Consider the following 61,878-nt stretch of genomic DNA (forward strand, 5'->3'; position numbering starts at 1 on the left):
TGGCAAGGCTTATAGAAGGCCTTGAGTGCTCAATTGAACTTTAAAACTATATTCTATCCACAAACAGATGGTCAAACAGAGTGGACTATGCAGACTCTTGAGGATATGTTGAGGGCTTGTGTTAGTGACTTTAGGGGCAATTGGGATGAACATCTTTCTCTTATTGAGTTTTCATATAACAATAGTTATCAGGCCACCATTGGCATGGCTCCATATGAGGCTTTATATGGGAGAAAATGTAGGTCTCCCATTTGTTGGATTGAGGTTGGTGAGTGCAAAATATTGGGGCCAGAGTTGGTTCAAAAGACTAGTGAGAAGGTGGAATTGATATAGGAATGGATCAAGATGGCTCAGAGCCTACAGAAGAGTTATGCGGATGTCAGAAGAAAAGCACTGGAGTCTGAAGTGGGTGACATGATATTCCTCAAAGTGGCCCCCATGAAGGGAGTCATGAGATTTGGAAAAAGGGGCAAGCTAAGCCCAAGAAACTTTGGACCATTTGAAATCCTTGATAGAATTGGGCAAGTTGCTTACCAAGTTGCCTTACGACTAGCTTTATCAAATGTTCACAATGTCTTCCTTATATCAATGCTCAAGAAGTATGTGGCAGATCCTTCTCACATGCTGAGCTGTGAACCATTACAGTTGAAGGAGGACTTATCCTATAAAGAGGTACCTACTCAGATATTGGACCATAAGGAACACATTCTTTAGAATCGTACGATTACAAATGTGAAAGTCCTTTGGAGGAATCACTCAGTTCAAGAGGCATCATTGGAAACCGAGGAAGACATGCGAGCTAGATATCCCCCACTATTTTAACATCTAAGGTACGTAAATTCGAGGATGAAATTTATATATGTGGGGAGGATGTAATGCCCCAAAATTTGTAGGCCATAATGAAAATGCTAAGGTGTAGACAATTAGTATAGCATAGTGGGGTAGGTACATCATAGTATATGTTGTGTTATATATATATGTAGGTATGTATGTATGTATGTATGTATGTATTTAGTAAATATTATGTATGCATGTGTATGGTGTGTGCTAAAGGTGTTAAATGAGATAAGGATTGTTGCCGACCATGGCATGCACCATTTCTTCTCATTTCTTCATTTATACTCTTCCTCATTAATTGCATTCAATAGCCATTAACTAAGTGAATACTTACTTTGGCTTCTTTTCCACTAATATTTGAGACAAACTATTCAGGTGAGAAGGTAAATCTTAAATTTTATTGAATTTCATTTCTAACAACAAAATTCAATTTCACATATGGAGAGGTGGATATAATTGAAGTGTGTTACGTTTTAGGTGGAGTTTAATACGAATGAAAGGAGGGTGATTGGAAGGTTTAAAGAGGGAAGGTAGAGTCTTCTCTCATTCTTGTCTTTGAGAAGATTTGATGAACTTGAGAGCGTTAGGGGAAAAATAGATAAGAGTCATTTCAGTGGCTTGTGAAGGGACTTGAGGGTTGAAATTGAAGATTGAGAAGGCTTGAAGCTAGGAGCAAGGAGGAGTGAAGGGGGCCCAAGCTAGAAGAGAGGATTTGTGTTCTTCAAGAGGTAGGTCTTCTTCCCCATTTCTAATTCAGGGTTTATATTTAATAGGAGAGATTCAAAAATAAGGAGCAAAAATAATGGAGAAAGAAAGAGATAGAAACTGAGAGGGAGGGAGTATGCATATGCAACTCATCTTCAAATCAATTTTGGATTTTAAAAATAGAATAAATGAAGAGGGAAAAATTGTGTGTGTGTGTGAGAGAGAGAGAGAGAGAGAAAGAGAGGAAGAGAGGGTTGAGTAAAAGGGAGACCCTCTACGTTTTGAAAAACTAAATACTACTATTAATAATAATAACAATAGTAATAATAATAACACTAATAATAATAGTAGTAGTAGTAGTAATAATAATAATAATAATAATAATAATAATAATAATAATAATAATAATAACAGTAATAACAATTAGAAACATGCATAAATGATAAAACGAGGGGATTGATTAAAGGAAGTAAATTCCTAATATATGCTCTTAAGAAGCTTCTTTACTGAGAATAAAGAAGACAATTTTAGAGAAACTAAGAGATTTCAGACCCTATCTTGTAATTGTGTGTGAGAGAAAAAAAAAGGATATATATATATATATATAATAGGAGAGATTGGACGGCTAGGAAAGGATAGAAAACAAATTAAATTAACAAAAGGGAAAATTTAGGAGATAAAAAAGTATGCAAGGAAGAGAATGAGAGAGGATGAATGTAAGGTTTAATCAAAGAAAAGATATTCAATTACATAGAAATTTAACGCACTAATTATGCACTAACTGAAATGCAGAGAAAGAGACAAATACAAGATACAACCCCTAGGATGAGTAGTTTAATGGGAACACCTAGAACATACCATATAACAAATGGCACAATTATGATAATTTGAACCATGTAACTAAGTATAAATAAATATATTTATAATGCAATTTGGGGTTCAAAGCTATTGAGCATTTCTGTACAACTATTAAAGGGTCATTTTAGTAATAAAATAAAATTATGATTTTTAGTGAATGACACAATACTAAAAGGTAAGAAAATTTTTTAATTAAAATAACACTAAAATGTAAATTTTATAGGGGACCATTAATAACAAACTAAGAAAGTAAAAAGGCTTAATTGTTGGTATATACTCTTTTAGTTAATTGTTCATACATGCAAGACATCGATCAGGATCCTGATCATAGTAGAGGCACAGGTGAGTGGAACTTTATCATATCGCCGACTTTTTATCGCATTTCATATCTTGACATGTTTTTATTTTTATCAATGTGACAATATTATTTTAAATGCATCTCATAAGCATTTATAGCATCTCATGTGTTTAGCATTTATGTTTTATGCACTTATGAATATAATAACATTGTCTTAGGATTTTCTTTAAGGAATGAAATACATGAATTTATAGAATATATTATGTTATACCCGAACCCTAAAACTTCCTATTTAATGTTCAGGTGTGACATCGGAGGACAGCAGTACCAGTGAGCACAGGGTTGCATCCGTCTTTTGCTGAGGAAGGAAGGGCGACCCCACTTGCACCTGCTACCCATGCTTAAGTAATTGGAAAGGGTTCCGGACCCGAAGGCCGAAGGGAAAGGTCAGTTGAACCTCACACACACTAGAAACCCTGGAGAAGGCCCCACCCCACTCAAACAGAGGAGAAATCACAATACAAAGTGACAAGTTCAGCCTTCACCGGCTGATGGTCACCGGTGGATGGAGCATCCACCAGTGAACACCCTCCAGTGAGAATACTGGTCGAAAACGGGTTAATTTGTCGTGGGACCCGGATCTTCGCACCTGTGCACATCAAACCATCCCCAATAGTTGGTACAACCTATTGGGGAATAGATTAACGTATCCGGACACCCTAAGGTGGGCCCGTTAGTGTCAAATAAAGGAATAACCCGGTATTGGGTAAAAACCCATTAATTCCCCAAACAGCCCTTAGTGGGACTTAAGTGGCTATAAATATGGCACTTACTATACATTTCTTTTCCTACCAAAATAGAAAGAAGGAAAGGGAGAAAGAAGAAGAAGAAGAAGAAGAAGAAGAAGAAGAAGAAGAAGAAGGAGAAGGAGAGGAAGAAAGGAGGAAGGCTAGGGCTCCATTCTTGAGGTAAGCCCATATGCTCATCTCTCCACACACACACATAAATCTCTATCTATCTATCTCTCTCTCTCCTTCCCATTTCACTCTTTATTGGGAGTAATGGAGACCCAACCAAATTCCACCTACCCAACCATAAATACTACATTATGGGAGAGGGAAATTAGAGTAAGAGACCTACATTGGCAAGGTTATTCACTCAACCTTGGGTCTAAGGACAAATCCCTATGAAATCCCTACCCAAAACCCTAGGATTTTGGAATTTGAACAAATCCTCTATGACCTAACACCCTAACCTAATCCTAAGTTGGGGAAAATGAAATTAAACCTAGGTATGGTGTGTGAGAGTGATCTCAGGAGCCATTAATGACCATTCCATGAGATCACCCTAAGTCTTCCCCAATGTATCCTAACCTAGACTTGTGTATTGAGGAAATTGGGTGTATCTTGAAACCCTATGTTGATCCACTCACTAATTTCACTAAACCTAAGCTAAGTGAAGTGTGTGAGGATACCCTACATGAAAAACCAACCCTAAGATCAAAAAACCCAATTTTTAAACTATACAAAAGAAGGAGAAATGGGAATGGAGTTGGGATATGACACCCCATTGGAAAATACGTATTTCCACCACCATACACAGGGGCCACAGAGCCAATAGGGCTGATCTGGGCAAGAAAACCCCAATTTTACCTTCACCGACAGATGGTCAATGACCAGTCGGTGAAGGCAGGAACCATCCACCGGTGAAAATATTACAAGATGTGCATTCCGTTCGGATTCATCCACCGATGAACTCACCGGTGGATGGTACCGACGGATCACCATCCACCGGTGAGCATCCACCGGTGAGCCATTTTAAAGTTAATTTTTAATCCTTTTAATTGGGGCACGAGTCTTAGTGTCCCACTCCTCTATGAATAATCAAATAACCTAAAAACACTATGCATCCTAGGAGTGGAACTGAGAAGTGACGGGGACACGCAACACGAAACCATCAACTATCTACTGCCATCTAGAACACGAGGTGAGGGGATTTTGTGTGTTTTTATGGAATGCTTGCATCATAATGCATATGTGAATGAATTCTATCATTTTGCATATTATTATATTATTCCTTATATATGGTGTTGATGTGGCATGAGAATGTGGATTATGATTGTGCATGTGTGCGTGTGTGTGTGTGACTGGGGTGCAGGGTGGCCAATGGTTGGTGTCCATGGCACTGCATGCTCAATGTGCATATGTGCGTGTGGGTGTGTGACTGGGGTGCAGGGTGGCCAACGGTTGGTGCCGACGGCACTGCATGCTCAGGGTGAGTGCGTGTGTGTGACTGGGGTGCAAGGTGGCCAATGGTTGGTGCCGACGGCACTGCATGCTCAATGTGTGTGAGTGTGATTGAATTTTGTTGTGGCATATTAGAATGCATTGGGCTAGGATAACCACCCTGGTGCCACAACCCTTGCCAATAGGGGTTTACATATTGGCTAATCCTCTCGTCCGACGGTCCATGGTTGGGGACGATTTTCGGTGACTGAGGTGTGAAGATGCCAGCGTCGTGACAGACCCTCACACGATGTTTGATTCGGTGACTGGTATACCCTACATGTGATTTTGGATTCGATATAGTGGTATCATGGGAGGGTTATTAATAGGGGTTTGTCGGGTAACGATGTGGTTCCGGAACCGGCACGCTCCTGACTCATAACTAGCTAGTATCCCTGGGGACTGATAACGTACATTCATGACTGGGGATAACACCTACGTTTCAGTAGCACTTATACCCTCTTCGGACTTAGAAATTGTTGCTTAGAATTGCTTGATAATAAATGGATCATGTCATTGCACTCACATAATTGCATTCATATTGATGTGGTTAGGCATGAATATTCATACTGTTGAATTTTCTTGGATTGTCATGATTGATTGTGTGTGTTACCCTCACTGGGCTTCGTGGAAGCTCACCCCCTATTGTTGCCCCATTTTAGATGTTGATTTAGGAAATCCTTTGAAAACTATAATCGAGGTCCTGGCTCTCTACGGAGGTGACCTGTTGGATGAGGAGCTAGTTGCGCACGAGGATGGATGCGTGTGTAGTGATTGTGCATTTGGAGCACTCTGAGGATGGGAGTATCATCTTCTATTTTTGATTCTTTTTGTACTTAACAGATGTAGCCCTTTGGGGGCATAACTGTAATTTTGATTAGGATGTGAAAACATTCTTTTTGTATAAATATGGTAAATATCAATAGAGATCACCAGTTGATATATATTTTGTATATATTATAAGTATGTGATTTTAGAATTCATTTCATAATCTTATGAACTTAAAGTACTGCATCGTGGATCCTGGATGGATGGTGGACACATGTGTGTGTCCATATCGCCAGCCTTCAGGTGAGTGGAGGCAGGGTGTGACAACGAGTGGTATCAGAGCACAATACGCTGCTTTAAGTCATAAACTTATGAAATGTTAGGACTACTGGTGATTAGGTTATAAATAAAAGCTTAAAGATAAGTACATAAATCATAGTTCACACATAGGAGACAAGTTGAAGATAGAAGCCGATAACACTGATAATTTCATTAATAACAAATTCAGCTTACAACTTTGAGAGAGGAGAATACAAGACTTAACTAGGAGCAAATTACATGGACGATAACTACTTGCTAAATAACTCTCAAGTTAATAACAATAATGGCACAAATAAAACATAATAGGATCACAATCCTAAGAACAAGATTGAAAGATAAAAGGACCTAGGAAAAACTACTGCTGGGGTGGATCACTGGGTGGTACCGAAGAAACAGGAGTAGTATCTGCTAGCCCAAAGTAAGTGTTCCACCTACGGGTCCATAGCTCCAGATGACTGACCCTATCATCAATGCTGTCCAGAGGGGTATTCAGACCCCGAAAACCTGTTTCCATAGCCTGCATCACCCGATCCCAACCTACTGCATCACTTGGTGCGGTCGAAGAAAAAGTGCCATCAACATATTGAGATGAAGTGTAAGGAGGAGGTGGGGTAGTTACCCTACGGCCTTAACGCAATGGAGGTCCATCATCTTCACTATCCTCCCCATCTTCCTCGCTCTCCTCGGCCTCCTTGTCGTTTTCCATATCCATATCATGGTCACCTCCTATAGGGACCATTACCGGCACCCCCTTAGCATCACTACCATCATTGGGGTCAACCTTCATCTTCACTAAGGAGTGTAAATCGAAAGGATACCTCTTGGCTCCATCTGTAGGCTCGTCAGCATAGGGGACCCCAAAGTGTACAAAAATACTAGTAAGGAGATTTCTGTAAAGTAAATTTCCATCCTTTAGGTACTTGGCCTGGTATGCCATATGTCGCATCAAAAGGTATGGGAGGTGATCTGGAGACCCACATACAAGCATAGGGTAACATAGGCCTGGAGAAGAGAAACTTCATTGAAATGACCTCCAGCTAGTAATATGTTTAACTGAACTACCCTACAAAGCCCCTTGGGCGTGGTCCTGAAGCGACTGAACCTAGCCCATCCACTAGTGGTTCCAGTTAACTGTCGACACATCTCATCTAAACTATCTTGGGGCATGAAGGCTTCCCTTCTAGTCTTGGGAGCATAATATACACTCTCCCCAGTGCTTGAAATCCCAGTAATAGCACCAAACTCGGTTGTGGTGGAGGAGAGGTCTACTCCCATAACTCGGCTCGTGAGACGATAATCATTCTCCCCTACTTCCTCACCCCTCAGATTGCAAAAGAACATTTGGACCAAGAGAGGATAACATCTGTCCCCCGGGTCTAACAGCGATGTCCAACCCAGTGCCTGCAACCGCCTCGCTATACCAAAGGAAGTCATCTGACCATGCAATATTGTCTTCTCGAAATCCACAAGTTTACTTCCAAACACCCCCCATTTCTGTGCACTCTCCGCAGAGCTAAACAAAAATCTGTCAAAGTTAGGTTCTGGAGCAGCTGGAATCTACATCGCAACATTTCGACTACGTGTGTCTCTTCTAGAACTCATGACTGCATACAAACACAACAAATATACATATCCAACTAAGTGTATACAAAAGGAAAGGCACATTTGGAAAGAATGCAAGAAATTTCACATAAATCACTAGTTAGGGTTTCACAGAGAAGAAAATTTGGGGAAAATGGAAAATCTAGCAAAAAATGGGAGGAAAACCTTACCACTTGTGCGAAATGTGGCGTGGATTGGTAGAAAAAGTTACCAGATGATGTTCTTCCAACCTTGGGAGAGCTCTCCGATCATTCTTGGCAAGAAAAGGCAAAGAAATTTGAGAAAGGGTTAAGACCCACTATAGGGGCTGTGTTAGTGGCTCAGTACCTCCACAGTTATGCCCAGGTGGTTCAGGCTGCCAAATCCATTGAGGATAAACAAAGAGGGAACTATCATGCCATCCAAGGGAAGAGGACAGTGGCACCTAGCAGGTTTGGTCAGGGGACATATTCTAGTGCAGCCCTAGGTCAGTATAGAAGACCAGAAACAGGACAAGCACCACCACCACCTAGACCCATGGTAGCACAGTCTCAGATGGTCCCCTTAAGGTGTTTTATCTGTCAGCAAATGGGTCACTTTGCAAAGAATTGCTCATAGAGGAGACCGGGTGACCCCTATGTAGGACCAACCAGATCAGTGCAGCCATTATCCGCCACCCATCTGGCTCAGGCACCACAGGGAGCTAGACTGCAAGGGAAAGTGTTTGCACTAACTACTGAGGAAGCGGAGGCATCGCCTGGAGTGGTCACAGGTACCTTGTTGATATCGATGACCCCTGCATATGTTTTGTTCGATACTGGTGCATCACATTCATTTGTATCCCCCACTTTTGCCGCTGAGATGAATATCAAGCCAAAAATGTTAACACACAAGTTAGTAGTTAGCACACCAACTGGGAGTGAGGTAGGATTAGAGGAGATTTATGAGTCGTATCCTATTCAAGTCTATGGATGGGACATGATTGCCCATTTGATTAAATTAGAGATGTGTGACTTCGATGTTATCTTAGGTATGGATTGGTTATCCGCCTATAGGGCATGTGTTTTATGTGCTGAGAAGAAAATTGTATTCAAACTTCGAGAAGGAGGTGAGTTTGTTTACAAAGGGAGAAAAGTCAAGAAGTCCAAGAAACTAGTGATATCTGCACTTAAAGTGAGAAGATTACTAGAGCAAGGATGTGAGGCTTATTTGGCATTTGTGATTGACACAACTAAGGAGAGTAAGTCGGTAGAGGAAATAGAAGTAGTGAGAGAATTTTCAGACATCTTTCCTGACAACTTACCTGGACTACCCCCGGACTGAGACTGAATTCACTATTGATCTGATCCCTGGGGCGGCACCTATATCAAAAGCTCCATATAGGATGGCACTTTTAGAACTGAAGGAGTTGAAGGAACAATTACAAGATTTATTAGAGAAAGGGTTCATCCGACCTAGTGTGTCCCCATGGGGAGCACCGGTACTCTTTGTTAGGAAGAAGGATGGGAGTATGAGAATGTGCATAGAATACAGGGAACTCAATAAGCTAACTATCAAGAATAGGTATCCGTTGCCTAGAATCGATGATCTCTTTGATCAATTGCATGGTGCAACCATGTTCTCCAAAATTGACCTTAGATCTGGTTATCATCAACTCAAGATCAGAGAGGGTGACATCAGGAAGACAACTTTCAGGACCCATTATGGACAATATGAGTTCTTAGTTATGCCATTTGGACTAACCAATGCCCCTACAGTGTTCATGGAGTTGATGAATAGAGTATTCCATGATATGTTAGACAACTTTGTCATCGTGTTCATTGACGACATATTGATCTATTCGAAGAGCAGGGAGGAACATGCTACCCATTTGAGATTTGCCCTTCAGAGATTGAGAGAGAAGCACTTGTATGCAAAATTCAGTAAATGTGAGTTTTGGCTTACACAAGTGCATTTCTTAGGGCATGTTGTCTCAGAGAAGGGCATTGAAGTTGATCTTGAAAAGGTAAAGGTTGTGGTAGAATGGGAGGCACCTAAGAATGTAGGTGAAATTCGTAGTTTCCTGGGGTTAGCAGGGTAGTACAGGAGGTTCATCGAAAATTTCTCACGCATTTCTGGACCTATGACTTGACTAACACGGAAGGGAGTGAAATTTGAATGGTCTAAGGAATGTGAAGAAAGTTTCCAGGAATTGAAGTGGAAATTAATAACAGCTCCAGTACTCACTATTTCAGAAGGCAACGCTGGAATTGTAGTATATAGTGATGCATCCAAGTTGGGCTTAGGCTGTGTGTTGATGCAAAATGGCAAGGTTGTAGCATATGCATCTCGACAGCTGAAGGACTATGAAAAGAATTACCCCACTCATGACTTGGACTTAGCAGCGGTCAGTTTTGCTTTAAAGATCTGGCGGCATTATTTATATGGGGAAAAGAGTGAGATCTTCAGCGATCATAAGAGTTTGAAATACTTTTTCACCAAAAAGGAGCTGAATATGAGACAAAGAAGATGGTTGGAACTGATGAAGGATTATGACTGCACCATCCATTACCATCCGGGGAAGGCCAACGTAGTGGCTGATGCATTAAGCAGGAAGTCTCAAACTCTATCCCTAGCAGCCTTGACTATGAATGAACAGTTGATTGAGGAAGCTAGAAAGTGGATTTGGAACTACTAATGAATGAGGCGATAGTGACCTTGGCCACACTTATGATACAACCATTGTTAGTGGAGAAAATCCAAGTCTCCCAAGTACTAGACGAGGATCTTCAGAAAATAGTAAGCGATATCAAAGAAGGAAGATAAAAAGATTTAAATTTCAAGTTGACTGAAGATGGGGTCCTCAAGTTCAAAGATAGACTTTGCGTACCAAAGGATGAAGAGATGAGGGAATTAATATTGAAAGAAGCTTATAGTTCACCCTACTCCATCCATCCAGGTAGTACAAAAATGTACAAGGATTTGAAGAAGTCCTATTGGTGGTGTGGCATGAAAACTGACGTAGCCACCCATGTAGCCAGATGCTTGAATTGTCAATAGATCAAAGCAGAAAGGCAAAGGCCACACGGCTTATTACAACCCCTACCCATACTAGAATGGAAATAGGAAAACATTACCATGGATTTTGTCACAGGACTGCCACATACTTAGAAAGGGAATGACACCATCTGGGTAATTGTAAACCGACTGACCAAGGTGGCCCACTTCATCACTATGAAGATTACTTACTCCATGGAAAAGTTGGCTCAACTGTATGTTGAAAATATTACCCGATTACACGGGGTACCAGCAAGCATTGTCTCTGACCGAGATGCCAGATTCACCTCCAACTTCTGGAAATGTCTACAGACAGCATTGGGGACACAACTGAATTTCAGCACGGAATTCCATCCACAGACAGATGGGCAGTCAGAGAGGACTATATAGACCCTAGAGGATATGTTGTGGGCTTGTGTATTGGATATGAGCTATAGCTGGGATGAGCACTTGTCACTCACAGAGTTCTCCTACAACAATAGCTACTAGGCTACTATAGGCATGGCACCTTATGAAGCCCAGTATGGTAAGAAATGCATAACGCCTTTGTATTGGGATGAAGTTAGAGAAAGGAGGATCCTAGGCCCGGAACTGATCCAAGCCACTTGTGAGAAAGTGGATGTAATCAGGGAGAGAATTAAGGCGGCTCAATCAAGACAGAAAAACTATATGGATGTCAGACGAAAGCACCTAAAGTTTGAGGTGGGCGATAAAATTTTTCTAAAAGTATCCCCAGTGAGAGGAGTGAAGAGGTTTGGCAAGAAGGGAAAGCTAAGTCCTCGATACATGGGACCTTATGAAATATTGGGTCGAGTCAGAACAGTAGCTTATCGGGTCGCTATGCCACCCGAATTAGAAGGAGCTCATAATGTGTTTCATGTTTCCATGCTCAAGAAGTACGTTTCTGATCCAGCTCATATTTTGACACATGTACCCTTGGAACTTGACACTGATTGGAAGTATGTAGAACAACCAGAAGAAATCATTGACCGGAGAGACCACATTCTCCACAATCAGACTATTTCTTATGTACTAGTCAAGTGGAGAAATCACTCCAGACAAGAAGCATCTTAGGAACATGAGGAGGAAATGAAGAAGAAATATCCTCAGTTTTTTGGATCACCAGGGACGTCAAATTTCGAGGATGAAATTTCTTGTAAGGAAGGGGGAATGTTATACCCGAACCCTAAAACTTCCTATTTAATGTTCAGGTGCGACGCCGGAGGACACCAGTACCAGTGAGCACTGGGTTGCATCTGTCTTTTGCCAAGGAAGGAAGGGAAACCCCACTTGCACCTGCTACCCATGCTTAAGTAATTGGAAGGGATTCCGGACCCGAAGGGAAAGGTAAGTTGAACCTCACACACACTAGAAACCTTGGAGAAGGCCCCCCTCAAATAGAGGAGAAATCACCATACAAAGTGACCAGTTCAGCCTTCACTGACTGATGGTCGTCGGTGGATGGAGCATCCACCGGTGAACACCCTCCGATGAGAACACTGGCCGAAAACGGGTTAATTTGTCACGGGACCCGGATCTTCGCACCCGTGCACATCAAACCACCCCCAATAGTTGGTACAACCTATTAGGGAATAGATTAACGTATCCGGACACCCTAAGTTGGGCCCGTTAGTGCCAAATAACGGAATAACCCGATATTAGGTAAAAACCCATTAATTCCCCAAACAGCCCTTAGTGGGACTTAAGTGGCTATAAATAATGCTCTTCCCATACATTTCTTCTCCTACCAAAATAGAAAGAAGGAAAGGGAGAAAGAAGAAGAAGAAGAAGAAGAAGAAGGAGAAGGAGACGAAGGAAGGAGGAAGGCTAGGGCTCCATTCTTGAGGTAAGCCCATATGCTCAACTCTCCACCCACACACATAAATCTCTATCTATCTCTCTCTCTCCTTCCCATTTCACTCTTTATTGGGAGTAATGGAGACCAAACCAAATTCCACCTACCCAACCATAAATACTACATAATGGGAGAGGGAAATTAGAGTAAGAGACCTACATTGGCAAGGTTATTCACTCAACCTTGGGTCTAAGGACAAATCCCTATGAAATCCCTACCCAAAACCCTAGGATTTGGGAATTTGAACAAATCCTCTATGACCTAACACCCTAACCTAATCCTAAGTTGAGGAAAATGAAATTAAACCTCGGTATGGTGTGTGAAAGTGATCTCATGAGCCATTAATGACCATTCCATGAGATCAACCTAAGTCTTCCCCAATGTATCCTAACCTTGACTTGTGTATTGAGGAAATTGGGTGTATCTTGAAACCCTATGTTGATCCACTCACTAATTTCACTAAACCTAAGCTAAGTGAAGTGTGTGAGGATACCCTACATGAAAAACCAACCCTAAAATCACAAAACCCAATTTGTAAACTATACAAAAGAAGCAGAAAGGGGAATGGAGTTGGGAAATGACATCCCACTGAAAAATACGTATTTTCACCACCATACACAGGGCCACAGGGCCAATAGGGCTGATCTGGGCAAGAAAACCCCAATTTTACCTTCACCGGTGGATGGTCACCGGCCAGCAGGTGAAGGCAGGAACCATCCACTGGTGAAAATATTACAGGATGTGCATTCCGTTCGGATTCATCCACCGGTGAACTCACCGGCGAATGACCATCCACCAGTGAACCATTTTAAAGTTAATTTTTAATCCTTTTAATTGGGGCACGATTCTTAGTGTCCCACTCCTCTATGAATAATCGAATAACCTAAAAACACTATGTATCCTAGGAGTGGAACCGAGAAGTGATGGGGACACGTAACCCGAAACCATCAACTATCTACTGCCATCTAGAACACGAGGTGAGGGGATTTTGTGTGTTTTTATGGAATGCTTGCATCATAATGCATATGTGAATGAATTTTATCATTTTTCATATTATTATATTATTCCTTATATATGGTGTTGATGTGGCATGAGAATGTGGATTATGATTGTGCATGTGTGCGTGTGTGCGTGTGTGTGTGTGACTGGGGTGCAGGGTGGCCAATGGTTGGTGTCCATGGCACTGCATGCTCAATGTGCATATGTGCGTGTGGGTGTGTGACTGGGGTGCAGGGTGGCCAACGGTTGGTGCCGGCGGCACTGCATGCTCAGGCTGAGTCCGTGTGTGTGATTGGGGTGCAGGGTGGCCAATGGTTGGTGCCGGCGGCACTGCATGCTCAAGGTGTGTGCGTGTGATTGAATTGTGTTGTGGCATATTAGAATGCATTGGGCTAGGATAACAACCCTGGTGCCACAGCCCTTGCCAATAGGGGTTTACGTATTGGCTAATCCTCTCGTCTGACGGTCCGTGGTTGGGGACGATTTTCGGTGACTTAGGTGCGAAGATGCCAGTGTCGTGACAGACCCTCACGCGATGTTTGATTCGGTGACAGGTATACCCTACATGTGATGTTGGATTCAATGTAGTGGTATCATGGGAGGGTTATTAATAGGGGTTTGTCGGGTAACGATGTGGTTCTGGAACCGGCCCTCTCCTGACTCACAACTAGCTAGTATCCCTGGGGACTGATAATGTACATTCATGACTAGGGATAACACCTACGTTGCAATAACACTTATACCCCTTTGGACTTAGAAATTGTTGCTTAGAATTGCTTGATAATAAATGGATCATGTCATTGCACTCACATAATTGCATCCATATTGATGTGGTCGGGCATGAATATTCATACTGTTGCATTTTCTTGGATTGTCATGATTGCTTGTGTGTGTTACCCTCACTGGGCTTCGTGGAAGCTCACCCCCTGTTGTTGCCCCTTTTTAGATGTTGATTCAGGAAATCCTTTGGAAACTGTAATCGAGGTCCCGGCTCTCTACGGAGGTGACCTCTGGGATGAGGAGCTGGTTGCGCACAAGGATGGATGCGTGTGCGATGATTGTGCATTTGGAGCACTCTGAGGATGGGAGTATCATCTTCTATTTTTGATTCTTTTTGTGCTTAACAGATGTAGCCCTATGGGGGCATAACTGTAATTATGATTAAGATGTTAAAACATTCTTTTTGTGTAAATATGGTAAATATCAATAGAAATCACTAGTTGATATATATATTTTTTATACTATAAGTATGTGATTTTAAAATTCATTTCATAATCTTATGAACTTAAAGTACTGCATCGTGGATCCTGGATGGATGGTGGACATGTGTGCGTGTCCATGTCGCCAGCCTTCAGGTGTGTGGAGGCGGGGTGTGACATATTAAGAATGATGAAATGGCCTCAAAAGAATGGCACTGAAGGTCCATCTATGTCCACTCCATCAAAGGGCTCGGAATTCCTATCAAAAGGCTTGGGAAAGACAAAATGGATTGAAAGGGAAAGCGATGAAAAAAACAATGATAGTAGAAAGAACCCTATATGACTACCACCATTTTCAATAGGGGTTTAGGTACTGAATGAGGGCTTGTCCACCCCGTCAAGGGGCTTGGGGTTCCCATCAAAGGGCTTGGGATCTCCAGCAAAGGGCTTGGAAAGGACAGGAGGTGTCGGCCAACCCCGTCAAAGGGCTCGGGGGTCCCGTCAAAGGGCTTGGGATAGGCAGCCACGTTGATTAGCGGTGTGTCCTCACTGTCATGTTGCATTAGGTAGTTCATATGATAATTGACTTACCTTAGGATTTTAAGAGTATAAATGACTTTGTTGATTTGTAATGACCATGTGAAATTATTTATGAACAATTAAGAAGATATTCTTTTTATCCGTATTTACATATTTGAGAATGAAATTATGTCTATGTTTTATGTATTTCGTGACTACGCCAATATTATTTTTGAAGCTAGTATGCATGTTTTTTTTTTCTTTTTTGTTATGGCATGGTTTCCTCACGGGGCTTGTTAAACTCACCCACCATTTTCCCCTGCAGATCGGTAAGCACACGTTAGTGGAGTATAGATGGATGTGAAATGAAGACAATTTCTATTTTATTTTAGTAGTTGAGTTAAAAAAAATTATAATAGACTTATTAAGGTTTTACTTGTAGCCACCAAACATATGATAGTCAGTTGATGTATTATGGACTTTAGTTTAATTTTCTGTTTATGAGCGCTTTCTTTTGTGTTCATTCGGTCTATATAGTAAATTTATGAATTTATATGGGTAATCTATGAGATATTAGTTTTATTTTTCTAATCATTTGATCATTGCCCGTGAGAGCATTACCTATTGCCCTATCTCGGGTTTGGGTCATTACGCATTGTACTAAACCAATAACTCACATTACCTAATGGCTCATAACAACGATACCAACGAAACCCCGACAAACACCTAAGGCACAACATCTAATACTGTAACACCCATCTTAATTTATGCAAAAACAAATCCCTGCATAGCAATATCGTAAGAAAATCCCTACATAGCAAATCCCTACTACAGTTTCTCTATAATGGTGTGGTCTGAGTTTTTACAGGTCTTTGACTTGCAATGGTTGGGTTTCCCATCTATTCAGGAGTTATTCTCTTGATGGAAGTGAAAGTCTAATGGAACTCATCTGAAACAAATATGAGGTGCATCTCTTATTTATGTTTTATATCATATTTGGATGGAGAGAAACCGCAAGAGATTCGATAAACAGTAGTAGATCGGCTACTTTAGTTGTAAAAGCTGTTATTATAGATCTGCAGGTAGTTTATGGGGTGATTTCAGTAGTGGCAAAATCTATGAAGGGCTTGATTCTCTCTGCCACTTTGAAGCTGATAAGAGTGAAACCAACAACAAAAAAGATGTTTGAAATTTTTCGGGTTTGTCCTCCCTTCAGCTGTGGCAAGGTTAACATTGATGGGTGCTCCCTTGGCAACCTAGGAAACGCAGGTGCAGGTGATGTATTTCGGAACGGTCAAGGGGCTGTAACGGTTTGCTTTGCCTCATATCTGGGCATTGCAACTAATTTTGATGCTGAGTTCTCAACCTTTTTTGAAGCTATTAGGGTTGCTCAGAATTTGAATTTAAACTGGATTCAAGTTGAGAGTGATTCAAAGGTTGTGGTATGGTGTGTACCGACTTCTACAATCCCATGGAAGTTTAAATAACAATGGTTTAGCTCCTTGGAATTCTTAAATTCGATCACATGGAGTATTCAACATTGCTTTCATGAAGTTAACATAGTGGCAGATTGGTTGGCAAAGCAGGCAGTGGCAAACTGTTTATCATGTAATTGGGACACTCCCCCTAGATTCTCAATATCTGATATTGAGTGGGATGCTATGGGGAAACCTAGATTCAGGTTTTCATGAGTTTTGTTTCTTTTTAATAGTCTCATTTTCCTCTCTACTGATGGCAATGCCGAAGGTGGGGGGATTTTGAGCTTTGATGTGCCCATGGGGCCTTGTAAATTCTTTTTTCATCCATAGTAATATATTCTTTTGCTAACCTTAAGGTAAAAAAAAAAAAAAAAATTTACTCAACCATAACATGTCTGCCACCTTTGTATATGTTTCTGGTCTATTTAACTTTTTCCCATTTTCAAGTTTCAGGATGACACATCCCCACAACCAAGCAAACATGTTCTCCCAAACCTACCAAAACTACCATCAAATTGATGGAATGCTACTACCAATTCAGCACAACAAATATGACAGTGGGGACATCAACAGAAAGTAGATCTTTGGTTTATTCGCATCAAATTCCTCATTAAAGAGTACAACTATGGTGTGGGTGGGGATCTTACATGCCTTAGTGTGTCTATATGTGTGTGTCTGTGTGATAGAGATAGAGAGATACAGATACAGAGAGAGAGAGAGAGAGAGAGAGAGAGAGAGAGAGAGAGAATTTCTTTTCAGTTGTAATACGTTTGCCAAATATTACTATTGCAGATGGCTACAAATCTACAACATACCCTTCAAATATCTACCATCAATAACTTATTACTGTTTTTTTCTACTTATTGACATCAAGAACTATGTTAACTCAAAACTTCTTAAGACCTGCCACCATGCAGAATTAAATGAACAAATTTTTTATATGACCTATGATTCATGATAATCAACAATGATGATAACTCACATTGTGCACTCTCTGATCCAATTTCTTAAAGATATAGCAGCTTCAAGGATCTCCAAGGGATTTCAACCTCAGATGTGGGGGTAAGCAATTCACTAATAGTACCCATCGGTAACAGTATGGTCGCACACATCTTTAGAAGCAACTACTTTCACTCACCCTCAGGCTCCTCCCTGCCTTTGTAATGCACCTAGCAAACGACTTCCCTCTTATTTTCTTGTGTGTCATCACAATGGTAAATCAAAATTAGGGTCTAATGACCATATTTTAACATTTGCAACCAAAGAGAACTCAAGTGGAGGTAAAATTATTGAAACAAACACTTACTTCACTTGCGCGGGAGACTGGGGAATGGGTCACCTAGGAAATTGGTCGACTACCCATCATCAAACACTCTCCAGTTACAAAGGGTTCCACTGCACTTATAGCGACTCTGGTCCGGATTCCAGCTATCGGTAACAGATCCAAGATTGCCCAATACTTCACTGATGATTTCAGCCTTTCCTAAGTCACTGCAACATCTCTATTATAAGCCTATTCTAATGCTTCCATCAAGCCATTCTCTCCGTAATCTATTTATATATATATATTCCCCTCTACATCTCTCCAACCTCTCCCATCGTCTCTCAAAAGTTGTTGCAGTTTCTGTTTAGGAGAGTAGAATGAATAGCGAGGAAGAAAAAGGTGGTATTAGGGTCTTCAATGTCGATGCGATTTTAGAGATGGGTACTAGTAGTACCTATGCTTGAGGTAGATCTAGAATGGTGGAGTCGCTGGGAAGGGGAAGACGTGGATGCAGAAGAATCCCATTCTAGATGAGGAAGATGAGATCTGAAATGTAGAAAAAGTATACTGTAAAGAGTGTATGTATTTTAATCTTCCAACACAAATAGTATGGTATTATTCAAAGTTTAGCAGGGTATTTTGGCAAATTCAAGTCACTTTCCCCTATAAATTTATATCCACATCCATCGATTGAAATTAAATTACTTAAATCCGATGGTTCTCAACTCGCTAGCACACCTGATACCTGGGTATCCTACTAGCATTCCCATCCCTCTCCCAAAAAAGAAAAAATAATAAAATAAAAAGTAGTGCATCATTTGCTATTTTTTAGAAGAAGTTATGGCCATTTTAGTAAAGTGTGTATAGGTTGACTGCAGACACTTAGAATTCCAAAATTCATCTTTTTAGTCTAACTTCCATTCCAAATTCAATTCTAGATCTTCTTGGGCACTTCAACTGTTATGTTTCTAAACTCTTCAAGATGTGGAGAATTCCTTTCAAGGTTCCCAAGGTCATTTCCTATTGGATAATTGTTTGTCTTTCCAATTAGTCTTAATTTCATTCTTGGAAATTAGCTATGCTTGGAAGGTTGTTCCATGCTCATCTATATAAGCTTATACCAATGAATGAAATGCATACTTGGAGTTCATTCATAATCTTATTTAAGCTTTTGTTCTTTGAGAAGAAGTAGTTCTTCTTGATTTCTCTTATCCCTTAGGTGGATTTTCTTTGGATGGCGAGTTCTTTTTCTTTTGAAGTGGTCACTTATGTTTCCTCCTCCTCCTCTATAATTTTTTGGTGTCAATTTGGTATCAGAGCTTGGGTTTAATGGTGAGTCGTTAAAGACGTGGACCAAATGTTAAATCACCAACAACTCGAGATTGAGACTTGAGAGACGTGGATATGGATGACTTAAGGAGACAAGTGCAGCAGTTGCAGGAGCTCTTGCAGTGCTTCGAATCTTTGGAACATGATGATTTGCATTATGATTCGAAGCATGATTTCCTGATGAAGAGAATGTTAACCCCTTTGGTTGCGCTCGAAGTGAAGTCTTAAATGGAGGTGGTTTCCCTCAACGTCATTAAGAAGAACCACATTAAGTTCAACATGATAATTGTGATACTCTACTTTTTAAACCTGGTTTAACTATGCAGGATCCGAATCAGAGAAGGTTAAGGTGGGTTCCTTATGGACCATGATGGTAAGGGTGACTTTGAACACAGGTTAGCCAGATAAGTCCAAGTCAATGCCAGAGGAGACAGGTGTACCCAAGCCGTGTACATGCACGTATCATAAGGCCATGTACGGGTAATGCTAGTATGTAGCCGTATCCTAAAGTGTATAAATATAATGTACCTTATGCCGAGAGTGAGATACATGCCGAAAATCGAATTTCATCGAAATCTCACTTTTTGGCTAAGTTTTGACCCACAGGTTGGTGGTCAAAGGCAGGTGCATCTGCCCACCTGAGTGACCCACCCATGTGGTTACTAGATATTTTAAAGTATAAATAGCATTTGTTGTGTTTCTCCTTTTCTCATTTATTACATTAATGGGTTGGTGAGGAGAGTAAAAAGGAGAGAGAAAAGAAGGGAAGAAAAGAGAACGAAGAAGAAGAAAGGGAAAGAAAGAGGAGGAAGGAATGACTTTGAGTGACGCCAAGGTTTGATCTTCCCATTCCAACGTCAGAAGAGTGATCCCCAACATGAGATCTACGATTGGAGGTGAGCAAAGGCTAGGCTTCTTAAACTTTCACCAAACCCAAGTAAAACCCTTGATTTGGGTAGAGTTCCTTGAGATCTTGTAAATCCCACTTGAGATGATGAATCTAAGGTTAAATAGATGGTCTATGTGTTGATTTTGAAGGATTTGAAGAACTGTTTACAAGATTTGAGAAGCATTGGTGATTTCTTGAGCTAAGGTGTGATTTTGGGGTTTTGAAAGAGTTCTTGAGCAAAGAAGGTAAGATGGCTTTTCAATCCTTAAATCTAACTTAGATCTAGGTTAGAATCATCTTATAAGACCTTAGATGTGTGGAAAATGTGATTGGAACAGCCCCATTTGGTTTCCCCAAGGTTGGGGAAAGTTTTAAAGAAGGCAATTTTCTGCCCCCTCAGGTGGGTGAGGACCAGCGGGCCAACCAGCACGCCTGAGGGCACCTACCTGAGAGGGCAGACCCTCGGTTCCCACCAGCGGGTGAGAATCGGCGGGCCGACCAGCCCGTCGAAGGGTACCCGCCTGAGAGGGTAGGCCCTCGGTTCCCACCAGTGGGTGAGAACTAACGGGTCAACCCACCAGTCTGAGAAGACCGGCGGGTGAGCCCGCCCACCTGAGAACACAGGTGGGTGAAAACAGGTGGGCTGTCTGACCCACCCGTGGGGCTCCCAACGTGATTTTTGTGTCTGAATGGACCCAAAATGGATGGGCAACCTTCTTTTATGGTTTTAAACATGATTTAACCATCAAATCTTGTTAGTTTTGACCCCAAGGTGGTGAAATGCTAACCCCATTCACTTATGATAGGCTCACTAGAAACTTACGTTTCTCACGCCGAATCTCACCCGTACCAGGCGTGAGTCTTTGTACACAACAAGTAAGTGGGGAGAGGACGTTTGACCTTATTTTAAGGCTTGTTTGGCATCATTCAATTGTATCTAGACTAGCCATGTCATCATGCAAATTATGTATAGATTAGTCATCCTCATATGATTATGATATATGTGTTATGTTTTACATTCTCAATGCTAAATGATTGATGTGCTTATGTGATGAATGGTTGGATTACTGTGCATGATGCATTATTAGACTAGACGCCGCAGTCAGCTTGGAAACGAGTGCATGGGTGGCCTGTGGTATGGGACGCGGTGGCACTATGCAATCGTACTTTGTCATATAGGAGCATGCGGTTTAGGATTATCATTTCCTGTGCTACGACCCTTCCCAACAGGGGTTGAGGTGTTGGGTTATCACTTGGGGGGAAGTAGTGGTCGCGATTGTCGGGTCACTATGGCGGTTAGACATATGCCCGGCTGATCATTAGGACAGTCGGCAACCTTAGTGGTATATTCAAGAGGGCCAATCGTACTACTTTTAAATTACTGAAGTCAGCACCTTTACTTTTCTGTCATTTACTTTATGTTGAGAGTTGGTGGTCGGTATTCCTTACTTTTCTGAGTACTCACAGTGGGCCTTCTCCGACAACCCTATGGGCGTATCGCGGGATGGAGTTCACGGCTCGTACCCGGAGCATACGCACACTGTGGTTGTAGTAGCACAAGCCAAAGACTTAGTAATGTTGTTTAGGTGGATGAAGTTTAAAATGAATTGCATAACATATAGTGCATATGGATGTGATTGTTGTGTGGATTGTTGTGTGGTCCTTCTTTTCACTTACTGAGCTAGTGAGCTCATCCCACGTGCACACCTCTTTTAGATGATTTTGTAGGTCACCAGCCTAAAGATCAAGGGTTGGGCCCCACTGTCGAGTTTTTCGATGAGGATTGGTGGGTCCCCGAGGAGTATGAGCACGGTGCTGATTGTACGTGCGAAGGCTGTACTGCAAGACCGTAGTATTGACTCTATACTGGATTTTGCTTTTTGATTCTTTTGACGACCTCCCTTTTTGTGTACTTGATACGTAAATTGTTATTCTTTTCGTGTAAATATCATGGCTGTGGGCCCACATGTATTTACCTATATACTACAATTTGGGTATCAAGTATATTGGGGATATTTACAGGTAATTTAAGTCTTCCGCTGAACTTTTGAACACTTATCTTAAATGTGGGTATGCTGTGGTGGGTACTGTATCAGATGATCCTGGCAGGTTTGGGTTAACTAGAGTTAACCCGATCACCGGTCTGGTTCTATGTGAATGGGGTGTGACAACGGTGGTATCAGAGCGCGATGCTCTATCCACTTACAGCATACCATTTAGATCCCGTAGAATCTATAATAGGAAATGGGGTGGGGTAAATATAAAAACTTTAAGGAATTAAAAGCCAAAGAAAAAAAATGGTTGCATCCATTTATTGCATTTCATGGCATGCATGAGAGAAAGTTTGCTTGGAATAAATAAAAGATTAGTTATCTGATTTCATAACCCATCGAGTGCGGATTTGACAAAATTTCGGCAGCATAACAACGCTAAAACAAGATTTTCCAAATTTTCAAATAGAAGCACCTGATAGACAACATACATATATGAATAAGTATAATCAACAAGGGCTAACTAACGTTGTTACAATCAAATCACAATAAGCTTAACAAGCATACAAAAGTAGCTAAAGGTCACCAACAACGTCAGAACACCATACTAGCAAGTCCAAGTTACAGAGAAAAGTAAAAAAAAATATATATATATATATATAGCCCACCATAAACACACAAACAACATAGAGACAAGTAAAAAGCTAATTAAGACAGGCAAGCTAAGTCCTTAGAGACCCTCATCATCGTCTAGCTCTACTACTCCATCCCTCCTAGGCCCCGATCTAACATTGAGCCAACGGTCGTAGTAATCGAACCTTGAATTCACTAGTTGTACATCCCTCCAGAGTCGAGAAAAATCCGCTGAAATAGCGTTGGCTGTGGTGTCCAAATCCTCGCTCAATCTTAAGAAGGAATTCTCTAATGTGGCCTGCCTTTCTAAGATATTTTTCTCTCTGGAAGCACTATCATCTAGTCTTCTCAGAAGCTGATCTTGCCCATCTTTCAAGGCCCTCATACTAGTCATCATACTCTCAAAGTCAAATATGCCACTCCCAGGTGGTGGGGCTCTATGCTGTGGGCCTATAGCCCTTGTAAAATCAGGATCAACATCTCTCGAATCAAGAGGCTCCTCCTCGAGGATATCCTCATCTAGAAAGTCCTCCTCCTCGAAGTGAGGAACATAATCCTCATCCTCCTCACTATTTTCCTCCTCCTCCATGGGGACATCCTCCCTGTGGACATTCCCCCTGTCCCTGCCTCCTTGAGCTCCTGCTCTCTGAGGTACATCAATAAGAGCTTAGAGACCCATCATGTGTAGGTTTCCCTTGTTAAATTTGTCCGCTAGAGTCTTTCCCTCCTCACCACTCAAATCCACCCCAAAGAACTCAAAAATCCTGGTGAGGGTCCTACCATATGGGAAACCTCTGTCCTCAGGATGTGTGGCATGATGCTCCATAGTCTTAAGTATAACGTAGGGCAAGCATAAGTGCTCGACACCTCCCTCCAAGGCCTTGTAGATGCAGAAGGCTATGTAGGCTACCATGAAGCCTACTTGGTTCCTGTGACCACCTCTAGGGAGTAAATTAAACTGAACCGAGCGAGCAAATACACGAGCCTCCGGGTGAAATGTCATTTCGGAATCCAGACGCACCTTGCTGCCACAAATGGTCTCGTAAATGTGGTCCTGCGTCTTCGAACTTAAGGATGGGCCTGCGGGCTTACTCCTTGGGGGGCTGTAGAATTGATGCCCAACTGATGAAATATCTTGAATACTAGCAAGAGTGTCCACAGTCAAACGAATGTTCACTCCCTTCACCATGCTGGTGATTGAGTACGCCCCATACTAGTAAGAGGCCTCCAAATTATAATAGAATCTTCGAACCAGGTGTTCATAGCATGGGCGGTCAATGTTAAGGATGGACTGCCAAGCCAGTGCAGTAAACCTCTCTTGAAGTTGAATCTTGTTGAAATCACGAGTTACCATGGTTTTCTCCATCATCACAGACTTCTTTAGAAAGGTCTGCCAATTAGTTTCCACCCTCAAACTCCGGAAGAGTCCCTCATCATAGTCTAAAGGATCGATGGGGGCATGTCCTTGTTACCTTGTACGAAGGGCTGGGGAACTAGTCCCTACACTTTTTCATTTTGAAGTTGTGGCCCTACGTCGATTGGAAGAGGATACGGGTTCCTTGCCCTAGCGAGAAGAAATCCTAGTAAGAAAAGAGAAGGAATAATGATAAGTAAGGATGTTGCATAACAAAGGAAGTAACTAGGTGAGTGAGCAAGCACATGTAAATGCACCTAAATACATAAGGTGAATCATTATAAAAAAAAAAAGAGGTCGTTAAGCCATGGAGAAATGAATAGGAGGAAGCCCCAAAAAATATGACATCCACTAGCATGTTGCAAAATAGAAACGTAACAAAGGAGTATAAAGCATGGCAAGTGAGAAGTGATAGAAAGCCTCATGAGAATTTCCTCAAGTGGGGTAATTGGTGTCAAATGATGGAAAACCCCAAATTCAATATGCAAATTCAATCCAAAAATCTCATAATGATGTAGAACTTGAAGCTTACATGTCAATGATAGTAATGACTATCATTATACAATCAAGAATATGCAAAGAAATTTTCTATTATGACATTGAGGTGCAAGGAATGAGAGAGATTCAAAGTCATTCACAAGTATGGATTCAAAGTGTAAGACAAGCATCATTGCACCAACAATTAATGGTAAGTGATTCAAAGTTATTCACAAGTATGGAATGATGTGAAGAGAATCATAGAAACCCAGAAAATTTTTCAAGAAACCCAATACAAAAGAGATGGATTTTCATGGAAAAGAGATGGATTTTCATGGGAAAGAGATGGGATTGCAAGCATATGCAAGTTTCCATGATCTTTCCAACATTGTAAGTGCAAATCAAGAATAAGAAATCTCATTTGAGTTGTTAGTTGGGGAGAAAATGTTAGAGATAGAAGAAAACCCCAAATTGGAGAAGTTAGGGCATGGTTTGGGATTTTCTCTCATAGATTGAGTAGTAAAGCCCAAAACTATGAATGAGTCACAAAGGAAGTATCATATTCTCATGGAATGATTATTCTATGGAAAGAAACATGAAAAAGATCAAGTTTTGGGGAGTATAAATGGATTCAACCTCCAAAATACATGTTCCAAGGAGAGAAATGGAGAAGAGACTTACTTGAGGGTGAAAGGCACTTAGATCTTCCAAAATCCGTGGAATCGTTGAGTGAAATTGCAAGTGGACGCACCAAGAACCCTCCAAAAATCGCCTTGAGTGAGCAAAGGGAAGAGATGGGAGAATGGGGAGGAAAGGGGCTTAAAATCCCCTTTACCCTTTTCTGCCTCCGGTTGGACCAGCAGGCCCGACCCTAGCTGCCCGCCGGTGGGTACCTGCCAATGGCATCCCGTCGGTTGGGAGAGAAAAAAAAAGGGGGAATCTAGTGGGACCATCGTCCTACTTGTCGAAGCGTTAGCATAATACTTTCGGGGCTAAGCTGTGGCTAGATGCAAGACATCATACACTACAATGCCCCATGTGTTGGCATATGATTATGTGCCTATGTAGGTTCTAAGGTGCTTAACCAATGTTTTGTGTATGGTACGTTCCAGGTGCAAAGACACGATGGTACACACTAGATCCGGTAGCAATGCACGAGGTACCTCACGTGGTCCTCGTCCTGTCGTTCACCACCAAATCCTCGAAGGTCCCGCTCTGTGGGGCAAACCCCACTTCCACAACCTCAAGAAACCTTTGATCAGGGTGTGGCACAAAGGGACCCACTTGTGACTACACTTTCGGATCCTCCCCCTGTCATCACTCCGAGTGATGTTGCAACCATAGTCCAGCAGTCACAACAAGCCTTCCAGCAACAAATGTTCCAGCAGTAACAGGCATTTATGGCTGCTATACAGCAATAGTTAGACCTTCCTCAACCCGATCAACATCCTCGGATAATTACTCCACAAGACCCACCTGTAGGATCTGGTATGGGGCCACAAGCCAGAGGTACACCTCCAATTTTGCCACTCAGCACTCCTCCGTATATGGTGCCCCCTCCATACCCTTACTATCTGGCTTATGCACCCAATTACCCGCCGATGAATAATACATCAAGGGTAGTAGAATCTTTCAAGAGGAATTTTCCACCTGTATTCTCTAAGGTGGGGAGTGATCCTCTAGAGCTGGACTAGTGGATCCAAGAGCTGGAAAAGATATTTGAGGTAATTGAGTGCACTGAGGCACATAAGCTTATTTGTGCAGGGCTGCAACTCAAGAATGAAGCCAACTCTTAGTGGCAAGCCTCTAAGCCCATATTGTTTGTGGCACAACTGGAACCCACATGGGAGCAGTTCAAGGAGTTTTTTTTGGCAAACCATTACCCTCGTAGCTTCAGAGACTGCAAAGAGATGGAATTCATGGCCTTAACTTAAGGGAATAAGACTATCCTTGAGTAACAGCAATTTGAAAGCTTGTTCCATTTTACCCCTAGGCAAATGAGGTCAGCGGAGGAAAAGGCTGCAAGGATTCTAAAGGGATTAAAGATGTCTATTGGATTAGTGCTCGAGGTCTTAGATTTGACAGATTATGGCTAGATTGTGCAAAAGGCTAAAACCATAGAAGATAAGCAGAAGGGAGAACAGTCCCTCACACCTGGATTGTGGAAGAGGACTAATCCATTTCTGGACATGGGCAACTCATCCAAGATATACCGTGGGTCGTATAGTTCTGGGCCTACATATAGACAGCCCTATAGGCCATCTGGCTACCTTCCTCGGCCAGCTGGTGGTCCGGGCTCTACATCTTTTCGCCCAAACACTAGTACGGTGCCTACAGTCACAAGGCCACCCCGTCCCCCATTCACATCAGGTCAAGTGCAAAGGGGCCCTGCCCCAGCTTTGGCGTCACAGATCCGTTGCTTTAATTGCCACTGTTTTGGGCATTTTGCTAAAGATTGTCGAGTCAGACCAGCCTTACCCTCCAGTCAGCCCTCTGCGTATAGACCTCCCTTAACTCGGGGGAATCAACCACAAGGAAGAATGTATGCCTTATCAGCTGAGGAAGCTGAGGAAGCTGAGGCCAGCATGGAAGTGGTAGCAGGTACATTTTAATTTAAGATTTTCCTTATGCTAAATTTTGATGACCTGCTATACTTATATGCATTGATTACACTACGTGTTCTACCCATATCGGGTATACCAGTCTATGTCTTGTTTGATTCAGGAGCTACACACTCATTCACTTCTAAGAGATTTTCTGAGAAGCTTGGTATGTCACCCAGGACACTAGATCATGAGATGATTGTTAGCATGCCTACAGGAAAAGTTACACGGTTGAAGGAGGTGTACGGGCCATGCCCAGTCGAAATCAGTGGAAAGAAATTGGATACACAACTCATCAAATTCAATATGCAGAATTTTGATGTTATATTGGGTATGGATTGGTTGTCGGCCCATCGAGCAAATGTGATGTGTACCAAAAAATTAATTAGGGTGACAGATGCTGAAGGGAAAGAATTGGTATACCAAGCAGATAAAATGTAATGAGATAAAAAGATCCTCGTCTCCGCTCTTCAAGCTGTAAAGTTATTGGAAAGTGGATGTCAAGGTTACTTAGCATTGGTACTTGATGTTGATGCAAAGGTTACACCTCTAGAAGAGGTAGAGGTAGTTAAAGAATTTCCCGACGTCTTTCCAGATGATCTGATGCATCTACCGCCTGATAGAGAGTTGGAATTTGCCATAGACTTGATTCCTGGAGCAGCTTCAGTGTCTAAAGCTCCATACAGGATGGCACCAGCCGAATTGAAGGAGTTACAGACGTAGTTGCAATAATTATTGGAGAAGGGGTTTATTCTCCCAAGTGTTTCACCTTGGGGTGCCCTGATATTGTTTGTCAAGAAGAAGGATGGCAGCTTGTATATGTGCATCGATTACCGGGAATTGAATAAGCTAACCATTAAGAACCGGTACCCATTGCCACGCATTGATGATTTGTTTGACCAACTACAAGGTGCAAGGGTATTTTCAAAGATAGACCTTAAATCAAGCTATTGTCAGCTCAAGATAAAGAGCGACGACATACCCAAGACAGCCTTTAGGACTCGGTATGGTCACTTTGAGTTCCTAGTGTTATCTTTTGGGTTAACCAATGCACCGGCAGCATTCATAGATTTAATGAATTGAGTATTTCACAATGTCCTTGATAAATGGGTAATTATTTTTATTGATGACATCTTGATCTACTCTAAGACAGAAGAGGAGCACACTCAACACCTGAGGATGGTATTACAGAGGCTGCGAGAACAACAATTGTTTGCCAAATACAGTAAATATGAATTTTGGCTTGAGCAAGTTGGATTCCTGGGACACGTAGTGTCTAAGGCCGGAATCGAGGTGGATCTTCATAAGGTGAAAGCAGTAGTAGAGTGGGAAAGCCCTAAGAACGTTACTGAAATTAGAAGTTTCTTGGGTTTGGCTGGATACTATCGGCGCTTCATTGAGAATTTTGCTCGGATCTCAGCACCAATGACTAAGTTAACCAAAAAGGGTGTGAAATTTGAATGGGTAGAGGAATGTGAGAAGCGTTTTCAGGAATTGAAGAAAAGGTTGGTGTCGGCCTCTGTGTTGACCATCCCTGAAGGCACAGGTGGAATGACAGTCTACACTGACGCTTCTAAGGTAGGGTTGGGTTGTGTTCTCATGCAACGTGGTAAGGTGATAGCGTATGCATCCCGACAACTAAAGGAATATGAGAAGAACTACCCCACTCATGACTTGGAACTAGCTGTAGTAATTTTTGCCCTAAAGATTTGGCGACATTATTTGTATGGGGAGAAGTGTGAGATATATAGTGATCACAAAAGCCTTAAGTACTTTTTCACCCAAAGAGATTTGAACATGAGGCAGAGGAGATGGCTTGAGCTCATGAAGGATTATGACTGCGACATTCAGTATCATCCTGGCAATGCTAATGTAGTGGCAGATGCGTTAAGTTGAAAGGCACAGACTGTGTCACTCTCATACTTAGCAGTCAGCCCACCACTTGTACAAGAGGCGATGCTAATGGATGAAACTCTCTTATATAAAGGAGCAACCTTAGAGCTTGAACATCAACTAAAAAACATTAAATGGTTAACTGTATCCCTGGCAACTCTACAGGTGCATCCGTCTATTAGACAAGAGGTGATAATGAAACAACCTTTGGATCCTGAGTTGCAACGGATCAAAATTAAGATTCAAGAGCAAACAATGAACGACCCTGATTTCGTTTTAGTCAGTGACAGAGCATTATTGTTTCGAGGTAGGTTGTGTGTGCCAGTGAGCATTGTGTCGGATAGGGACCCAAGGTTCACTTCCAGATTTTGAAAAAGTTTCCAGCATGCTTTGGGATCACAATTGAACTTGAGTACTACTTTCCACCCATAGACTGATGGTCAGTCAGAGCGAGCCATACAGATATTAGAAGACATGCTTAGGGCATGTGTAATGGAAATGTGTGGTAGTTGGGAAGAATATATACCCCTTATGAAGTTTTCCTATAACAACAATTATCAAGCTACAATTAGGATGGCTCCATATGAGGCATTATGTGGTAGGAAGTGTAGAACTCCTCTGTATTGGAATGAGGTAGGCGAATGCCGAATGTTATGACCCGAAATGATTAAGGCAGCTCAGTCACGTTAAAAGAGTTATGCAGACACCCGTAGGAAAGACATTGAATTTCAAGCAGGAGAAAAGGTGTTTCTCAAGATTTCTCCTATTAAAGGGTTGCATAGATTCCATAGAAAGGGTAAGTTGAGCCCAAGATACATTGGCCCATTTGAGATTTTGACTCGGGTTGGCTTAGTAGCCTATATGCTTGCTCTTCCACCTTCGCTTGGAAATGTTCATAATGTATTCCATGTATCCATGCTGAAGCAATATGTTCACAATCCATCGCATGTACTACCCATGGAACCAGAATATCTAGAAGCTAATATGACCTATAGAGAGCAGCTAGCTGAAATCTTGGACCGAAAGGTGAAAACCCTTCGCAACCGCTCCATTTCCTTCATAAAGGTGCGATGGGCTAATNGTCGGGTTGGGTTAGGGGTGTCAACCGGTCGGGCCGGTTCGGTTTCGATTGGGCTTAATCGGGCTTGAAGACTTTCAAAGGCTACACCGTGTCCGTCCATTTAACTAATCGGGCTTAGTTATTGAGGGCATGGTACACTTTATATTCGGTCGGTCGGTCTCGGGCTATAATCGGGCTACCTTAATCAGGCTTTAGTCGGGCCTTAACTGAGCTACGGACATGTTTAATGTTAAATGGGCTTTAACCGATTTTTAAACGGGCCCTCTTTAAAATGTGCTATTATATTCCGGCCCACTCATGCAAGCCCAAAAAAATGACAATAAATCAATAAATGATACCAAATATAACCATTATTTAAAATGTGAACATGTCTTTACTTTTTAGTTTTTATTCTTTAATTTGGGGGGTAAAATAGGTATTTTACAATCATTAAAGGGTCGGGCCAAGTCGGTGCACAATAGGCCGGTCTCGATTGGGCGTTATTCGGTTGGTCTCAGTCGAGCGCCCGACGGTCCAAGTAGCAAAACCGAGACCGACCATTTATAAACGGGTCGGGCTCAAGCCTGACACGTTTAATAAACGGTCCGGGCTGGGCCGGTCTATAAACGGTCGGTCCCGATCGATTTAGTCGGGTCGGGCCACTAATCGACACCCCTAGGTTGGGTTGTGTTCTCATACAACGCGGTAAGGTGATAGCGTATGCATCCTGACAACTAAAGGAATATGAGAAGAACTACCCCACTCATTACTTGGAACTAACCGCAGTCATTTTTGCCCTAAAGATTTGGCGATATTATTTGTATGGGGAGAAGTGCGAGATATATAGTGATCACAAAAGCCTTAAATACTTTTTCACCCAAAGAGATTTGGACATGAGGCAGAGGAGATGGCTTGAGCTCATGAAGGATTATGACTGCGACATTCAGTATCATCCTGGCAAGGCTAATGTAGTGGTAGATGCGTTGAGTCGAAAAGCACAGACTGTGTCACTCTCACACTTAGCAGTCAGCTCACCACTCGTACAAGAGGCGATGCTAATGGATGAAACCCTCTTATATGAAGGAGCAACCTTAGAGCTTGAACATCAACTAGAAAACCTTAAATGGTTGACTGTATCCCTGGCAGCTCTACAAGTGCATCCATCTATTAGGTAAGAGGTGATAATGAAACAACCTTTGGATCCTGAGTTGCAACGGATCAGAATTAAGACTCAAGATCAAACCATGAACAACCCTGATTTCGTTTTAGCTAGCGATGGGGCATTATTGTTTCGAGGTAGGTTGTGTGTGCTCGATGATTTGGAGATACAAGATTAGAAAGGGTAAGTTGAGCCTGAGATACATTGGCCCATTTGAGATTTTAACTCAGGTTGGCTCAGTAGCCTACATGCTTGCTCTGCCACCTTCTCTCGAGAATGTTCATAACGTATTCCATATAGCCATGTTGAAGCGATACGTTCACGATCCATCGCATGTATTACCTATGGAACCAGAATATCTAGAAGCTAATATAACTTATACAGAGCAGCCAGCTGAAATCTTGGACCGAAAAGTGAAAACCCTTCGCAACCACTCTATTTCCTTTGTAAAGGTGCGATGGGCTAATCATTCACTTGAAGAAGCATCTTGGGAGAAAGAGGATGAAATCCAAGCCAAGTACCCTCATCTTTTCGAACAACTAGGTATGCCAATTTTGAAGATGAAATTTTCAAAAAGGGGGGGTAAATGTGATACCCTACTCTTTAAACCCGGTTTAATTACACGGTTGACCCGGTTTAACCATACAGGACCCAAACCAGAGAGGGTTAAGGCGGGTTCCTTATGGACCTTGATGGCAAGGGTGACTTTGAACACAGGTTGGCCAGAAAAGTCCGAGTCAGTTCCAGAGGAGACGGGTGTACCCAAGCCGTGCACATGCACGTATCATAAGGCCATGTACGGGTAATGCTGGTATGTAGCCATATCCTAAAGTGCATACATATAATATACCTTGTGCCGAGAGTGAGATACATGTCGAGAGTCGAATTCCATCAAAATCCCACTTGTTGACTAATTTTCGACCCTCAGGTGGGTGGTCACAGGCGGACGCATCCGCCCACCTGAGTGACCCACCCATGTGGTTACTATATATTTTAAAGTATAAATAGAATTATTGTGTTTTTCATTTTCTCATTTATTACACTAAAGAGTTGGTGAGAAGAGTAAAGAGGAGAGAGAAAAGAAGGAAGAAAAGAGAACGAAGAAGAAGAAGGGGGAAGGAAGAGAAGGAAGGAATGACTTTGAGCGATGCCAATGTTTGATCTTTCCATTCCAACGCCGGAAGAGTGATCCCCAACACGAGATCTACGATTGGAGGTGAGCAAAGGCTATGCTTCTTACACTTTCACCAAATCCAAGTAAAACCCTTGATTTGGGTAGAGTTCCTTGAGATCTTGTAAATCCCACTTGAGATGATGAATCTAAGGTTTAATAGATGGTTTATGTGTTGATTTTGAAGGATTTGAAGGAGTGTTTACAAGATTTGAGGAAGCATTGGTGATTTCTTGAGCTAAGAAGTGATTTTGGGGTTTTGAAAGAGTTCTTAAGCAAAGAAGGTAAGAAGGCTTTTCAATCCTTAAATCTAACTTAGATCTAGGTTAGAATCATCTTATAAGACCTTAGATGTGTGGAAAATGTGATTGGAACAGCCCCATTTGGTTTCCCTAAGGTTAGGGAAAGTTTCAAGGAAGAAGGTAATTTTTCGCCCCCTCAGGTGGGCCGGGACAGGCGGGCCGACCAGCCCGCCTGAGGACACCAGCCTGAGAGGGTAGACCCTTTGTTCCCACCAGTGGGTGAGAACCGATGGGCTGACCAGCCCGCTTGAGGGTACCCGCCTGAGAGGGCAGGCCCCTCGGTTCCCACCGGCGGGTGAGAACCGGTGGGCCAACCAACCCACCTGAGAAGACCAGCTGGTCAGCCTGCCCACCTGAGAAGACAGGTGGGCCGAGACAGGTGGGCTGTCTGGCCCACCCGTGAGGCCCCCAACATGATTTTTGTGTCCGAATGGACCCAAAACGGACGGACAACCTTCTTTTATGGTTTTAAACATGGTTTAACCATCAAATTTTATTAGTTTTGACCCCAAGGTGATGAAATGTTAACCCCATTCACTTATGATAGGTTCATTAAAATTTACGTTTCTCACACCGGATCTCACCCGTACCGGGCGTGAGTCTTTGTACACAACAAGTAAGTGGGGAGAGGACGTTTGACTTTATTTTAAGGCTTGTTTTGCATTCATTCAATTGTATCTATACTAGCCATGTCATCATGTAAATTATGTGTAGATTAGTCATCCTCATATGATTATGATATATGTGTTGTGTTTTACATTCTCAATGCTAAATGATTGATGTGCTCATGTGATGAATAGGTACATTACTGTGCATGATGCATTACTAGACTAGATGCTATAGTCGGCTTGGAAACGAATGCATTGGTGGCCCGTGGAATGGGACGCGATGGCACTATGCAATCGTACTATATCATATAGGAACATACGGTTTAGGATTATCATTTTCCTGTGCTACGACCCTTCCCAACAGGGGTTGAGGTGTTGGGTTATCACTTGGGAGGAAGCAGTGGTCGCGGTTGTCAGGTCACTGTGGCGGTTAGATATATGCCCCCGGCTGGTCATTAGGACAGTCGGCAACCTCAGTGGTATATTCAAGAGGGTCAATTGTACTGCTTTTAAATTGCTGGAGTCATTACCTTTATTTTCTGTCATTTACTTTTATGTTGAGAGTCGGTGGTCGACATGCTTTACTTTTCCGAGTACTCACGGTGGACCTTCTCCGACAGCCCTATGGGTGTATCGCGGGATGAAGTTCGCGGCTCGTACCCTGGGCATACGCGCACTGTGGTTGTAGTAGCACAAAACCAAAGACTTAGTAATGTTTTTTAGGTGGATATGATTTAAAATGAATTGCATAGCATGTAGTGCATATGGATGTGATTGTTGTGTGGATTGTTGTGTGGTCCTTCTTTTCACTTACTAAGCTAGTGAGTTCATCCCACGTGCACATCTCTTTTAGATGATTTTATAGGTCACCAGCCCGAAGATCAAGGGTCGGACCCCACAGTTGAGTTTCCTGATGAGGATTGGTAGGTCCCCGGGGAGTATGAGCACGGTACGGATTGCACTTGCGAGGGCTGTGCTGCGGGACGGCAATATTGACGCTGTATATGATTTTACCTTTTGATTCTTTTGATGATCCCCTTTTTGTGTACTTGATATGTAAATTGTTATTCTTTTTGTGTAAATATCATGCCTGCGGGTCCACATGTGTTTATCTATATATTACAATTTGGGTATCAAGTATATTGGGGATATTTACAAGTAATTTAAGTCTTCCACTGAACTTTTGAACCCCTATCTTAGATGTGGGTATGCTGTGGTTGGTACCGTATCAGATGATCCTGGCAGGTTTGGGTTAACCGGAGTTAACCCGGTCACCGGTCCGATTCTGTGTGAACGGGGTGTGACAATATCTCTCTCCATAATTGTTCATTCCGTCCCCATTCTCCATAATTCTCCATAATTCTCTCTATTTCTCTCTCCACTCTCCCCCTTTCTCCTCCACGTTTAGAGAGAGAGAGAGCAATAATTATATAGTTTATTATTATTATTTGTTTTATCTTCCATTTTGAGGGGTGAGAGGATGAGTGGGTTTAGGGTTTATAATTCTATGCCTTTTTAGTACTTAATAATAATTATAATTATATGACTTTTTAATACTCCACTCTCCCCCTTTCTCCTCCATGTTTAGAGTGGGAGAGAGTGAGAATTATAGAGTTTATTATTATTATTTGATTTATCTTCCATTTTTAGGGGTGAGAGGATGAGTGGGTTTAGGGTTTATAATTATATGCCTTTTTAATACTCCACTCTCCCCCTTTCTCCTCTACGTTTAGAGAGAGAGAGAGAGAGAGAGAGAGAGAGAGAGAGAAATAATTATAGAGAATTTATTATGATATTTGTTTCATATTCCATTTTGAGGGGTTTTTGGTCATTTGGGGATTTTTTCGATGTTTTTTGGTCATTTGGGAATTTTTTTTGGTAGATGTAAATGATTTTTTTGTCATTTTGAAAAAGTATACCAAAGACAGAGAGTACGTACTTTTATATAGTAGTATGATATATATGGGCAAATAATCACTCCCTATCTGATGAGGGTATTTCTTCCCAACCATGGCACGGGCAGGGATCGTCCTGACCAATGTTGCACCTTGGCCCTCCATTAGGCTGTGCTACCACCTCGGCATCTCGACAGGCCGTGCTGCCACCTCGGCATCTCATCAGGCAGTGCTACTACCTAGGCCCTCCATCAAGCTGTGCTGCCACCTCGGCCCTCAATCAGGCCGTGCTGTCACCTCGGCCCTCCATCAGGCCGTGCTACCAACTCGGCATCCCTATAGGCCGTGCTGCCACCTTAGCATCTCATTAGGCCATGCTACCACCTCGGCCCTCCATCAGGCCATACTGCCCCCTCAGCATCTCATCAGGCCATGTTACTAGCTCAGCCCTCCATCAGGCCGTGCTGCCACCTCGGCCCTCTATCAGGCTGTGCTACCACCTCTGCATCTCACCAGGCCGTGCTGCCACCTCGGCATCTCCTTAGGCCGTGCTACTACCTCGGCCCTCCTTCAGACCATACTGCCACCTCGGCCCTCAATCAGGCTGTGCTGCCACCTCGGCCTCTAACGGGTCGTGCTGTCACCTCGGCCCTCCATCAGGCCGTGCTACTAGTCACCTCAGCTCAACCAACCTGTCACCTCGGCTCGGCACAGTCAAGTAAGGTACCCAGAAACATACACGCATCCACTCCTACATTCAAGGGACGTGATCCCTGATCACGGGGGTAGGACTCTATCCACTACACATCATCAGAGGCGTCCACCCCTCTCACGACTTGCACCTCTGAGACCAATGGAGAATATTCCTATAATATACCTTGGAACCCAGAATATTCCCAGAATCATGGATCCACTCCCCTCAAGGACTCTACGTCTAAACAAGACTCTCCACAAACACCCTTCCTTCTCTCTCCATCAGCAGTCTATAAATCTTAGGTAAGCATCCATCATAGGGGATCGATCAATCACTTCTTTTACTGGAAAAGCTCTCTTGAGTATCTACTGTGGAAAGATCTGACTTAGGCATCGGAGAGTCCCCCGTCGGGTCAACCCGGCTCTCCCATATTTTCTCTTCTGTGTAGGTCGGCCAAAACATCAAGAACTGCATGGAAGATTATCTGGTTAATTTTTGCAGCATTAGATTGGTGCCGTCCGTGGGAATCGGTTACAAAAAGTCATATTGAACCAATGCAATTAAGGAGTGAGAAGGTTGTTTCTTCTACGACAACACAAGTAAGATCTACCCGTGAGTTACCACTTGGAAGTCCCCATTCACCACCAATGGCAGAGCAGAAGAATGTCCCAGCAGAGACCCCTCCACAAGGACCCCAGCAAACCAGGCCTGATGCGCAAATTACCCAGGGAGAGGGGGATCAGCGCGAGTAGAACTCTCAGCTATCTCTCCATGTCCCATCATCCTAGGTAACTCACCCAAACATGGAAGAGCAGATGCAGAGCCGGTAGCTACAGGTGTTAGCGACAAACGCACTGGTGCGAGACTTCATACGTCAGTTTGGCTTGGCACTTCCAGTGCCACGGACTAGTTCAGCTCATCCACCTAGGCCGATTTCGGGCAGATAACTCAACGATGAATCTCCTGACAATAGTGTCACCCCTCAATCAACAACAAGGAGGGGGTCGGCCAGAATGTCACATACTATTCACTCGGTACCACCCTGCTCCCCTACTGAGGGGCTCAAGCAAGGTCCCGTTCTAGCCCAGAATGGGAGAGCTCATCGTTCCACGTGTCACTGGAGCCCAGAGACACATGATGTCCATAGATCCCCACCCCAGGTAGGAAGACGCTAGCTATTGCCTCAAAGACTCACTAGAGGCGTGCGTCTGCACAGAGAAGAATGAGAAAATTCTCAGTGGACAGCTCGACGAGATCAACCCCATGGGGGTCAGGACTCGCCCACCAGGCCGACCAGAGGCACACCATGACAAGGTCAGGATCGGTCTGGTGGTCACCAAGGCTGAGGAAGAAGCCCCATAAGAGGTGAAAGGGCACGACGATCCCCAGATCACCAAGCTGAGGTGAGAAGGGACGACCAGGAGAGTTGCATCCAACGCCTCACTGAGCGAGTAGAAGGAATGCAGAGGCAAAGGCACCCGGTCGACATAACTGTAACTCCGGCCCATAATGCACTATCCGACGAACTGATAGACATCGAGCTGGCCTCAAATTTCATGATACCCATCTTCAATGGATATGACAGCACCTCAGATCCCTATGATCATCCGTTGTATTATAGCTCGGCCATGACAGTTCATGGTAGGTCAGACGCCGTTCTCTACCGAGCCTAAGGAGCAGCGCTGGTATGAATGTTAAACTTACGGCCCCGGTCCATCCGTAGCTGTGAAGAGATGAAAAGAGCGTTCCTCACACGTTTCCAAGCAAGTATGAAGCAGAAGCAAACTACGCAAAACGTGATGAACATGAGGCAGGGAGCGAGAGAGACTATAAGAGAGTTCCTTGCCCGATTCACCAAGGCGACACTGGAGGTAAAAAACCTACCGGAAGGAGTGGCGTATAGCACATTATGTAACGTAGTAATGCACCCTAATCTGGTCCAGTCTCTGGCCCTTGACTTTCCAGAAACAATACTCGAACTATTAAGATGATGCAATCAACACACCAACATGGAGGAAGTCCTAGCCGCCAGAGGCATAGCTAACAGGGGTGATCAGTCAGAGAAGGAGAAGGAAATGACTCTAAGGCCTAGGGACGATTCCCATGAGTCGAAGAAGAATAGAACAGATTGATCGCTTGACACTGATGAACCCAAGCAATATGAACTTAATCATTCCCGAACAAACCTGCTCTTAGAGATCCAGGATCAGAAGTATTTTCGCTAGCCCAGGTCAATGACAGCTAAACCAGAGGAGAGGAACCCCAACCGGTACTGCCAATACCACCTAGATCATGGGCATGACACTAAAGATTGTAATTCTCTGAAAAGGGAAATTGATGAGCTTATCAAGGCTGGATACCTTAACAAATATTTAAAGCAGAAATGTGGAGGGAACTGGCTCGAGCCGAGGAGAGATGATGCAAGGCAGAGCTGAGATAGGACTGAACCGTCGAAGGAACCAATCACTGACCGAGCTGACGCGTATGATAACCAGCCAATGGGTCCAGCCATTCTAATAATCATGGGCAGACCTATAGTAGAATCAGTTAGAAAAACCAAAGCACACGAGCAGTTTGTATGCATCACTGAACAGCCAGTCAAAGCCTGAATAGAATGGATCCACTCATTACGTTCTCTAATAGAGATCTTGAAGAGTTGAACTAGCCTCACAACAACGATGTCGTAGTTCAATTAGTGGTGGCAAACCACCCCTTCCATAGGGTCCTAGTGGACACAGGAGAATCCGTTGACCTCATGTCCTACGAAGCCTTCACAAAACTAGGGTCTGGCAATGGGACCCTAAAGCCAGCTCTAGGACCCTTGTACGGATTTTTAGGCATACCAGCAGAGCTGGAAGAAGTTGTAGACTTGCCCGTAACCATCGGACAGGGAGCTCAGACAACCACTACTATGGTTTCTTTTATAGTTGCCAAGATCGCCTCACCCTACAACGCAATCCTTGGCCGACCTAGTCTCAATGGCCTTGGGGCGATTGTGTCCACTAAGCACATGAAAGTCAAATTCCCCGCCAGCTATGGAGTTAGGGAATGCAAGTCTAGCCAGAAGGAATCCCGGGAATGCTATGCAAATTTCATAAAATCTGTCAAGAAACCATGCTCGGGCCTAGCATGTATGATAGAAATTATTGATTGCCGAGATGAAAGCCTCCTGACCCGAGCCAAGCCAGTAGAACAACTGCTTACTGTCCCAATCACTGAGGCCAGTAGACAGTTTTATCAGTAGATTGCATTGAAATCCCATCGATTGGGTGTTAGTCTTATAGATTTTATATTGTCAGCACCTTAGCTTCCATATCTCAGTTATTCAATTTTATTCACGGTGCGGATTAGATTCTATTTTGAAGCAATGTATTTGTCCCAAGTGCATACCACACATCAATATACTATGAAGCTTCTCCCAAATATCTAGCTCTTCTAAGGAAACAAAGACCTTAACAACTAAGGCATAAATACAGGCTATAGCTCGGCAGCATCTAAGACCGAGCTACAGCTCGGCATCATCTAAGACTGAGGTACAAGCTCGGTAGTATCTAAGACCATGCTCAAGCTCGGCACTATCAAGACCAGACCCTAGTTTGGCAACTCAAGCCCTTACACATTAAGGAATACAAGCCCGAGCCCCAGCTCGGCACCTCAAGCCCTTATTAAGGCATGCAAGCCCGAGCCCTGGCTCGGCACCTCAAGCCCTATTAAGGCATGCAAGCCCGAGCCCCTGACTCGGCACCTCAAGCCCTTACGCAATAAGGCATGCAAGCCTGAGCCCCAGCTCGGCATATCAATCCCTTACGCATCAAGGCACGCAAGCCCGAGCCCCGACTTGACACCTCAAGCCCTTATTAAGGCATTCAAGCCTGAGCCCCCGCGGCACCTCAAGCCCTTACGCACTAAGGCACGCAAGTCTGAGCCCTGGCTTGGCACATTAAGCCCTTACGTATTAAAGCAATCAAGCTCGATCCCTAGCTCGACACCTCAAGCCCTTACGCACTAAGGCATGCAAGCCGGAGCCCCAACTCAGCACATCAAGCCCTTACACATTAAGGCATTCAAGCCCGAGCCCCGGCTCAGCACCTTAAGCCCTTACGCACTAAGGCACGTAAGCCGGAGCCCTGGCTCGACACATCAAGCCCTTACGCATTAAGGCAATTAAGCCCGAGCCCTGACTCGGCACCTTAAGCCCTTACGCACTAAGGCACGTAAGCCTGAGCACGGCTTGGAACCTCAAGCCCTTACGTATCAAGGCAAGCAAGCCAGAGTATGGCTCAACACCTCAAGCCCTTACGCATTAAGGTATGAAAGCCCAAGCACGGCTCTGCAACTTCAAGACCTTAACACAAGGCACCTCAAAAGATCGAGCCCAAGCTCGACATTCTCATATCGAGTCCCAGCTCGGAACCTCAAGCCCTTACGCACTAAGGTATGCAAGCCCGAGCCTCGGCTCGGCACTATAAAAGACCTTAACACAAGGCATCTCAAAAGACCGAGCCTAAGCTCGAAACCCTCTAAGACCGAGCGCAAGCTTGGCATTCTCTAAGATCGAGCCCTAGCTCAGCACCCCCATAGCTAGGCCCAGGCTTGGTACCTCAATAGCTTATAAACTAGACATGGAAGATCAATTCCAAGCTCAACTAGGGAACGGAGCCACACTCAGATAGCTGTACTGGTCCTTATTCTTCCAACAGTTATTTCGAGCCACGCTCGAAGTACAAGAAAATAAAGAAAGAAGCACAAGAATGCTGAGAGATGAAGACATCAAAATAAAATTTTCATTCATCAAAAAAGTGGAAAAAATCCCTCAAAGTACATCACTCCAGAAGGAGACATCTACATAAAAAAAATATGTATATATATACATATATATACAATGCTAATCTCGAGGGGCTAATCCACGGGCCTTGCTCCTCACTTGTCTATCCTTCGAGTCGAGTCACCTCTTCACCAACGTCGATCGAGGCACTAAGTTGTACTGAAGTAGCAGGGGTGGGAACGCGCTACTTATAATCCGTCAGATAGTAGCCTGGCATCTTACTTAGGATGAACCAGATGGCATCGTCCTAGCCGACCTGAAATGAAGCAATTTTAACGTCAACCAACCACTTCTGATAGGCCTAGGGGTTCAGCCACATCGTTGGCCTCCAGCTCAGCCTAATGTTGCCTTTCCAGCTTTCCAACCCTAGCTGCTAGCTCCTCCTCCTTGCAAGCGCCCTGAGTCTCAGACAACTCATCCTAGAGAGTATCATTCTCCTTCGTCAAGTTGCTAGTGGCATTGAGCTGCTTAGCAACCTCTGGTTCTAGCTCTTCAGTTATCAACTCAACATCATTGGCACGAACCTCCTCAGATTGGGCCATTTTCTTCTCAACGTCCATCTGGCCTGTGATCTTGTACGGCTCCCCATGAAGGCGCTTTGCGTCCACCTTCGCCTTTGAACAAGTGACAGCCACGTCCTTGAACCGTTGAACAGCCTCGATTGAGGAATTGAAGCAACGCGTTTTGCATCGAATAGACAGTGCAGGTCGTACGAAGGTCGAGATCAAATTAAATTCTCTAGTAGATTGATCTGAATTGCTAGAGCTGGGGGCTGGTGATGAGGGTATTTCTTCCTAACCACAACACGGACAGGGATCGTCCTGACCAATGCTACACCTCGGCCCTCCATCAGGTCGTGCTACCACCTTGGCATCTCGATAGGTCGTGCTACCAACTCGGCATCTCACCAGGTCGTGCTACCACCTTAGCCCTCCATCAGGCAGTGCTGCCATCTCAACCCTCCATCAGGCTATGCTGCCACCTCGGCCCTCCATCAGGCTGTGCTACCACCTTAGCATCTCATCAGGCCGTGCTACTGCCTCGGACCTCCATCAGGCCGTGCTGTCACCTCGGCCCTCAATCAGGCCATGCTGCCACCTCGGCCCTCAATCAGGCCGTGCTGTCATCTCAGCCCTCAATCAGGCTGTGCTGTCACCTCGGCCCTCCATCAGGCCGTGCTACCACCTTGGCATCTCGATAGGCCGTGCTGCCACCTCAGCATCTCATTAGGCTGTGCTATCACCTCGGCCCTCCATCAGGCCATGCTGCTACCTCGGCATCTCATCAGGCCATGTTACTACCTCGACCCTCCATCAGACTATGCTACCACCTTGGCCCTCCATCAGGCCGTGCTGCCACCTCGACCCTCCATCAGGCCGTGCTGCCACCTTGGCCCTCAATCAGGCCTTGCTGCCATCTCGGCCCTCCATCAGGTCATGCTACCACCTCGGTATCTCATCAAGCCGTGCTACCACCTTGGTATCTCCTCAGGCCGTGCTACTACCTCGACCCTCATCAGGCCATGCTGCCACCTAGGCCCTCAATCAGGCCATGCTGCCACCTCGGCCCTCTAACAAGCCGTGTTGTCACCTCGGCTGGGCACAGTCAAGTAAGGCACCCAGAAACATGCATGCATCCACTCCTACATTCAAGGGATGTGATGCCTAATCACAGGGGCAGGACTCTATCCACTACACATCATTAGAGGCGTCCACCCCTCTCACAACTTGCACCTCCAAGACCAATGGAGAATATTCTCAGAATATACCCTGGATCCCAGAATATTCCCAGAATCCTGGAGCCACTCCCCTCAAGGACTCTACGCCTAAACAGGACTCTCCACAAATGCCCTTCCTTCTCTCTCCATCAGCAGTCTATAAATACCATGGTAAGCCTCCATCATAGGGGATCGATCAATCACTTCTTTTATTGGAGAAGCTCTCTTGAGCATCTGCTGTGGAAAGATCTGACTTAGGTATCGGAGAGTCCCCCGTTGAGTCAGCCCGGCTCTCCCCTATTTTCTCTTCTGTGCAGGTCGACCAAAGCACCAGTAACTGCAGGGAAGATCATCCGGTCAATTTTTACCGCATCACTATCTATATATATATGGGTAAATAATCACTACCTGGTCGCATAGCCTCTGCACCAGTGTGGGGGGCCAATGAGAGTGAGCACAAAGGCATGTACATGGATGGGATTATTTTTATTTCATAGAAGGGTGGTAATTTTGTGCGCTCATGTGTCTTGGCATAGGGGCTACCCAACCAGGCAACCTTCTTTATATATATATAGGGTAAATTACTTGGATACCCCCTACGATAGCCCAATTGCCTGACACCCCTAAAGTTTGAAATTATTACGTGAACCACCCCTTGCATTGTAAGATTTCTTACAACTAGACCCTATCCATTAGTCAGTCACCGATTAGTGATAATAGTGTCATGGGGTGGGAAACTCCTAAATGCCCAAAAAATACCCTTTAAGGGTAGTGAATTGATCCTTTTACCCTTTCACTAAAACAAGGGAAGATGCCTTCCCTTTCATCGTTAAATAACTCTCTCTCCCTCTCTCTCTGTCTCTCTCTCTCTCGTAATATATATGGGAGAGGGATAGGTATGCTAGCGCAGTGCCTAGGAATAAGGTATGCTAGTGGGATTTTAACCGTTAGATGAAACATAAAAAATCTCATCCGTTTATAATCGTTGTCTTACAAAACCTGCCCAATTTCTGCCGCTCCACAGTCTTCTTTCGCCCATCTGTTCCTTTGCCTCACTTGTCGCCGCTCTGATTACTACTCCCCTAACCATGACCCCTTCTCCGATCGGTGTGCCCGAAGCATCATCGTGTTGTCTCCACCTCTGTTTCATACATTCCTGTCTCTGACGCTTCAGTCAAGTTCATAAGCTCCGATAAACTCTATGACCACCATTCCTCTTCGAATCCGATCTATTTTGCTTTTTCTTCTAGTTTGGCTTCTCAACCGGTGATTCAACAACACCAGTGCCATCATCGTGTGTACCTCCTTCATCCAGGAACAGATAGAAAAGCATTTCAAAATCATTAGGTCGGTCTTATCTCAAAGGCAAATCATTGATTAGGTCAGTATTCTCATCAATGCCATCGGATTACACCTCAGTTGAAATCCGTGGCATTCATCAAAGCCATATCTAGGTCGTATTGGCTCCCGACATGACCACCACTACCTTCCCTCTAGGAGAATTCAATGGTTTATCTAATAATGCACTCATGGTTTTCTTACCATAGATTGATGCTATTCTAGAAGCTGCTTCTGATAGACTTCGCTACAGATTGGACATGGGAAGATATAGTTTTGGAGTGGAAATGAGGGATGATCATGCTAGATGTTGGTCTCCTATCGGACCTGATTTAATTGTATCTTGTGGTTTCTGAAGTCTAGAAGATAAGGAGGTGGAGACAAGGAGGAAAATTGAACTTGCCAGCAGCGGTGATATCACGCCCCATTCACATAGAACCAGACCAATGATCGGGTTCCCTCTGGGTAACCCAAAACCACCAAGATCATCTGATATAGTAATCACAACACAACAAGCCGCACGTAACACGAAAATATAATAGTGCAATACAGTGAAAGTCTTGTCATATATAAATACATGTAATTCCCCATATACTGTTGAAACCCAAATTTTTATACATAGTATATTTACATGTGGGCCCATAGGCATGATATTTAAACAAGAAATAACAATTTAACCATCGAGAGTACAGAAAGGAGAAATATATTAAAAGAATCAAAAGAAGAACTGTATTTAGAAGTTGGCTACTGTTGTCTTGCAACATAGTTCTCACACGGGCATCTGTCCTTGTGATCAATTCCATTTGGGACCCACCAATCCCCCACTGGAGGTTCATCGGTGGACCTCGACACGAGTTCCTCTGTGGAATATCCTGTAAAATCACCTAGAAAGGGTGTGTACATGATGGGTGAGCTCACTAGCTCAGTAAATGGTAAGAAAGACTCACACAAGAAATTGCAATTCAAATGATACTATATGCATGTGATTCATTTTAAACCTATCAACCTAAGCAACATTACTTAGGTAAAGTGATGATGGTATATACATTTAGTTTAGAGTTGGAGTATGTAGTACTATACGCAAGCTAATACAACTCTTTGATTATGAGAGAGATTTGTTTTGCTTATGAGATGACAACAAACAAGGGCCAAAATATATAGCAGAGATGGCGGAATGAAAGAGAGATGAAAAAAAAAAAACCAACCCTGCTTGTTTCAAAACTGCAAATTAAACATATGGAAGCACTTCATTGCATGCACCGTACCAATACAAATAATCTCCATGAAATTTTAAAATCAGAGAGCAGCAGGAAGGTATTTTATATATGAAATATTACAAAGAGCTAGGGACCAAAGAATATCAAATCATATTTAGCATCATCATGAGGATGAGGTTGAACTTCTGAACAAGAAGAACTTTTCCTTTTACACAGGTGGCAGTAGTAGTAGGGGGGAAAAAAAAAAACTCTGCTGTGATGGAATCGAGTTTTGGTCGTATGTGATTGGATGATTTCCTTCATCCATGTATTCATGATCGTAGCCTTCCGCTCATTCAATTGATGCCTTCAAGGATTTGGTGGTACTTCGGCTTCTTCGGCCTTGGGCGGTACAGATGATGCCGAAGCAGCATATTCAGCCATTTCAGTTTCCTCTGTCTTGGTTTCCTCGACAGGAGCAGAAGCATGAGAAGGAGAAGATTCTGTGACCTTCACCTCCTCTTTCTTCACTTCTTCTATGGCTATCTCCTTGTCTTTCGCACTTATTGCCTCCTCCTCCTCCTTATCCGTTGTTGTTGTTGTTGTTGTTATTGTTGTTGCTGTTATTGCTATTGTTGCTATTGTAGTCTCATGAGTTTCAGTCTCTGCCTCTGTTTCTGTCGCCGCCTCCATTAACTTTATTGCCTCCGCTGGTTTCTCTTCCTGAATCCCGGGCCCCGACCACCCACAAATGACCATACACCAAAAGATATCATCAGTATATTACAACAGCTTAGTTCCCGAAGATTCTTTTTTTAATTGGGGGTAGAATCATAAGGAGAATCTGAAATAAAAAAACATGAAATCTAATATATGTGGAAGGGGAAGACGGGAAAGAAAAATTCACCTTGGAATCGTCCAAGGACTTGCCTGCTTCAGCTTCAGCTTCAGCTGCAGCCTTCTTGTTCCCGTTCTTCTCAAAAACCTTCTTGATCTTTGGAAGAACCTTCGATTTCCAGTAACCCATATCTCTTCTCAATTCAACACTCACACAAAGCCTGAACCTGCAGAAGTCGGGAGAGGAAAAGAACAAGAAAACCCCGAAAAATTATAACATATATACTATCTTCAAGAGAGGATGAGGCAATCCAACCAAAAAAAATTAAGGAATCATCAGTACAGTAATGAGTTTGAGAAAATTCCATATATACCAGAAATCGGAAAAAAAACACAAAACCTCTCTGCCCCCGTCGTCGACGCTCTTATACACAGTGGTGAGCGCCTGAGCTTCTCTCCTCTGCTGTCCTCTGACACTGTTCGTCTGCGGGAAACGCAAAGGGAGAAGAGATGTCTGCGGCTAACTGCTGTCCAAGTTCCCAACAAAACAAACAAAGGTGAAGAAGCCAAGAGCGTGGCAGCTCAAACATATAGTGACCTGCGTCCTCGTCAGTCCATCCGTCATATTTCTTCGAAATTACCTAAACACCCCCTCCCCCCCCCTCTCTCCCTAGGGGTGTCAACCGGTCGGGCCGGTTCGATTTCGGTCGGGCTTAATCGGGCTTGAAGACTTTCAAAGGCTACACCGTGTCCGCCCATTTAACTAATCAGGCTTAGTTATTGAGGGCATGGTACACTTTATATTCGGTCGGTCGGTCTCGGGCTATAATCGGGCCACCTTAATCGGGCTTTAGTCGGGCCTTAACCGGGCTACGGACATGTTTAATGTTAAACGGGCTTTAACCGGTTTTTAAACGGACCCTCTTTAAAATGTGCTATTATATTCCGACCCACTCATGCAAGCCCAAAAAAATGTCAATAAATCAATAAATGATACCAAATATAACCATTATTTAAAATGTGAACATGTCTTTACTTTTTAGTTTTTATTCTTTAATTTGGGGGGTAAAATATGTATTCTACAATCATTAAAGGGTCGGGCCAAGTCGGTGCACAATAGGCCGGTCTCGGTCGGGCGTTATTCGGTCGGTCTCGGTCGGGCGCCCGACGGTTCAAGTAGCAAAACCGAGACCGACCATTTATAAACGGGCCGGGCTCAAGCCCGACACGTTTAATAAACGGTCCGGGCCGGGCCGGTCTATAAACGGTCGGTCCTGGTCGGTTTACCCGGTTTGGGCCACAAATTGACACCCCTATCTCTCCCTCTCTCCCTCTCTCCCTCTCTCAACGGCCTACCTCAACCTCAACCATAATCTTTTTTTCTTTTTTCCTTTTTTTTTTTCGGTAGAAACCTCAACCCTACTCGACTCTCCAGGTACTCGTAAATACCCAAATTCTATCTATTGACAAGAATGTTTGCAATTTATTACCCAAAAAAGACAAGAATGTTTGGCAAATCAATAAAAATAGGGTCATGTTTGGCTTCCTGATAAGTTGTCCTTGTAATTATGTAACTAAAATCAGGTGGTTTCTTGTGATGAGACGCGATTATCCATTAATCAAGAAAAGAGAGCGGGGGTTGTTTCGTAACTTGCCGCCAGGAGGCTTTGAGCCTGAGGTGTCGCTCGGCCGTGAGAGTGACAGCTGGCAATTTACCTCATGCAGAAGTGCAGGACCAGGTTGTCGATATTATAAATGGACCCCACATGGTTGGATGGCAATGGATGTTGATCTGTCACATAAAAGATTTTTTATGGGCCACCTCGGCCCCTCCCTCTAACATATCACGTGGCTTCGAGTCCCGCCGCAGGTACTGCGCTTCTGAAAGTGTAGCCATCCGTTTCTACCAGACTTATATACAGTTGGTATTCTCCATCCCGGAAATATATACGACCAGGATTTCGCCGGGGCCTGGACGGCTGGACATATTAGTCAGCCATGTTACTTTGGTTTGACCATGGGACCAAGAAGATCTCTGCACGTGTCACATGTGATGCTCCCCACTTGCAAACAAAATAACAAATGATGATCGTTCGTGTTTATTAAGCAAAGCATGTGATTGATTCTAAGGCTCCGTTTGATATCGTTCTAAAAAATCGTTTCTGGAGTTAATGGAACGAAAAAATAGAATCTTCTGTTTGGTGTACTTATGATCCGTTTATGTTTTTTTGGAACAAAAAGTGAAAAAAAAGCTGAAAAAACGAGATTGAACGAAACTCCAAAATGGAGTTCCGTCTTCCCAGTTTCGTTCCATTTTACAAAAAAAAAAAAAAAAATTCCTGATAAAAATCTGAAATTTTGAAACACCATTTTTTCGTTTAAAAATTGCGTTTTGACACAGAAATTGAAATTTTCGTTTTTGACACGAAATGGCGTTTCTGGAACAGAAACGATACCAAACGGGCCCTAAGGGAACAAGGTGTTAAAGTTAAACGGTGCGGTTTTTTCTACTTCCCAAATTTAAAAGAAGTGCGGTTCTGGTTAATCGGATCGGTGTATGGTGTGGTGCATGTAATGAAACTAAAATTGAATTATTTATTAAATGGTTTCATAGAAGATATAGTATTTAAAAATTTACTTTCATTAAAAAAAAAAAAAAATTATAACGCCATTTCCTAGAGAATGCCAATTAGACTCTAACCCCTATCGTCAATCATGATTAAAGAATATACATTATATGCTGATGTCACTTTTTTTTTAAAATACCAAAATACTCTCATAATAAATAAATTACTAAGTATGCCCTTATCATTCTCCTTTTTTTTTTTTTTATTCCCAAACCAAAGGACCGATGATCAAAATGGCTCCTACCTGAAACAGCGGTTTGACCCGTACCCTACTTGTGACTACCTTTCTCTAGCTGAAGAGCGCGCTTCCACTTCAGCAATAATAAATCAAGCTCTGGAGAGGGATCGGTCCCAGTCCTAATTTGTTGCCGTCATCTCAGAATTTGGAAGCAGAACACCCGAACACAGATAAGTCTTTGGACCAGTATTTTGCTCGCCCCCATCATCTTTACGAAACGTGGCTTTGAAAGAAGAAAATAAAAGAAGAGGGTGGTATTGCAACCACCAACAACTTCCTTCTCTCCTCCTCTTAACGATGGAGAGCTGATAACTAGCGAAGCAATCCCATTTGGAAGAAGATGACCCACGAGGATCCATGATTTGGAGGTAGATGGAGAAGTAACCAGGGAGGGCTTGAGAGTCTCCTTTGGGGTATATAAGGAGACGACAATCGTACCCACCGACCTCGAAGTAACGGCTCCATAGTGCCCTAGCTTTCACTTGATAGAAAATCTATGTAATTGCATGGAGATCAGATAAGCATGCAACAACGAATATAGAGTCAGATCTTAGGCATACCTGAATCCATGACTGAAGAATTACAACTTTTCAATGTCTTCTCGTATGCTCCTTGTACAACACGATTAATGTTGGTCTGATCTACCCTCTTCCACTTTTGTTTTAGGTCATTAGCCTCACTTAATGGGTCAGTGATAACTATATATAGGGGTGAGGGTAGGGACCAATCCTGCAAAGAAATTAGGGTTTCCTCCCCATTAAGGTAATACCTTAGGTCCACACATAGTAATAAATATTTCATACCATTAAGGTGTGCTAATAGAATCCAATATCTCCATAGAGATCACTTACTAATAATATTGGATTCTTTCTGCTTACTCCATCTGTAGTCAACACCACTAAACCGGTTTTAAAAACAAATCTTTGACTATGCTAGCCCACCTAATTGGAAATCTTACATCACCTTGGGGAAATTGACAACCGTCCATCGACACACCGTCGAATGATCTCCACGGTGCTCCACAAAGATCGATTCTTGGCCACCCCCTTCGCTGGACCTAGTAGTTTCTTCCACATCTAATATCGATACAAAAACTGTCTTCTTCGATGCCATCGCCATTGGCGACAATGACGACGGAACCACCACAGGTTACTGTGGTGGGTTGGAGAAGGCTGAGTTCGATGACGATGAAGTTGTTTCGGATTGGGTAGGCTTCATCGGATATGAAAGAAGAGATGTAGAGAGAGATTATGGAGGAAAGACTCACAGAGCACTTTGGTTCCTGGTTTTGCTATTTTGGGTTTTCTATCTCCATCTCTACTTCTGATATTTTTTTCTTCTTTGGCGAATTGACGAATGTAGATTTCATAAAAAAAAAAAAAAGAATTGACGAATATAGAGAAAGAGAGAGAAACAATAGGATGAGGGGACAGAGAAGAAGTGGTGTTTTGTGTTGTTTTATTCATGAATAAGAGAGAGAGGATGTGTGGTGAGACGGTACAACGGTATTGTGTAAAAGGGTAAAAATGTCAATTCAGATCCTTACTTAACAGAGACTGACGATAGGGGGTCTGAGTCTAATTTGGTGAAACAGAAGGAGTGTTCTTATAATAGTGGCATTCTCTAGGGGGTGTGGTTGTAAATTACCCAAAAAAAAAATGCTACCCGAGAGTATTGTATATGCCCAAAGCCGCCAAGTACGTGGGGAAGTGGTCAAAGAATAAATATAAGGAAGTGAAGTCAAAGAATGAGCATCATCTGAGCATTATGGTTCCATTTCTCCATATGTTTGGAGCCTCTGGGTCAAATGACCTTTTTTTTCTCTTATTTAAAATAAATCAATTCACATAGAAAAAAGGAAAATTTACCACGCCACCCCCTGGAGAATGCCACAATTATAAGATCACCCCCTCTATTTCACCAAATTATTCTCAGACCCCTTACCGTCAGTCACTGTTAAGTCAAAAGGTAAAATAACCATTATACCCTTATTACTAAAACTCATTTTAACCCAATTTCTCTTCACCCCTACCTATTCTCTCACCTTTCACTGAGACAGCGAGCGCAAAAAGACTCGGGGAGAGAAAGAGAGACGCAAACAAGTAGCACAGTGCCACTGTCAGCTGCATTTTTCATCACTGTGCATAAGCATAATGGCTATCCCCTATGGTAAGCTGGTTAATTTTCTTCTTCAAACCACTGATAACCTCATCCACACCGCAGCTATCCCCACCTTATCCCACTCTGCCGTTAACTCCTTCGCCGCCACCCACTGTCTTGCCATCCGAGCCATCACCATTGAGGTCGAAGATGCCGTTGTTGCCTTCAATGCCAATGTCGCCAATGGTGCAAAACCTTGGTCTCCTCCGGTGGAACTAGATGGCGGTGCTATTGTCATTTCTAAGGTCCAACTCTATGGCGATGTAGTCCTCCGCTACATTAGCCATAGGACTCAGGATCCAATCTTTCTTCCTTGATTCGAGAAGGTTGAGGGATCATCCTCGTTCCCACTTCTTGATTATGGGATTCCCCGCCTTGACCTTGCGGTCGGTAACATTACTGACCTGGCTAAGGCAATGGATTATATGAAGGAATTCATGGGGTTCCATGAATTTGCAGAGTTTACAACAGAGGATGTGGGTACCAGTGAGAGTGGATTGAATTTGGTTGTTTAAGCAAACAATGATGCGTTGGTGTTGTTGCCAATGAATGAACCAGTGTTTGGAACAAAGAGGTAGAGTCAGATACAGACTTACTTGGAGCATAACGATGGGCCTAGAGTGCAGCACTTGGCTTTGATGTCTGAAGATATATTTCGGACATTGAGGGAGATGAGGAAGAGAAGTGAAGTTGGTGGGTTCGACTTCATGCCATCGCTGCCGCCGACATATTATAGGAATTTGAAGAACAGGGCCGGTGATATCTTGTTTGATGAGCATTCATATGGAAATCCTCTATAGTCTTACGCATAATCAGCTTTTATTTTAGTTGTCTAATTATTATAACCAGGCGACCGATCAACTGGAGAGAAGAAACACACGATTCAAGCACAAAGGGGTTTTGACACAAGGTCCTACGGGTCACCGTCCGTTGCCGCTACTCTGAACAATCCGGTGGAATGGGGTCTTGAATGGGAAAGACATAGTAACTTATTACAAGGGTATTTTAGGTACTTTATATTTAATAAGGGTACTTGGTATTTAAAATAAAATATTATTACTGACATCAACATATAAGGTATATTCCTTACTAGTGATTAATAGTAGGGGCAACATATAAGGTATATTCCTTAACAGTGACTAATGATAGGGGGCCTAAGAATAATTTAATGAAACAGAGGGGGTGGTCTTATAATTGTGACATTCTCTAGGGGGTGGTGCGGTAAATTTATATAAACAAGTATTTGCTACTTGATCATAGCTCCTAGGTTAATGAGTGCACATAAAAACATCAACATTTATGGAATTTTTGAACTCACTAAGGGTGAGATGGTAATTTTGTATTTGGACTCAAGGACCACACAATATTTATATATGAATTAAAAATTTATCGGTTTAAATTGTTACCATTTTAAAACCAAAACTTTTATCATTCCCATTTTAACCAACCATAAACTATAACCCAAAACTCCAACTACTAACTGGATCCTGATGCGGTAAAAATTGATGGGATGACCTTCCCTGCAGTTCCTAGTACTCCAATTGACCTGCACAGAAGAGATGATAGGGGAGAGCCGGGCTGACCCGACGGGGGACTCTCCGATGCCTAAGTCAGATCTTTCAACAGCAGATGCTCAAAAGAGCTTTTCCAGTAAAAGAAGTCATTGATCGATCCCCTTGATGGAGGCTTACCATGGTATTTATAAGCTGTTGATGGAGGGAGAGTGGGAGACGATTGTGAAGAGTCCTGTTCAAGCATAGAGTCCTTGAGGGGAGTGGCTCTGTGATTCTGAGAATATTCTGGGTTCCAGAAAATATTCTAAAAATATTCCCCATTGATCTTGGAGGTGCGAGTCGTGAGAGGGGTGGACACCTCTAATGAAGTGTAGTGGATAGAGTCCTGCCCCCGTGATCAAGGATTTCATTCCTTAAATGTAGGAGTGGATGAGAGCACGTTTCTGGGTGCCTTACTTGACTGTGCCGAGCCGAGGTGACTGGTAGCACGACCTGATGGAGGGCTGAGGTGGCAGCACGGCCAGATGGAGGGCCAAGGTGGCAACACGGCCTGATGGAGGGCAGAGGTGGCAGCACGGCCTGATGGAGGGCAGAGGTGGTAGCACGACCTGATGGAGGGCCGAGGTGGTAGCACGACCTGATAGAGGGTCGAGGTGGCAGCAAGGCCTGATGAAGGGTCGAGGTGGCAACACGGCCTGATGGAGGGCCAAGGTAGAAGCAAGGCCTGATGGAGGGCCGAGATGATAGCACGACCTGATGGAGGGCCGAGGTGCAGCATTGGTTAGGATCGATCCTTGCCCATGCCGTGGTTGGGAAGAAATACCCTCATCACCAGCCCCTCGCTCTAACGGTTCGACTCGGACAGCTAAAGCATTAAATTTCGCTGACATTTCTGATTGTGCACCGTCCACTCGGCATGAAATGCGCTCGTTATGCCACGTGTCTCAGAGCTGTTACCTCACCTCGGGCAGGCGAAGAGACCGCTCCTGTTAGCCGTTGATTTTGACAAGATTCAACCGTTCATTCTCCACCGCCTTCTTCTATAAATAGTGTACATCTTTCCCAGAAGTCTTGTCATTCGATCTTGTGATAAAGTCAGCTCATCTTGCTCCCATCTTCAACACGGACTATTAAAGAGTTTCAGAGTAGCACAGTGTCGTGAATTGTGCTCCTTCTCGCTCATCCTTCCAAGTTCATCCTCCAACAAGTAAGTATGATTATGGTTGTGACTCGTCGGTCCTTTACTCAGCATTTCGCATATCCTAGCACTAGCCCTAGAGATCCCAACATGGCGTCCGCGCGTGATCTGGACTCGCCTAACCAGACCCCCTTAACTACCGTGAGGCATGGGGAAAATCACCTTGAGTGCCCTATTCACGATCCTTTGTCCTCTAGTGACAACACTTCCTGCAGTCAGGGCTTTGACAACGACTTCGGCTCTGACGACAGCTCGGGCTCAGGTAGTAGCTCGGGCTCTGAGTCTGTGGAGGTGGTCTCGCCAGAGACCATCCCGAGCAGGGCTGGGGCTGGCTCAACTGCCTCAGCTCAGACCCTAGTGCCGCAGCAGTAGGTACTCTGGGTGTGGGCCCCTCGGGTGCCGAAGTCCCTGAGGCTGACCAGGCAAGGCCCGAGGGGGAAGGCTCTACCTCCTCCTCTGGAGAGAAGAAGACCGCGGTGAATACCCCAAGCATCCTGACACCCTAGGTGCTCAATTTGATCTGGAGCCGATATGGCATCCCAGATTACGTGGTGATGCGCGTCCCAGACGAGAACGAACGAGTGGACGCCTCTGGGGATGAGGTTGCCCTTTACGATGTGGCCTTCCAGAGCTGCCTGAGGATTCCTGTGCCTGAGCTGGTCAGCTCGGTCCTGGACCACTGGCGCCTCGCTCCCAGCTAGCTGACTCCTACCTTATGGAGGATTGTTCTTGGATTTGAGGTGTTTGTCTTGAAGCTGGGTTGGACCGCAACGCTGGATCTTTTCAGGAAGATGTTCTTGGTGAAGAGGCACACCTCAGTGTGGTACTACTTCACCAAGAGGGAGAGGTACTTCTACGTGGCAATGGAGGGGAACTCCTTCAAGAGTAGCTGGGTCAAGCCCACCCTCTTTGTGTTGAACCGAGCACCCAAGCTTTCCCCAGCTAACCTCCAAACATATCAAATGTGTTTGGGTGGGGAGGCTGTGGATGTTCGTATGCTGCAGGATGACTTCCTCCGGGAGTTTGAGCTGAGTGAAGTCCTGGTGAGGGTCCGATTGAGTCCGATTATTGTGATTCAGCTCAGTCTTTTGATGTCTTAGCCTATTCCTAGTACTGATAAAGCTCGATTTTTTCTCATTTTGCAGTGGTTAATGTGAAGGTAGATAAAAAGGCCTTGGCTGCGGTGGCAGCAGAGGTAAGGAAGGAAGATGCGGTTGAGCAGGCTGCCATGAAGGCCGGTGAAAAGGGCAAGGCTGTGGTGAGACCCAACCCGGGTGTGAAGGTCGCCCCTCCTGCTGGAGCGGGCAACAAGTCCTCGCCCCTTATTATTGGGGGCAAGTAAGGAAGGAGATGCCCCCTCTAGTACAATATTCAGCTCGGCACGGGGCTCTGGCTTCTGCGAAGGCAAAGGAACCAGATGGCATGGTAGAGAGGGCACCAGGGCAGACTAGCACACCTGACCTAGCTGGGGCAGGATCCTACAGCCAAAAAAGGAGGCGCTTGCCAGTTGATGAGGGGCAGCACGGAAACCCTCCAAAGGTGGCTCGAACGGGGAAGCAGCCCGCAGACCCCTAGGTGGAACTGCTGGAGAACGGCACCGTTCTGGACCCCTCGGTAGCTCGAACTTGGTGCCATCGTAGCTGTCCTAAGAAGGATGTTATCTGCATGAGGAAGATGCCTGACATTAACTTCGTGGAGCAGGTTTACGCCCGGATGGGGGACGTAAGTATTTCCCGCCTCTTACCCTTTGTATTTATTTGAGTTCCTAGTATTCATGGCTCCATTGGATAAATGCAGGATTTCGCTTGTGCGGTGGAGGCCCTCAGTTGATTTGAGAACATGGCCGTTGCCCGCAAGAAGTTGGATGATGAGGTAAAGAACCTGTGGGGGGAGCTTCATATGGCCACGAGCCAGTTAGAGAATAAGAAGAGAAAGGCCCGATCTGAGGAGCAGAGGGCGAAAGACTATGAGGAGAGGGCTTGCGAGTTGGAGCGCGAGGTGGCTAAGCAGCTCAGGATCAACAATGGCCTTGTCAAAGAGAAAGACACACTCCAGAGCGAGCTGGCCGAAGCTCAGGAGGCTAGCAAAAGAAAGAAGTTGAACACTCAGCTCGGATTTCTAAGCTGGAGAAGAAACATTAATCCGAGTTGGCTTTGAAAGATGAGGTCACCGCTGAGAGGTGGCTGAACTCTGAAGTTGGTCAGAAATGGCTAGTTGACATCAATGTCTCCTTATTTCAAGCTGGCTCTGAAGATGCCATTCAGGTCGTCCTTCGCAAGACGCCTGATTACGATTTCTCTGAGTATGAGCAGCGCGCTCCTACCCCAACTCCCTTTGTATAGCTCGTTGGTCAGGTTGAGGTCAGTGAGGACATGACCCAAGCCGACCCTAAAGCTACCAAGTGATCCAACTCGCTCCTTCCTGATCCAGCCCCCCAGCTTCTACAGTACTAATGTTGTGCTTCTCCTTTTTGTCTTGTTTCTTTCTTTTTTTTCCTTTTTCCGATTGTGGGAGTGATGTAATCTTCTAGCTTCTCTTCTTCTTCTTTTTTTTTTTTTTTTTTTGTAAAAATCCCATTTGGAAGTTGATGTAACTTTTGAGGGTTTCTTTCCTCCATTAATGGAAAAAAAAAAGTTTCCCTCATTGTGTATCTTCAGTTTCTGTAAGGTAATTCCATTTTTCAATTGAACTTGATTCGGTCCTGTGTGTATTTGTATGGCAAAGCATTATTCCTGGACCTGGACCGCTGTACAAGTATTAAGGATGTCAATTTGTAACCGAAACCGTTTGCCAAAACCGAACCAATCCGTTTACACCGAAACCGTAAAACCGTTTAGTAAATGATGCGATTATGGTTTAAAGTTTCAGGCCAATTAGCTAAACTGGTCAGGTCGGTTTTAACCACGGAACCCGTTGGTTTCAAACCGAACCGTTTAAAACCATTTAAACCGTTTAAACAGATCCGATTAATCCGTATAACAATTAAATAAAGAAGGGGCAGTTATCCGTATAACAATTAACAATTAAATTAAGTGTCCATCCTGCTTTGCTATGATTTATTGCAATTCAGTTCAAGTTTAGGCTTTAGATCATGAACTTGTAATCCATATATGTTACTATATTATTATGTTATCATAGATGGGGTATTTTGGCTGAACCACCTGTCATTTTAATATTTTATACTGTAGACGGCTGGATTTGGATGTTGTATGATATTAGTTCTAAATGTTTGAGAATGACCATGCAAAGAAATAGAACTAGATTATGAAATTAAGACATACCATCGTTAATATAGAATCTCTTATTTGTGGTTGCCAATTATTTTTTGATAAGCTTATGACCTTTTGTTTAGAGATGATTGCAAGTTATATCAAACCGATTGTGAACCGTTTTACAAACCGTATGGAGTAAATCGAAACTAAAACCGTTTAAAATCGTGAAACCGACACCGTTTAGAAACCGTGGAAACCGAAACCGTTTACTAAACGGTCATGGTTTCAAAAAGTGGAACCATTTAGTAAATGGTGCGGTTATGATTTTAGTCAAATAAATGTGAACCGAACCGATCCGCACCATTTAAATCGAAACCAAACTGATTAACACCCTTAACAAGTATGTCTAACCCGGATTTGGGATTAAAGGTGCCGAACCGAAGCTAGTTCTTCATGCCTTAGAGTAAGGTCTTGAGTTGCGAAAACTAAGGCAAGGTATCATTGATGGTGCCGACCTGGAGCTCGGTCTTAGATGCTACAAAGCTGGAGCTCGGTCTTTGAGTTGCCAAACTAAGGCCTGGTCTTGGTCGTGCCGAGCTGGAGCTCGAGCTTACATGCCTTAATGCGTAAGGTCTTGAGGTGCCGAGCCGTGCTAGGGCTTGAATGCCTTAGTTCGTAAGGGCTTGAGATGCCGAGCAATTCTCGGGCTTGTTTGCCTTGGTGCAGGTCTTTGAGTTGCCGAGCCGTGCTCGGGCTTGCGTGCCTTAGTGCGTAAGGGCTTAAGGTGCCGAGCCGGGGCTCGGGCTTGAATGCCTTAATGTGTAAGGGCTTGATGTGCCGAGCCGGAGCTCGGGCTTGAATGCCTTAATGTGTAAGGGCTTGATGTGCCGACCCGGAGCTCGGGCTTGCGTGCCTTAATGCGTAAGGGCTTGATGTGCCGAACCGGAGCTCGGGCTTGCGTGCCTTAATGCATAAGGGCTTGATCTGCCAAGTCGGAGCTTAGGCTTAGATGCTGCTGAGCTTGTACCTCAGTCTTAGATGATGCCGAGCTGTAGCTTGGTCTTAGATGTTGTCGAGCTGTAGCTTAGTCTTAGATGTTGTCGAGCTGTAGCCTGTCTTTATGCCTTAGTTGTTAAGGTCTTTGTTTCCTTAGAAGAGCCAGATATTTGGGAGAAGCTTCATAGTATATTGATGTGTGGTATGCACTTGGGACAAATACATTGCTTCGAAATAGAATCTAATCTGCTTCATGAATAAAATTGAATAACTGAGATATGGAAGCTAAGGTGCTGACAATATAAAATCTATAAGACTAACACCCAATCGATGGGATTTCAATGCAATCTACTGATAAAAATGTCTACTGGCCTTAGTGATTGGGATAATAAGTAGCTGTTCTACTGGCTCGGCTCGGCTCGGCTCAGGAGGCTTTCATCTCGACAATCAACAATTTCTACCGTACATGTTAGGCCCGAGCATGGTTTCTTGACAGATTTTATGAAATTTGCATAGCATTCCCGGGATTCCTTCTGGTTGGACTTGCATTCACCAGCTCCATTGCTGGCGAGGAATTTGACTTTCATGTGCTTAGTGGACACAATCGCCCCAAGGCCATTGAGACCAGGTCGGCCAAGGATTACGTTGTAGGGTGAGGCGATCTTGGTGTCCGATGGTTACTGGCAAGTCTACAACTCCTTCCAGCTCTGTTGGTGTGCCTGAAAATTTGTACAAGGGTCCTAGAGCTAGCTTTAGGGTCCCAGTGCCAAGCCCTAGTTTTGTGAAGGCTTCGTAGGACATGAGGTCAACGGAGGCTCCTGTGTCCACTAGGGCCCTGTGGAAGGGGTGGTTTGCCACCACTAATTGAACTACGACAGCATTGTTGTGAGGCCAGTTCACTCTTCTAGATCTCTGTCAGAGAACGTAATGAGTGGATCCGTTCTGAGGGCTTTGACAGGTTGTTCCGTGATGCATACGAACTGCGCGTGGGCTTTGGCTTTTCTGACTGATTCCGCCGTGGGTCTGCCCATGATTGTTAGAATAGCTGGACCCATGGGTTGGTTATCGTAAGCTTCAGGTCGGTCCGTGGCTGGTTCCTTGGATGGCTCAGCCCTATCTCGGCTCGGCTTGGCATCATCTCTCCTCGGCTCAGGCCAATTCCCACCATATTTCTGCTTCAAATACTTGTTGAGGTATCCAGCCTTGATGAGCTCATCAATTTTCCTTTTCAGAGACTTGCAGCCTTCAGTGTAATGTCCATGGTCTTGGTGGTATCGGCAATACCAGTTGAGGTTCCTCTCCTCTGGTTTAGCTGTCATTGGCCTGGGCCAGCAAAAATACTTCTGATCTTGGATCTCTAAGAGCAGGTTTGTTCGAGAACGATTAAGTTCATATCGCTCGGGTTCATCAGTGTCAAGTGACCGATCTATTCTGTTCTTCTTCGGCTCACGAGAATCGTCCCTAGGTCTCAGAGTCCTTTTCTTCTCCTTCTCGGCCTGATCACCTATCCCTCTGGTAGCCAGGATTTCCTCCATGTTGGCGTATTGATTGCATCGTCTTAACAGCTCGGGCATTGTTTCTGGCAATTCAAGGGCCAGAGACTGGACCAGATTAGGGTGCATTACCCCGTTGCACAACGTGCTATACACCACTCATTCTGGTAGGTTTTTTACCTCTAGTGTCGCCTTGGTGAATCGGGCAAGGAACTCTCTTACAGTCTCTCTCGCTCCCTGCCTCATGTTCATCACATTTTGCGTAGTTTGCTTCTGCTTGATACTTGCTTGGAAACGTGTGAGGAACGCTCTTGTCAGCTCTTCATAGCTGTGAATGGACCAGGGCCGCAGGTTCGACATCAATACTAGCGCTGCTCCTTTTAATGAGGCTGCGAAGGCTTGACAGAGAACGACATTTGACCTACCATGAACCGTCATGGCCGAGTTGTAATACAGTAGATGATCAAAGGGATCTGAGGTGCTGTCATATCTATTGAAGACGAGTATCACAAAATTTGAGGGCAGCTCGGTGTCTATCAATTCGTCGGATAGTGCATTATGGGTCGGATTTACAGTTATGTCAGTCGGGTGCCTTTGCCTCTGCATTCCTTCTATTCGCTCAGTGAGGCGCTGGATGCAGCTCTCTAGGTCGTCCCTTCTCACCTCGGCTCGGTGATCCAGGGATCGTCGTGCCCTTTCACTTTTTCTAGGGCTTCTTCCTCGGCCTTGATGACCACCAAGCCGATCCTGACCTTACCATGGTGCATCTCTGGTCGGCCTAGTGGGAGAGTCCTGACCCCCATGGGGTTGATCTCGTCGAGCTGTCCATTGAGAATTTTCTCGTTCTTCTCTGTGCGGACCCACGCCTCTAGTGAGTCTTTGTGGCGATAGTTGGCATCTTCCTACTCGGGGTGGGGATCTATGTACATCATGTGTCTCTGGGCTCTAGTGACACGTGGAACGACAAGCTTTCCCATTCTGGGATGGAACGGGACCTTACCGACACCCCTCAGTAGGGGAGCGGGGTGATACAGAGTGAATAGTACGTGACGTTCTGGACGACCCCCTCCTTGCTGTTGATTGAGGGGTGACACCATTGTTAGGAGATTCATCGTTGAGTTGTGTGCTCGGACCCGGCCTAGGCGGCTGAGTTGAACTAGTCAGTGGCACTAGAAGTGTCGATCCGAACTGACGTATGAAGTCCCGCACCAGTGCGTTTGTCGCTAACACCTATAGTTGCAGGCTGGCTTTGCATTTGCTCTTCCATGTTTGGGTGAGTTACCCGGGATGATGGGACATGGCGAGATAGCTGAGGTTTCTACTCGCGTTGATCCCCCTCTCCCTGGGCAACTTGCGCATCAGGCCTGGTTTGTTGGGGTCTTTGTGGAGGGGTCTCTGCTGGGACATTTTCCTGCTCTGCCATTGGTGGTGAATGGGGACGTCCAAGTGGTACTTCGCGGGTTGATCTTGCTCGTGTTGTCGTTGAAGAAACGACATTCTAATTCCTTAATTGCATTGGTCCAAGGTCACTTTTTTTAATTGTTTCCCACAAACTGCGCCAATCTGATGCAGTAAAAATTGACGGGATGACCTTCCCTGTAGTTCCTGGTGCTCCAGCCAACCTACACAGAAGAGATGACAAGGGAAAGCAGGGCTGACCCGATGGGGGACTCTCCGATGCCTAAGTCAGATCTTTCAACAGCAGATGCTCAAAAGAGCTTTTCCAGTAAAAGAAGTGATTGATCGATCCCCTTGATAGAGGCTTACTATGGTATTTATAGGCTACTGTTTGAGATTTAAAATGTAACCGCAAGCGTACGGATCAGTGTAGCTACGGGTCGAACACAGGGAGAGCAGCCACTTTATTTTTTTTTATCTCTTTTAATAATGCGAAAGTGAACCGATTAATAGTTGTGATCTAATTCTAATTACCGTCTTAACCATTCGTCATCTAAGAATTTAAAGATGCAACCCATACAATTAAAAAAATAAAAAAAATAAATGAATAAATAAAGGAAAAAAATACTGAAATAAAAATAAAGTAAAAGAAAGGGGATAAAGCTAGAGAGAAACTCACAAGTAGGTTTCTCTACTTAGTCCGAGGGATGCATCATAATATGAGCTTCCCTACTTGACCAGAGAGTCACTTTTACAAGGGTTACTCTACTTGGCTTTAGGGAAAGGGAGACAATTAAAATAAAAGCAATAAATTGATGGTTCTTTGGCTAGGAGGGGCAAAGCCAACACATACACTAGCCATGAACCTTGGGGGAGAGGGATAGCAATAATGTAACGACTGAAAATAAAAATCCTAAATTAAGAAAGAAAGGGTAGTCAGAAGAGGGAATGAGAGGGGGGAGAGAAGACTACTGAAAGAGCTTACTTACTTGAATCAATGCTTGAACT

General features: G+C 43.9%; 1 protein-coding gene and 1 pseudogene across 1 annotated transcript; one reads left to right on the forward strand and one right to left on the reverse strand.

The window, feature by feature from the left end:
- Window positions 1–45,223: 45,223 nt before the first annotated feature.
- Window positions 45,224–46,607, reverse strand: LOC122081599 (plasma membrane-associated cation-binding protein 1-like). Its single transcript, XM_042648775.1, has 3 exons — window positions 46,435–46,607; window positions 46,105–46,261; window positions 45,224–45,920 (listed from the first exon to the last, which is right to left on the reverse strand). Exons 2-3 carry the CDS (start codon window positions 46,222–46,224, stop codon window positions 45,567–45,569), a joined length of 474 nt encoding a protein of 157 aa, XP_042504709.1. The 5' UTR covers window positions 46,225–46,261; window positions 46,435–46,607; the 3' UTR covers window positions 45,224–45,566.
- A 4,445-nt stretch (window positions 46,608–51,052) lies between these two features.
- LOC122082155 lies at window positions 51,053–51,859 on the forward strand (annotated as a pseudogene).
- The last annotated feature ends 10,019 nt before the right edge of the window (window positions 51,860–61,878 follow it).

Source organism: Macadamia integrifolia, chromosome 6 (assembly GCF_013358625.1).
Source record: "Macadamia integrifolia cultivar HAES 741 chromosome 6, SCU_Mint_v3, whole genome shotgun sequence".
In the NCBI taxonomy this organism is placed as follows: Eukaryota; Viridiplantae; Streptophyta; class Magnoliopsida; order Proteales; family Proteaceae; genus Macadamia; species Macadamia integrifolia.

Coding starts and splice junctions, on each gene's coding strand:
- LOC122081599 (XM_042648775.1), bottom strand. CDS start 46,224: ATGGGTTACTGGAAATCGAAGGTTCTTCCAAAGATCAAGAAGGTTTTT. Junction 45,921..46,104: donor AGTCCTTGGACGATTCCAAG/GTGAATTTTTCT, acceptor CCCGGGATTCAG/GAAGAGAAACCAGCGGAGGC.